The 72,089-nt window shown below is 46.4% G+C and overlaps 1 protein-coding gene across 1 annotated transcript; it reads right to left on the minus strand.

Annotated features, from left to right (window-relative positions):
* Nucleotides 1–22,335: 22,335 nt before the first annotated feature.
* On the minus strand, nt 22,336–33,827 carry LOC138285089 (fibrinogen-like protein 1-like protein). Its single transcript, XM_069224611.1, has 3 exons — nt 33,730–33,827; nt 28,798–28,987; nt 22,336–23,617 (listed from the first exon to the last, which is right to left on the minus strand). The coding sequence occupies exons 2-3, from the start codon at nt 28,976–28,978 to the stop codon at nt 22,914–22,916; spliced, it is 885 nt and encodes a 294-aa protein (XP_069080712.1). The 5' UTR covers nt 28,979–28,987; nt 33,730–33,827; the 3' UTR covers nt 22,336–22,913.
* Nucleotides 33,828–72,089: the final 38,262 nt, after the last annotated feature.

Genomic DNA, 72,089 nt, shown 5'->3' on the forward strand with positions numbered 1-72,089 from the left:
TCTGACCTGTAAAGTGGGACAATGAGATGTGAGGTAACTGCGATGGCGTTGTACACTGTCGCGGTAGGCGGTCAAAGACCGCGGCGCAATTCTGCATTGGTTAACATTGGACCCTATGGGTCCCAGGAGCCAATGACGATATATGCCGATGGTGATGGTACGCACCGCAGTGGACGTGACCCCCATTTTCTATCTGTTCAATCACTCAATACCTGATGTTCGACAGGAGAGGACCTACACTGCAAGTGCTGCTGTGACCTTGGTCTGGAAGAGACAATGGCTCGTGCGTATGGGGAAACAGCCCCTGCCTTCACATCGGAGGAGTTTGAGAAACTCGTGGATGGGGTCCTCCCCCAGTACACACTACTCTACGGTCCTCCAGACAAACAGGTAAGTACACTGGGAGCATTCTGTATGGGCTATGCCTGCATGGATTGGGATGGATGAAAGATGGGGGGGGAGATTGAGGCGTGCATGAAACGACAGTGAGTGCATGTGCCACAGGGTAAGGGTAGGGATGGGGGCCAATGACTGTGACGGTGCAGTTGGTAATAAATTTTCTTTCCCCCCGGTCCAATTCATGTAGGTCAGCAACCACAAGAAAAAGGATATTTGGCGTGCCAAGGATGTCCGGAGCCTGGGGGTCTACCACAGATGGAGCACCCACTGCCGTAAGAGATGGGAGGACATTCGCCGCTGGAGCAAGAAGACGGCGGAGGCCCAGCTGGGGATGGCCTCCCAACGTGGGAGGGGTGCCCGTCGCACCAAGACCCTCCTGATGATGGCGTACCCGGGGTTGGATGGGCGCTTAAGGGCATCACAGCAGCCACAAAGGGGTGAGTACACTCCCATTCTGCTGATTTTGCGTGCAGTGGGGGTGTCTGGGTGGGGGAGGTGGGCTGTGGGTTTCCCTAGGCCAGGGAGAGTGTGCTAGTTAGGTCCCCTTGTTCTGGCAGACCCTGTAGCACCCCACCCCACCTGTGTACAGTGCCAACCACACCTAGTCAGGCTCCTGTGTCATCCATGTGTGCAGATGTCGGCCATAGCCTTTGTAGGCCATGTCCCATGGATTGAACAGTGGAGCCCGAGTGCGCGGCGTAGTGCAGGGGGCTTCTGGGTCTGTTGTGTCCGCCAGCGGTAGCGGTAATGCATGCACACAACGTGTCTTTCTTCTGTTGTCCCCCCCCTTTTGTGGTCTCCCTGTTCTTGTGTGCATTAGCATCATCAGGCGGAGGAGCAGTGGCACCGGAGCAGGAGGGAGCTGCATCCCACATGGCCCTGAAGAGCGAGACAACGGACTCGGAGTTCACCAGTGAGACGAAGGGCGAGGGGAGCGCCACGGCGGGGACAGGAGCTGACACCAGTGACACAGACTCGTCCTCTGATGGGAGCTCCCTTGTGGTGGTGGCAACATCTGTGCCCCCCGCATCTACAGGTACAGCCGCCACCCCCCCTGCCAGCACTGCCCTCCCAGCAGCCCCTCAGCCTTTGCCCCGTGCCCGCTCACCCGGGAGGGTGGGCATCACCTTCGCCCCAGGCACCTCAGGCCCTGCCCCAGGCACCCCTGCTGCCCTCAGTGAGGAGGCCATTGACCTCCTCAGATCTCTCACTGTTGGGCAATCTACCATTTTGAATGCCATCCAGGGTGTAGAAAGGCAGTTGCAACAAACAAATGCATTCCTGGAGGGCATTCATTCTGGTCAGGCAGCCCTTCAGCACCTTGTCAGACTCTGGCCTCAGCACTGATGGCAGCCATTGTCACTGTCTCTAGCCTCCCCCCTCCAACTTCCTCCACCCAGACCCAATCCCCTTTACCTCAGCCTATCCCAAGCACACCTTCAGACCAGTATGCACACACCTCAACACACATGGGAAGCTCAGGCAAACATAAGCACCACACATCCCACAGGCACTCACGCAAGCATCAGACATATGCAGACACACCAACATCTACTGCCTCCACTGTGTCCCCCTCCTCCCTCCCAGTTTCGTCTCCACTCAGACCTGCATGCACTACATCTACAGCCACTACTTCCATCACCAGCACACACACCACCACACCCCGCTCACGTGCAGTCACCACCCCCACTGCCATTCACACGTCCCCTTTGTCCTCTCCCAGTGTGTCTGTGACGCCACCTCTCAAGATAGACAAACGCAGGCACACACCCACCCAACAGCCATCCACCTCACAACAGCCTCCAGCGCATGCACCTTCACCCAAAGTCACCAAACGAACACCTCCTACAACCACAACCTCTTCCTCCACTCTCAAACCCCCTCCAAGAAACCTTTCCTGGCCCACCTTGACCTCTTTCCCTCACCTCCCCCACCCCGTCTGTCTCCTCGGGCCCGACTCTCCAGGTCCCAACCTAGCACCTCAGCCACAACATCTCCGGGACCAGTGGTACCTGTAGTCACCGGAATCTGGAGTGCAACGGGCAGCAGGGCAGCCAGTGTGGCACGGAGCCACAGCATGGACAGTCCCCCACCTGTCAAGCATCAAAAGTTGGCCAGTGCCTGGCGGGAGAGTGGGAAGACTCCAGCCACCAAAACCACTCCCAGGGGTACAGGTGGGAGTGTGGAGTCAGCTGCGACACCTTCCAAGGTGGGGAAGGGACACAAGAAAGTCAGCAAGGCTGGGAAGAGCAGCACAGCGGAGAACACCGCCATCATCCCCACTGCCCAGGAGGCCCACGGTACCATCCCCACTGCCCAGGAGGCCACCGCCATCATCCCCACTTCTCAGGAGGCCACCGCCATCATCCCCGCAGCCCAGGAGGCCACCGCCAGCACCAGCCCTGCTGCCCAGCAGGCCACCACCATCATCCCCGATGCCCAGGAGGCCACCGCCATCATCCCCGCCGCCCAGGAGGCCACCGCCAGCACCAGCCCTGCTGCCCAGGAGGCCACCACCAGGACAGGACTGGCAGCACCAGCCCCGCTGTGCCATGAAGGACCGCCAGCACCAGCCTCGCTGGGCCAGACAGGACCGCCAGCAGCTGAGTCACTGCAAAGGACCCCTCCGCCACAAGCACCGCTGAACAGGGCACTGCCGCCACAAGTACCGCTGAACAGGACACCGCCGCCACAAGCACCGCTGAACTGGGCACCACCGCAACAAGCACCGCTGCCAATGAAACTGCCGCAACAAGCACCGCTGGCCCATGAACGCCAAGGGCACTGACGCTACTGAGTCCGTCACGGGCAGGATGAAGCACTCTGGGCACAAAGCCCCCTCCAGAACCAGTGGAGTATCACATCCACTACCTCTGTCCTTGGCAGGATGAAGCACTCTGGGCACAAAGCCCCCTCCAGAACCAATGGAGACAAACATCCACTACCTGAGTCCTTGGCAGGATGAAACACTCTGGGCACAAAGCCCCCCCCAGAACCAGTGGAGTATCACATCCACTACCTCTGACCTTGGCAGGATGAAGCACTCTGGGCACAAAGCCCCCTCCAGAACCAATGGAGACAAACATCCACTACCTCAGTCCTTGGCAGGATGAAGCACTCTGGGCACAAAGCCCCCTCCAGAACCAGTGGAGTATCACATCCACTACCTCTGTCCTTGGCAGGATGAAGCACTCTGGGCACAAAGTCCCCTCCAGAACCATTGGAGACTGTTATCCGCTTGAGAGACTGTGGCTTTGCACTCCCCAGGGTGCAACCGTGGTTAACACACCCACTGTAGAGACTTGAGAGACTGTGGCTTTGCACTCCCCAGGATGGAACAGTGGGCATTTGGCCCCCTCGTGGATTTGGCGTCGTACACTCAACCGGCTGAGGTGCCCGCCCTTTCCGTTCCCCCTGAGGTGCCTGTTTTATTGCTATCTGATGCCCCTGCAGTGTTCTCTCCGTCATTTCGGGGATTGAGTGTGGGCCTCGCCCATACCGTGTGTGCCCAGTGTTCCACGGACTTCAATGGAGCACTACCTGGACTACTAATTTTGTATATTTTGTTTATAGTGTATATATATATTTTTGCGTACTGGAGTTTAATATATTACAGTGGTTTCACTCATTTCCTTTTGTCTTTGCATTCTTCCGGGGGCAGTTTGGGGGTGTAACTGTAACTGTAATGTATCATGCTGTATTAGTGTCTGTGTTGTAATGGGTGTGGGTGTTGCGTGCGTGTGTCCCTGTTTTTTCCCTCCCCTGTGTCGTAGGTGCAGTATTCACAGTGGTCTTCGCCACCGGCGTCCGTGCTCCTGGTAGAGGAAGAAGAAGATAAGGGCTGGCAGGATGTGGAGTTCGGGTTCCATGGCGTCTGGATTCCTCGTGGGGTGTGTAGAGGTGAGCGTTTTCCCTTTGAAGTCCCGTTTCCGCCGTGTTTTTGTCCACGGTGAAACCGCCCCGGAAAAGGTGGCGGATTGGCAGGTTGAGATACTGTGGGCGGTACATTGTCCTCCGCCTGTCTGTTGGCGGTGACCACCAAGCTGTTTGTTTGTACCGTCGTGGCGGTCGGAGTGTTAAAGTGGCTGTCTATGTTGGCGGTTTCCACCAAGGTCGTAATTCCATTTTTTTTACTGCCGGCCTGTTTGCGGTCTTACCGCTGCTTTAACACCGACCGCCAGGGTTGTAATGACCACCCATGTCTGTTATTGCTTTTAAATAAAGCAGTCTTTTATCAGTTCTTAAATGGAAAAGGAGATGTGTTTAAAAAAAGAAAATGAAAGTGTTTACAAACGTTTTTAAGATTAGGCAACGGCTTTACCATTTACCATGTTTACCATTTGCAAATAGGTTATCACCTCTTTTGAGATGGTGGTAAAATATTAATATTTTGTGACTGGATTTCAGGTGTAAAACATTAATACCTATCTTAAGGAATCACTATTTGGAAGGAACGCCCTTAAAACGCCCTTTCTAAATAGCAGTGTCATAACATTGTCTAAACCTATTTAACGAGTTGAAAACACCGTTTCCGAATCATGAGTTTAGTACACTTAAAAAAGTGTTTTCGATGTCTCAAATCCTCAGAGTTCGTGTTAAACCATTAAAACACATTATGCCTGAGGCCCCTAGTAAGTTTGCAGTTTGGGTCAGTTTAATAATCGTATTGCCATTTCTAACTGAACTGTAATCCATTCCAAGCTTGGGAGTTGCTTCTCTAGAAGCCATCAGCATCACCACAATTCCATAATTCTACCCACATTTAGGGCCAGACAATCCCCTTACATCCAATGCTGCACAACATTCATGACAATATTCAAGTTACTATCATCCTCTTAATTCCACACACTGAGAGGGAACAGGATCTGGGTGTCACCAGCCTACACATTAAACCCAAGACGCTCACCTCCACTAGGTTGTGCACTGGTTGCTCATAGATGTTGAACAGTGCAGATGATACATGGGGAAGCTCTGGGAACTCCACAGAAGAGAACCATCGACAAAGGTGTAACTACATCACTTATCACCATTGTCAGTCTATGAGCCAGCAAGCAACTATATCAGCCCAGTTAGGTACCAGATATCCCAGCCACCTTCTTCAGTCGATCCATCAGGGTCCCTTGAAAGAGAGAATAAATGAGGAATAGAAACGTAGGAGAACAGTGACAAAATGAGAAAGCAGGTATGAAAGGATACCCGTAAAGGTGAGATAAAGAGACAGGAAGACGGGAAGAAACACTAGGGTACCTGATAAGCAGTAACCCTAGTATTATGCGGCACTAGCAGAGAGCATGTACCACAACACGAGTCCTGATCTTAGTAAGCTTTAAAATCATGTTGGGGGAATCAAAGTAATTCTGTTTTCTGTTCTGCTTCTTTCACACCAACAAAAGTATCCCTGGACTTGATCATAAGAGGTGAACCTGATCTTGCATTCATAGGGCGTGTGCAGCTGGATCTTTCAATTCCAAAGGATGTCCGCGTACAAGAGCTGGTACTTCTACAGTGTATGCCTGAAATCCAGGACTTGGGAGCAAGGGTGGGGTGCTATTCTCTGTGGAGACTTTCATGGCCTGGGCCTAGTTGGTCAAATGTAATGCTCTTGTGTTGACACACGGCTAGAACCACTCCAATTTACTAATGGTCTCTTTTAAATAACTAATTTTTAAATACAAATTGACAAAATGTATGTATATATTTAAGAATACTGCTTCAAAAGGCGACATTGAACTACATATTCACAAAAAATATGTCAAACTACCATTTCATCCACCTCATTCCAACCCACAAAACACACGCCACACTTAAAGTTCTTTACTCATTTGCTGCACTTGCTCATTCATAAATATTTCAGGGTTTTTAGACTCCATCTTCAGCTGATGTCCCTGGCCAGCAACCCCCGGTCTGAAAAGGTTCCAGCACCACTGCAGCACTCAGTGCTGGGGATTTCTGATTAATGTACTGAGGCCTCCTCAGTCACATTCTCCTCACCTATTTCCATGACAACTTTTTCCACCCTCCCATAGGATTGCATGGCCTGACATGGTGGTTCAGTAGTTCCATAATGTATGGCACATAGGGGCAGATTTATGGAAAGTGGTGATGCACTGAGTGCAGCTCCATTTCCCCTACGCCCCTTAGCACCCTACTACCGCCACCATGTGTACGCCGTATTTAAACACGGCGCACCACAGCACAGGGTAGGGGGCAATAGAGTCATTTTTAATGACTTTATTGATGTACTCTGCAGGAGTAGCCCCAAACTGTTGGTGCTATGCCTGCAGAGTACACAGGGGTCCATTCTACAGATTGGAAGCCCCCTTTTAATGCCTGCTCATGAGCAGGTTTTAAAAGTGCCGTAGTTAATGGCGCAAGGAGATCCCATAGATTCCTTGCACCATTTTACTGGCTCCCCTAATGGAGAAATGCCCCCTTTGAATACATTATCTCAGGTGCAGGCATAATGTAGGGCAAAGGATTACAGGGTGATGCAATTCATGCAGTGTGCCACCCTGTAAATACGGCGCAGGGATTTTGGCCTCGTTGGACCACATTAAGGTCAAAATTAATTATGTTAATGTGATGCAAGGTGGCACTAGGGGCCTATAAAATATACCTCTAAAAGTGTTAAATACACTGGGATCTTTCTGAGAAGTCTCCCTTTCCCACACTTTACTGTACCTTAAGATTACGCATGGGGAGAATGAATCCCTTTGGTTGGTTTAAAAGGTGCGTACTGAACTGTGAGTATGCCAGCTATTTCTCTGGGGTCGGCCACTCCCTATATTCCGAGATTAGAATGTGATGTAAGGAAAACTTTCTACTCAAGGTCAAATCATGGGTCTCCCACTTTTTGTCTCTTTGCGCCCAACCACCAACAAGCAAACATTTCTGCCAAACGAAGTTCACAGTTTGTTTGCTTCTACTCTAGTTACTGGTAATCCATCTGAAGGTCCAACTTCTCTGTGTGGTTTCCCCGTGCTCTCAACTTCCTTATCCCCGAGAACCAAAAAGAGCATTAGAAAGATGTGGATCTAGGAGGCGTTTCTTGAATGATAAATTATTCTGCTCCTTTCTACTAGACACAAGTAACCGGGTGCATAATGGAGAAACCTGAAGAGCAAATCCATGTGTCTTTTGTGGCTTTTTAGAAATTGGGGCACTTTTTAAAGGTTATGATCACTTAATCTGATGCAGTTACTTGAACACTCACACTTATCTACCGATTTATCATGATTAGGAATACAATAGGACTCTCAATCCGAGTTCAGCGGATTTTGATGTGGCGAAACCAGAGGGCCAGAATTCCCGATTCCGCATGCTATTCCAAAACCAAAATCTGCCAATTACAAGTTTTCTCCCTCCTGATTTGTGCACGGTGAAAGTGTCTGGAATAGGTGGGTGGTGGGGGTAGAAGGATAGGGAATGGATTCAGGTGGTCAGAGTGAGCTTCATTCTCTCCGGGGACAGAATTTTCGGTTTCCCCACAAAACTGCTGCAATGCTTGGGCAAGGGCCGCGCAATTCAGCCGATAGCAGCCCTTGCAGCACCTGACAGCTTCGGTGTCTCTGGGCCCAGAATTACTCAGTCCGGTGGTTAGTGATCCGATAACTCCGGGCCTGGACAGATTTGTAATTGCGAGTGGTGGAAGCCACAGGAAAATTCTGCCCCTGGTAATGACAGCCAAAGACGTTACTTGACCATTGAACAAGATACAGTTATAATTATCAGTGTTCATCAACAGGAAGAACCGCTTTGATGAGAAAAGCGGACTCCTAAACATGGATGTGCGTGACATAATACAAAACAATCATTAATGAAAACCAATAAGCAGCCATTCTCTACTCTTACACATCCCTGCACCTTTCAGTGCCAAAGAAGTGTTTATTTGAGACGTTTACTGGATCAATTTCCAAAAGCCAGATGCGACAGCCACATTCAGGGCCAGATATAAAGAAAAGTGGCACGGCGCAGTGCTGCACCAAAATTGTCAGCGCCACGCTATGTCACTTTAGAAACGCTGGGATGCGCCGAATTGAAGGGAATACGACGCACCCCTGCATTTCCCCCTGCACTGGCGCTAAATTTAGCTGCCAACGCAGGCATACTTACACCATTGTGCAAGGATATCTGTGTTGAGGGGAGTGATTGTTTATGTGCGGGAAGGTGTCCCTTCCTGCACATAAACAATCACTAATGGTGCTTTGGCATTTCTGTGTGTGCTGCACAATGCAGCACACACAGAAGTGCCAAAGCGTAATTTTCAAATGATTGCTTTTGTGCAGGAAGGGGCACCTTCCTGCACATAAACAATAATTTTTGTCATTTTGCTTTTTTTATGCATGCGACAGAATGCAGCACACATAGAAAAAGCAAAAAACGAGGAGGAATATAAGTATTCCTCTTCGTTGCGCTCTGCTAACGCCACCCCTGGGGGTGGTGTTAGATTTTGGCGCTGCCTCAGGTTTACGTGATTTCATAAATTTGAGGTAGCGTCAAAATGCAATGGGTGTTGCTGTAGCACGCCCACAGCAACACCCATTGCGCGCCCCTTCCACGCACAGTGCTGTGTGGCAATGAGCCGTATTTACAAGGTGACGTTAAGCCATAAAAAGTGGCTTAACGCCACCTTGTAAATTAGGCGCTTAGCGCCACAGGAGCATCACAAAAAGTGATGCTCCTGTGGCACTAGGGACGTATAAGTACGGCCCTCCGTTCCTTACAGTATCCCATACTACAAGGACTCTGCCTGTGTTGCTTGGTTGAGCGGTAATGCCTATTTAGCAAAATGTATGTGGAAAAACTTGTGATTGTACAGTGTTCTGAAATAGAAGCAATTATGAGTTTGGTTATCTACTGCTCTTACCTCAAAGCAACAGGAAAACTAGAATCTGAAGTTGTCTTGGGTGGTTCTCGCTCAAAGACTCAAAGGAGGTAGTGAAATGATAGAGAGGGTGTGTTGCCTCTCCCGCAGTTCCCTGTCTCGGTTGGGTCCCTAAAGACTCAAGGGAGATGGTAAAATGTGTGTATGTACGTACATATGGGATTTGCATAGGTCAAACCTAGTTGCAGAGCAATGAGGGCTGTTCAAGGATGAAAACAGATGAGCATCAGAAAAGATGGAGAGGCTCTAGAGAAATGAGAGAGGGGCTAACGGAGTTGGGGACCAGTATAGGGCTGTGTAGTTGGCAGAGGGGTAAGGGTTGATGGAGAGCTGGAGGAATAGGGATGTGTGCTGAATGTCTACTGAGGGTGCTGAGGTAAGGCTGAAGTAGGCAGCATTATCATTACAGCGGAGGGGAGCAAGAGGTGGGGTGATCGGGAAGACGGAAGCAAGGGGGAGGGAGGGTTCTCTACAGGAGAAGCTGAAGCTCAGCTGGGTTCAAGGTGGATAAAGAAAGGACGGACTAAAGACTTGCTATGGCAGTTGGTGAAGGCATGGTAAAGCAGGAAGTCTTTTCTTTGGGGTCTGGACACTTGGGGTTGGTTTTGATACACAGTGAAGCTTGAAGGGACTGGTATTTAGTTCATGCCTGAAGTGGAGGGGAGGGGTGGTGAGCACATCGGATCTGAACTTCAGTGGAGCTCTGGATCATTGGAAAAGTCTGTGTCTATTCTTCTCTTTCCACCTTTTGGATTCCACACTGACAAATGTCTGATAATACCCCTGAGAACTTCATCTTGACTGCCAGGTATGTGGGAGGAGCACTGGAAGTGGCTGCCGTGAACATAAATCAGCATGTTTTGAAGATAATGCAGTTGGGTAGAGGAAATCAATGAGATGTTTGAGGGTTGTTTTAATCCTGTTATATTTTTGAATTCTTTTGATGAGAATGGCTGCTGTATACAGGACTCTCATAGTGTTAAAAAGAGATAGAACCTGGACTAAGGTGCTGATATCTGCTTTTATCAGGAAGGGTTGCACTCTGCACTGAATAAGATTATAGATGGGGTCCCTTTTGTTAATAGGTAGGCTTCTTATTTGGAGTTGCAGGAGATATTATAGACAGCTCATGCTTTGCTATTGTTGACTGCGATATATCCTGGAATCTCTGCATGGGTAAGAACATCATTATTGTCAAGTACACATTGAAAATTTAAATATGCCTATAGTGACTCCTTTTTTTATTTTTAATATTTTTTATTCGGAAAAGAAAGAAAATTTATTACAAAAACAATACGGAGCAAAAAATTCAGCCAGTGAAAAACAGGCAATCATATTCCAATTCATAACAATTCAAATCTACCTGCCAGTACAAACTTTTCCCCCCCAATAGGCCATTAACGTTTCCGGACACATTCTCCAAAGTGCCCTTCTGCAACCTCCAAATGATAAATAGATAGCAATTTACCCAGCCACTGCTGACAAGTAGGGGGGCATAGATCCACCCATGCAGATGAAATGCATAATCGATATACCGCCATTGCAATAAATATAAAAACCCAGTGCATTTCCCCTCTTTCTCTGTGATCCCTAGAACTGCCATATCAGAGGTAAGCTCTACATCATATCCTATTACCCCCTTTAACACCTGCTGGACCCCTTCTTTCAATGATGTCAGTTTCCCACAAGTAGCAAACATATGTATAATATCTGCACCAAATACTCCACATCTCGGACAATGTGTTCCTTCCAACCTTCCCCATTTACCTACTTGAGCTGGGGTATAATATAAATCATACAATGTCTTATAATACTCTGCCTGTTGTGCTGAAGACAGTAATATAGTATGCCCAAGCTCCAGGGATTCATAGAATCTAATACCACCCTTGCTATAATTACTATCCCACTTCTTACTGTATTTCTCAAGGGCATTGGATTGTTCAGACATAAGCATTGAATAGATAGATTTTATTGATATACTTTCAATTATATTCTCCAAAAGAGTATTCGTTGCAAACCCCTGTACCCCCCACCAGCTTTTTAGCTCAAGAAATCTCTTATCTGCAGAAACTTGATAAAATCTCTCTGCTCCAATCCAAACTGCTCCAGAAGATCCTCAAATGACTTGACCCCGGACCTGTTGTAAAAATCGCCTAGCCTTCGTATCCCCAGGAGGGCCCATTTAGCAAAATAACAATCTTTCAATATCCCTGGCAAGGAAGGGTTATTATCTATCAACGTATAGCGGTTAAACCGCCCAAGTCCTGTCATTTTCCGCCATGGTCGCCAGCATTTATAGGCGGCTTTCAGTACCTTAAACCGTACTTTCTTATAATACCTGGGTTCCATGAAGGCTAGCAAGCCCCCATTAGCTATTGGATCAATCAGCAATTCATAGATATTTGGGAAGTATTCTGCCCCTGTCTCACCATATTTCCCCACCAACAATGGGCACATATATTGGAAAGCCGCTGCCACCTGATACAGTTTCAGGTTCGGGAGAGCCCACCCCCTCTTTTCTCTAGATAAAGACATACATTTGCTCGTCCTTCTGCACTTACTACATGCCCATATAAACCTCATTACTAACCGATCTATCTCCTTAAACCGTTATTTTTTAAAAGCCAGTGGGATTGCCCGAAAGAGATACACCAGCTTGGGGAGAAAAATAATTTTAACCATATTGCATCTCCCCATTTTAGACATATGTAGGTTATTCCATCTGTTAAAATCCTGCTTGGCTTTTCCTAATATCAGGTCCAAATTTATACAGACTATCTCTTCCACCCTCGAGACAGTATCAATGCCGAAATACACAGCATGGTCCACCCTGCGAATGTCCTGTGTAGTCATGTTAGCTGGGTTTTCTCTTTATTTAGTGAATACCCGGAGAACTTCCCAAACTTGCTTGCCTCCTCCTCTATTTCTCTCAATGCTGCATCTGGGTTGGCGGTTATAATAGCTGTATCGCCAGCATACGCCAGGACCTTTGTGTCCCATCCCAACCTGTGGACTGGCGGAATAACAGGATTCCCTTCTACCCGTCTAAGCAGGGGATCAATATTTATTGCAAACAGCAATGGAGAACATGGACATCCCTGCCTAGTGCCACGCCCTATTTGGATGTGATCAGATTGCCCTCCCATTACCTGTATCCGTGCACCAGGAGAGTTATAAATGGCTTTAATTGTCGAGAGAAGTTTTCCCCCAAGACCGTAGACTTCCATAATCTGCCACAAATAATCCCAGTTCACTCTGTCAAAAGCTTTCTCCGCATCCAGCTACACAACAGTCATAGGTTCTTCCGCCACCTCTGTTGCATCTAAAAGCATAATAACCCTCCTAATATGATCAGTGGTATCTTTCCCGGGGATAAACCGATGCTGATTTGGTACTACTTGCTTCCCAATAACCATAGACAGCCAAGCTACAAAAATGTTTGAGTACATTTTAACATCACTATTTATCAATGTGATTGGTCGATATGAGCCCGGATTCTGTGGTGTCTTCCCTTTCTTCAAGAATACTACTATATCGCCAAAGCCCAAGATGGAGGGGTTTTACTGCCATTTTACAGCTGGGTAAATAATTCCACCATCAGAGGTAGCAATTGTACTTTAAAGCATTTATAAATTCTAGGGGGATTGCGTCGGGACCAGTAGCTTTACCCGCAGAGAGTCCCCACATTGCATCCTCTAACTCCCCAATACTAATACACTCCTTTAGAGCCCCCTGCTCTTTTTCCAGAAGTTTACTGATCTTAATGGTACTTAAGAACCTGAGCATTGCTGTAAAAGAGGGGGCCGGTTTATAAAGCTCAGCATAATACTTCCGAAACACCTCCCTAATCCTATTGCTATCTACCATAATTCGTCCTTGCTGGTCTCTAATTTCCCTAATGACCCCGGCTGCTGCCTTGTGGCATGCACGTACTGCCAACAAATGACCAGACCTCTCACTATATTCATAGCTTTTGGAGCGCTTGGCAAGATATTTTTCTGCAATTTCTTTCGCTGAAATTTCATTAATTGCAGCCTTTGCGATAGTAATCTGCTCCACAGCAGTATTTATTTCTTCCCCCCTCTCAATAACCAAAGTCAGCTGGTTTTCTGCTACTCTAAGCTTTATATATGCCTCTTTCATCAAAGCTTGAGCATACCTCTGTCCCCTGAGACTAAAGCTCAGAGTTTCCCCCTGTATCCCGGCCTTCAAGGCGTCCCAAACCATCTCCAGCGGGGTAGTCCCCTGATTAAATTCTAAAAATTCCTTTATCCAATTTTTCATATAACTATAATAGTCATTAAGAAGCCCTCTCTCAAAAGTCCACTTCTTCATCTTATGTTCAAAGCCATCCAGATCGACTTCTAATATTAATGGATTATAGTCTGCCATAAACCATGGATACAATTCCATGCCACCCCCTGCTATTAATTCGGAAGGTATTAAGAAATAATCCAGTCGAGCCAGCTTCGCATGGGGAGCAGAATAATATGTATACCAAGGGTCCGGTGCCCGAAGCTTTACCCAAGCGTCCACCAGCCCTAGCTCTTTCTGTAAACTAAGCAAAGCCTTAAATACCTGGGGTTTATGACCACAGTACCTCTTAGGAGTAATATTAAACAGATCCCTTTGTCCATCCCAAGACCCATTAAAATTCAAATCTCCACAGAGAATATAAGGAGAGGGCCTTTCCGCAAATTCCACTGACAGAAAATCAATCAGGGCTGGGTCGTCCATAACTGCACCATATATAGAACACAGGGTAAAACATCCCTTACTATAATTGCACTCTACGGTTGCCCATCTTCCATTTCTGTCTGCCGCCTGCCTTATAAACTTCAATCTGTTACTCCCATCTAAAATTGCCACCCCCCTCTGGTCTTGACATTCTGTTCAGTGCAGACTACCATTCTCATACCTAGTAAACCTAACACCCCTCTATTCCTATATTCTACATGTGTCTCCTGTCAACAATATATATCAGCCCTGGGAGTCTTCAGATCTTCAGCCATTTTTTGCTTTTTCCGGGGATTTTTTAAGCCACAAATATTAATTGATACGATTCGCAATATAGTCATTCACCCCTTAAACTTACTTTCCTGCAGATATGCCCATATTTCAGTTTTCTTAATTCCACCCTTATATCTTTCTTTATGTTTCAAACACCATCCCTCTGCCTTTTTTTGCACCATGAACATCTCTTTTCTCTCTTTCATCTCCTTTAACCTCAAGCAAACCATCTCCTCTTTCTTTTTCTTTTTTCTTTCTATACCCACCCAATCCCAACCCTCCCACCCTACCCCCACTTCCAAACCCCCATTCCCCAACCCTGCTCCCCCCCTCTGCATCCTGCTCCTCCCAGCCTCTCCCCGCCCAACCTCCCCCGCCCCCCACCAAATGAGCAATCAGACCACGGCTGGCCTGAATGATGGAAACCCTCGATACCGGTCAAAACCCCTCCCCGAGCAGCCACGCTTCATTTGACCATTCATTTTTATCCCCCTGGCCATGATCCAGAAATAAAAATGTAAGAGAGAAGAGGGGGGAAACCTTTGGTTCTCTGAACGTTAGCCAACGCCATCTATACCTTCAATTCCATCAGATATTCATTTGCTTGAACTTCAAATGTAAACATCCTAACTTTCCCATTAACCACCGTTTTCACCCTTGCGGGAGCCAACAGAAAAGTCTCCCCTCCCCTGTCCTGAAAAGGTTTACTCAGCTGTCGTAACCGCCACCTACGCTCCACTGTGATGTGACAGTAATCAGGCTGTACAAAAAAAGTTATATTCTCAGCACAGCGAGGGGCATCAGGGCGGGCTTTCTCAAAGATAGTTTGCCTCAACAAAAAATCAACAAAAAAAAACAGGATGGCCCTGGGATGTTTAGACCCGAGGTTGTGATTCCCCCCTCGCTTGCCCAGAGGAAATCTATGAAGCCTTTGAATTTCTGTCTCCCAATCCCAATTTACAAGCTCTGGAAAGGCACTGCGTAACAACTTAATCATGAATGCCCTAATATAATTTCCCTCTGCCCCTTCCTATATCCTCAAGAAACGTAGATTATTTCTTCTCTGCCGGTTCTCAAAGTCTTCCAGTTTCCACATGACATCTGTTAATTGTCCACCTTGAGTCTCCACATGCTCCTTCAGAGCCACCACCTCTCCCTCGACCACCGAGGTTCGACTCTCAACAGTATTTAACTTCTCTTCTATTTCAGCACAGGATTTGGCTATCTTACGAACTGTAACCTGTAATTGTTTGGTGGCCATTCATGCTCTTCAACTCTCTGCCCCTGTCTCCGTTTGCTGTTCTTTTACAGTACCATATATCAAATGTAACATTTTTGTGTCTGCACTAGCCATATTGTTTATGTGCTCATCTGGGCAATTTTCACCCACAGTTGAATTGGGAATCAGAACTGTATCTTTGGGGAACCTGGGATCTTTCCCGGATTGTGACAATCTAATTCCTGAGTAGTCCCGTTTCAGCGTTGCAGCACACCCCTCTGGAGAATCTCCGATGACAACCGAGCCGGTTCTGGACTTTATACGCTTACAGTACCGCCGCTGCGGCCTCACCATGGGCCCCACAACTGAGGATAAACTCTCAGCCGTCTATGAAACACTCCCATCCTCCTCACTCAGATCACATCCACTGCTAGCTGCTTCTGAGTCCTCCGTTAGTGAATAGAATTGATCTCCTCCATCCTTAGACCATTCGATATTCTTCCTATCATTCTCCGCCTTTCTGGTCTCAAATGTCCAGTCTTTGGCCACATCCTCCCCTGCTGCAGTCCTTTCCTTTTCCCACTCTATCCCTTTTCCGCAATGAGTTTCAGGGCATTCTTTCATCAAATTTCAAGTGTCTTTTACCCTTTCTTCCCTTTCTTCTTGTTCTCGCATAATATTAAGTGTGGTGGGGTTTTCAGACTTCATCAACTGTCGCTTCGGGTTCCTTGTTTTATCTACTCGCCCCTCCCCGCAACCCTGTGGTTTATTAAAGTCTGGGCTGCTCTCAGCAAGCCTATTGCCAGCACATAAGCCCTTCTAACCATGGCATGCACCCCCAAGGGCCTCCTCCACAATATTTGGGACATCCTTAGAGAGGAGGATAGGACTCACTGCGCCACTCCCCTGGTCCCCAGAGGTCAAGAAGTCAGTTATGATTGGCTGTGTTTTATTCTGAGTTCTGTCTTTTATCTTATTTTCAGGCTGGACCCCTCTAAACTGGTCCTTCCCGTCCTTCACAGCCCCAGCCCCAGCTCCGCCACTGGTCTTACAGCCTATCTTACTTGATCCTCCTGTAAGCCGCTTCCCGGCTAAACGGCCATCACTACCTTCTTTTGCCATGCGCGTTTGGAGTGCCCCTCTGGTTTGTCTGCCATATTTGTTACATTCTTTGGCGCCATTTCTGTCACCATAAACCAAAGCCAGATCCCAATTAATTTACCAATCCTTTGAATCGTCTTTTGCCAATATCCAACTTCTCTTTTTAATAATTTAACTGCGCCCTTCAGCACACCACTGAATACCCATGCAGGGCGTAACCTTGCCCCCCTCGGGCGTCCCTTTAAGAACAATCTGCATTCAGATGTCCTTACCTTTTTGATCTTTACCCACCGCTGATTATGGTGAATGTAAGTGTTGCAAAGATGCACAAAAAACAAAATATACCTGTGAGAAAGTAGCCTCTTTCTAGCCTTGTTACCCCCACTTTTGGCCTGTTTGTGAGTGTATGTCAGGGTGTTTTCACTGTCTCACTTGGATCCTGCCAGCCAGGGCCCAGTGCTCATAGTGAAAACCCTATGTTTTCAGTATGTTTGTTATGTGTCACTGGGACCCTGCTAGCCAGGACCCCAGTGCTCATAAGTTTGTGACCTATATGTATGTGTTCCCTGTGTGGTGCCTAACTGTCTCACTGAGGCTCTGCTAACCAGAACCTCAGTGGTTATGCTCTCTCTGTACAAATTGTCACTAACAGGCTAGTGACCAATTTCACCAATTCATATTGACATACTGGAACACCCTTATAATTCCATAGTATATGGTACTGAGGTACCCAGGGTATTGGGGTTCCAGGAGATCCCTATGGGCTGCAGCATTTCTTGTGCCACCCATAGGGAGCTCTGACAATTCTTACACAGGCCTGCCATTGCAGCCTGAGTAAAATAACGTCCACGTTATTTCACAGCCATTTACCACTGCACTTAAGTAACTTATAAGTCACCTATATGTCTAACCTTTACCTGGTAAAGGTTGGGTGCTAAGTTACTTAGTGTGTGGGCACCCTGGCACTAGCCAAGGTGCCCCCACATTGTTCAGGGCAAATTCCCCGGACTTTGTGAGTGCGGGGACACCATTACACGCGTGCACTATACATATGTCACGACATATGTATAGCGTCACAATGGTAACTCCGAACATGGCCATGTAACATGTCTAAGATCATGGAATTGTCACCCCAATGCCATTCTGGCATTGGGGAGACAATTCCATGATCCCCCGAGTCTCTACCTCAGACCCGGGTACTGCCAAACTACCTTTCCCGGGGTTTCACTGCAGCTGCTGCTGCTGCCAACCCCTCAGACAGGTTTCTGCCCTCCTGGGGTCCAGCCAGGCTTGGCCCAGGAAGGCAGAACAAAGGACTTCCTCAGAGAGAGGGTGTTACACCCTCTCCCTTTGGAATAAGGTGTCAGGGCTGGGGAAGAGAAGCCTCCCCCAGCCTCTGGAAATGCTTTGATGGGCACAGATGGGGCCCATCTCTGCATAAGCCAGTCTACACCGGTTCAGGGATCCCTCAGCCCTGCTCTGGCGCAAAACTTGACAAAGGAAAGGGGAGTGACCACTCCCCTGACATGCATCTCCCCTGGGAGGTGCCCAGAGCTCCTCCAGTGTGCTCCAGACCTCTACCATCTTGGAAACAGAGGTGCTGCTGGCACACTGGACTGCTCTGAGTGGCAGGGCCAGCAGGTGACGTCAGAGACTCCTTCTGATAGGCTCCTTCAGGTGTTGCTACCCTATCCTCTCTCCTAGGTAGCTAAACCTCCTTTTCTGGCTATTTAGGGTCTCTGCTTTGGGGAATTCCTTAGATAACGAATGCAAGAGCTCATCAGAGTTCCTCTGCATCTCTCTCTTCACCTTCTGCCAAGGAATCGACTGCTGACCGCGCTGGAAGCCTGCAAAACTGCAACAAAGTAGCAAAGACGACTACTGCGACATTGTAACGCTGATCCTGCCGCCTTCTCGACTGTTTTCCTGGTGGTGCATGCTGTGGGGGTAGTCTGCCTCCTCTGGGTCTCCTCTCAGCATGACGAGCGAGGTCCCTTGAACTCAGCAACTCTGTCCAGGTGACTCCCACAGTCCAGTGATTCTTCAGTCCAAGTTTGGTGGAGGTAAGTCCTTGCCTCCCCACGCCAGACTGCATTGCTGGGAACCGCGTCTTTTGCAGCTACTTAGGCTCCTGTGCACTCACCGAGGATTTCCTTCGTGCACAGCCAAGCCTGGGTCCCCGGCACTCTAACCTGCATTGCACGACCTCCTGAGTTGTCCTCCGGCGGCGTGGGACTCTCTTGTGCAACTTCGGGTGAGCACCGATTCACTCCACTTTGTAGTGCCTGTTCCGGCACTTCTGTGGGTGCTGCTTGCTTCTGAGTAGGCTCCTTCTCTTGCTGGGCGCCCCCCCTGTCTCCTCACGCAATTGGCGACTCCTGGTCCCTACTGGGCCACAGCAGCATCCAAAAACCTTAATCGCAACCCTTGCAGCTAGCAAGGCTTGTTTGTGGTCTTTTTGCGGGAAAATACTTCTGCACAACTCTCCACGACGTGGGACATCCATCCTCCAAAGGGAAAGTTTCTAGCCCTTGTCGTTCATGCAGAATCCTCAGCTTCTACCATCTGGTGGCAGCTTCTTTGCATCCACAGCTGGCATTTCCTGGGCATCTGCCCACTCCCGACTTGATCGTGACTTTTGGACTTTGTCCCCTTGTTCCACAGGTACTCTCGTCTGGAAATCCATTGTTGTTGCATTGCTGGTGTTGGTCTTTCCTGCAGAATTCCCCTATCACGACTTCTGTGCTCTTTGGGGAACTTAGGTGCACTTTGCACCCACTTTTCAGGGTCTTGGGGTGGGCTATTTTTCAAACCCTCACTGTTTTCTTACAGTCCCAGCGACCTTCTACAAGGTCACATAGGTTTGGGGTCCATTTGTGGTTCGCATTCCACTTCTAGAGTATATGGTTTGTGTTGCCCCTATCCCTATATGCCCCCATTGCATTCTATTGTGACTATACATTGTTTGCACTGTTTTCTATTGCTATTACTGCATATTTTGGTATTGTGTACATATATCTTGTGTATATTCACTGAGATACTTTGGCATATTGTCATAAAAATAAAGTACCTTTATTTTTAGTATATCTGTGTATTGTGTTTTCTTATGGTATTGTGCATATGACACTAGTGGTACTGTAGGAGCTTCACTCGTCTCCTAGTTCAGCCTAAGCTGCTCTGCTAAGCTACCTTTTCTATCAGCCTAAGCTGCTAGACACCCCTCTACACTAATAAGGGATACCTGGGCCTGGTGCAAGGTGTAAGTACCCCTTGGTACTCACTACAAGCCAGTCCAGCCTCCTACAATACCACCAACTGCATACACGTCTCACTCCGTGCGCTTGGTAATTCCACACCGCCAAAACAACCAAAGCTAGTCCGATACTGGCAGCAGCGGGGGGAACCGTGGGAGACACAGAGTGCAACTCAGCCTAGCGCGAACGCCATCTCCATGTTTGCTGTAATCTGACGTCTGTCCTTCCGCGCTGTGTCCAGGGGGAGGGGCCAGTGACCGTTTACCCGGTAATCATCTTTGCTCCGCCTATAGTGACTCCTATACATGTTTGTTTTCCTGTATTTTGATTTTTTTGTTCAGCCAATGATATCAACATTTTAAAACTGATGAGCATGAGCCTAGTGTTGGAAGCTTTCATTAGAGGTCTGCTCAATTTCACATCCCCTTTCATGCGACCCCCTGGCATGGTTACATCGTTGTATAAAAGCTTGGGGCTTATTCATACTTTTAGGGAATGTGGAAGGATAAAATTCTACACTGATGGCACAGCAGGGCAAATGGAGTTTTCACTTTTCACCGTGGTTTGGAAACGTTTTTCCTGGACGCCAAGACAGAAAAGCAAAGTTACCCGCCTATAGATCGCTACCGATAATCCATTTGCCTCGAGCACCAATACCCGCTCTTTAATATCAGTGCATTTCTTCGTGATTCAACATGTACTGGTGCAAAACTCCTAAACAAAAGTACAAATACATCTGCGAACTGCACGCTCATAGATGGAACCTGTTAGTATCTTGATTAATTAATCATTTTTTATTATAGACTTGGGCTTAAGTATTATCCATGTGTTTCTTTTTATAGGCTAGGCATCAACCCAGTTGATGTTGACACCACAATCTTATAAGTTAAGCACCATATTCACAAGCGGCTTGCGTCGCCATTGCATAACTTTTTTGACGCACCAACAATGCAAGCTACAAGCCCAAATCTACCAGGCCACCGAAGCAATTTTACTTGGCTTTACATGGCCTTGTAGAGTTCAATGGGTGTTGCAGAGCGTGTTTGCACGCAACACCCATGGATTTTGACACATTCCCCGATTTACAAGTATTTGTAAACCTGGGAATGCATTAAAAGCAGGAGAAAGGTGGCACAACAAGGAGAAATACTTTTATTTCTCCTCTATTTTGCAGGAGACCTAGAAAGAGGACAATGCCTCTGGTGATTGATTTTGTGGCGGAAGACGTCCCTTCCTGCACAAAAACAATCATCCCCGCAACGCAGACACCCTTGAACCCTGATGCAAGGGTGCCTGATTTGGCGCATGGCAGCTCATTGTGCACCAGCACGGGGGAAAAGGACAGAAATGTGCTGTATCTTGTACATAAGGCTCATTCCTGCACTTTTCTTTTGATGGAGGATAGCGCAGTAAGAAGGCTTGTGGTGCTGCCCAGCGTCAAAACAATGTAAATATGCCTTTAATATTGCATGCATATCTGGGGCACGTTATTTAAAATCAGCCTGCAGAGAATAATGCCAAATAATTCCGGTTCACTCATTGCACCCATTCATACTTTATTCCACATGGGAAACCTTCCATTGCCTTTGCTCTTTTGAATCTATCGAGCTATAAACTCTATTCACTGAGGCAAATGCCTTTTCTACGAAATGTTAAAGTTAAATTTGACCTTTGACCTTATATTAACTCACCAGACTCCATTTCATATCTTAGAAAAATATAGACTCGGCCAGCTAATGTGTTCTCCTGAGTTCATGAGTCTTGAGGGCCCAATGGTTTGTCGCAACATTCAAGACGGTGTTCACATCTAACTCATGCGTTGAAGCCAGTCCGTCTTTGCTTGTCCTCAATATTAAAGTGCTTCAGGGAATAACCTCTAATACAGAAGTATTGCCACTAAATGAATAATTTGGAGCCAAAGGGGACAACCACTGAAGAGATAAGACATGTTAGCATTGAATGAACATGTAGCAATGCTACAAGGCAAGTGTGTCCAATGTAGATCCAAGATGGTCGGCCCCATGCCTGATTTTCAAGATAACCCCTGACCTTGTAAGTTTTCATCCAGTTTCATCATAGGGATTTCTATTTTATTTGGATTTCCCGCGAAGCTGATATGAATCAGGACCTTATGGGACTACATTGTGCATCCTTGCTTTATGCGCTTAACCCAACATCACTCTTGGTGTGCTTCATCATATTGTCAGGAACACTATTTAGAGACTGGGGATTTGTACTGGTAGAATTATCTGTGCAAATCCTCCCTCCGCCATACTACCCACACGATACCAATGGATGCACATCAATAGTTTGTAATTTGGAGATTAATAATTTTGACCTGGAAACCCATCCTCAATTCTAGAAAAAATCAGTACAAACAAAACACACTAACAAGCCTGTTTCCACCACCACAATACTTTTCAAAGACAACTCACATTACATTCAAATGAAGAAACATGAGGCAGACCTCAAATGTGCTCATTTATTGAGTTTCTAAGCCATCTACAGTTAATCAACTAAGTAACTTTTACTGCAAGTGCTGAAACATCCTCTTAATTATGTACACAGTTGACAAATCCATTTATTTTCTTGCCAGAGCTCTACTTATGGCTCACACGAAGGAAAATTCACAAACAAGGAAAGGGAAACACACTTTTACAAATAATGGCATCGACCCACAGTGGATTTTTTGAATTATACAACAACGTGTAAACGAGGTAAGCTGTGAAGTGTTCAGAACACACAAACTGCGATAAAGCAATGTTTTGTGGTAATGTCTTTCTTACAGGATATATCGGCATTCTTAAATTCTTAAATGATTTCACCATTGAGTGGACTGTGCAGTTGCCCATGAAGTGATCATTACCCAATTTTTATATGGTGAGGACTTTTGCACTTGTGTAAGGCAATTGTACATTTTCTAACATTTTCTAAAAATTCCCAAGCCAATAAATGAATGTGGTCTCCCACTCTCTGATGTGACTGGAAAGTTCATCTGGATTCACAGTGTGATTGGTCACTAGATGTCCAAATGTTGTCAGGAGACTCACTGCATTTTGGGTAGGTGGACGGGAGGTACCCCAACATTTGGATTATTGTCAGCCTCACAATTTTTTTTGTTGGGTTGGATCATTATTGTGGCTGACCTGCAAGGATTAGACCGATCACATAACCCAGACCAATAAATACCCAAATCACTACTGAGGAGGGCAGACTGGCAGCTGTCATACCACCAGCCACCTTCATTCTCCTCAGCACAGTTGCGTTTCCACCTGTCATTATCCAAGTCGTTGGTAGTGAACTTCATGTTGTCGTGGACCCCGGTTTCATTCATGACAGTAAGTGCATCACCAGCATTGCCGGAATAGTCTCCCAGGCGCAGAGCATACCCATTCCTCTCACTATCCACTCTAAAGCTATGGTAGTCAGCATTACGGGTTTGCCCTTTTGAGTCAACAATTGAGAACCGGACGGAGAATCCATTCTGCCTGGTTAGGAGGTAAATAAACTCATTGCCGAGCCTGTGGTTGCCCGTCGGATTCCCAAACCCAAATTTATAGAAGTCCCATGGTTGGGACCACTGCAATTGTTCATCACGGTTGTTTCGCAGTAGAACTGTCCAGCCGCCTCCATCTGTGAGCAAATCACAGTAGACTATCAGCGGGGGACCAAATTTTGGCTTAATGACGTAGAGTCCACTGCTTCTTTGGCCACGCAAGTAAGCGTCTCTGCAGTCTTTTGGGAAGTATTCTGTGAAAAGGAACAACAAAGGCTACATTTATTACAATAATTCAAGTGTACTGTAGAGATTGCAATCAGTGACATGTATTCTTGTCTGCACATCAGCTTGCATATATTCCTACGAAAAACCACGGGCATTTTCCATCAAGATCATGTTGTTCAATTTAAAGTTACAATTATCAAATGAACACCAACAAGCACATAAAACTAGAGTATTTCCAAGTGTCAGGCACAAACTAGGGATTTAAACTGATAGAACCATGTATGCAAATCATCAAGTCGATTAGTCTCTCAAAGTAATAGATTTTTCAGCCCAATTCAATGGTAGTTATTCAATTGATTTCACATGGAAGGAAGGTGACACACAGATCTCTGCAACAGGAGCTAGATGCACTGAGCTCGCTTACCACCAGCTGACAGTTACCACACCTAGGCCGATATTTATTTTAAAGTGACGCAGCACAGTGCTGCAACAAAAATAGCAGCGCCACGCTGCGCCACTTTAAAAACGCAGGGGTGCGCCTTAATTAGAGAAATACGGCCCACCCCTGCATTTCCCCCTGCGCTGGTGCTGAATTAAGCTACCTAGTGCCAACGCAGGCATCCTTGCACTATAGTGCAAGGATGTCTGCGTTGAGGGGGTAGATTGTTTGTGTGCAGGAAGGCGTCCCTTCCTGCACATAAACAATCTATAATGGTGATTTGGCACTTCTATGTGTGCTGCAAAATGCAGCACACATAGAAGTACCAAAGCATCATTTTGAATGATTGTTTATGTGCAGGAAGGTGTCCCTTCCTGCACATAAACAATCTTCTATGGCATTTTGCTTCTTCTATGTGAGCAGCACATATAGAAAAAGCAAAAAACGAGGAGGAATAAAAGCATTCCTCCTCATTTTGCCATGTTACGCCACACCTGGGATGGCGTTAGTTTTTGGCAGTGCCTCAGGTTTATGACAACTCGTAAATCTGGGGCAGCGTCAAAAGAAATGGTTGTTGCTGTGGAACACCCATTGCATGCCCCTCTGACGCAGAAAACTGCATCGGAGGGGCCTATATTTAGAAGGAGGCGTAACGCCACAAAAAAGTGGCGTTACACCTCTTTGTAATTATGGAGCAATGCTTAGTGCCACCAGAGCGTCACGAAAAGTGCTCTCCGGTGGCGCTAGGGGCTCTTAAATATGCCCCAAGTACATTGCAATCTCTTCATGCTCCTCATCAGCCATTCATTCATGGTATGGTGCTGTTGGAAAATTCTTAGTTCTGCAGAATGTTGTGCATTGGTACAAAGGAGGGAAAATAAAGTGAGCCATGGCCAGGATTTCATCACACCATGTGTGTTGCTGGGTAGTGATGTTGGTATTCACTGTATTGTGTTAACCTACTTATAAAAACCAATATATCATGATTTTCTTAGATTGTTGGGAGGTACTGTACTGAATTTGGATGTATGAATCACTTTCCCAACTGGAAAGTCTGATTGCTATTGCAATCACGTGCTCATATATGTTTTGTCAATCACAATATATCCTTTGTGTTGTTCATATTGATGCTATGCAACTAGTATGGCCGCTCTTTTGTTTACTTTCGGCCCCAGGTAAGGCCTCTATCTGGTGCCAGAACGTACGGGATGGCCATGACGCATTACATTCCGTAATAAACACTTTTCTCTTTGCAGTGATGAGGTGCCTGCCTCATCCTTCTCAAAGAAGAACGTTTTTGGATTCTTGTGGGAGTCGGATAGGTGATGAGCAGAGTTGCAAAGAGGCGTGAACTCTCCAACAGGTGCATCCCTGAAGACTCAAATACACACATATATTATTTGTTTTCAGTATAATATTCCCAATAAATTGGCAAATTATGCGATGGATTTTGAAATGAGTCCCTATCTCACTAGGAAAGGCCCACGAGAGAATTGTATGATGGAAATGTTTGTGAGCAGAAGCTATTTTCCCATTGGTTTGTAGTGTTATTGGCAGTCCACAGAAGACGGTGAGTTGAAGACAAAAAGAGAACCCCAAGTTCCAAACTGGCCACTTTCGTTTTCCCAGTGTCTTTAACAGCCAAGTGACCTTTCCAGGAAATGTGGGTGACATTTTTACAATGAGAGCCGGTGATACTGTAGATTCTATAGAAATCTCTGTTCGCCCAGGTTTTGTACCTGGAAAGGATCAGTGGGTGGAATGTTCTAATAGCATTATAGCCCATCTGCATTGGGCTATAACAGTTGTTAAAGGCTCTCACCCTTGTTATAGGCCCTTGACTTCGGGTTCAGACCTTTAACCGTGGTTATTGCCATCTCCAGCCCTTCCTAATGCCTAATTCGATTATGGAAATGATGACCCTCCAGCCTAGAGAATGCACCTTCAGAATACTTTAATATCTGCTAGAGGTCCTTAAGGGGATCGGCATCGTATAGTCACCCCAAGCCTGTTTGCTTTCAGAGTACGATGATCTTGGTCAGTCCGTTTTTTCAAAATGAAGAGCGTTTTTTGCATATTGGTAGCCTGAGTGAAAGGAAAGAGAGGCAGACAGTCGCACGTAGGAAAAGGAGAGTTCGAGGCCTACGAGGAAGAAAAGGGAGGGAGGGAGATGGGCAGAATATGTGAAAACTGAGTATTTAGCATGTGGGGGGCAGTAAAAGCAGAGACAAGTTTATGAAGAGGAAGAAACGCTAAGAGAGGGGCACGCAGAGACGTGAGAGGGTCTCACACATACAAAGGGAATGGAAGAGAGAAGGAGACACTTGGAGGAAGTCAAAGAAGAGAGCTAGATTTGCAAAGAGAGTGAGACAAAACTAAGGCGTGCAAACGAAGTGTTGGGAGGGATTCAGACGTGCAGTAAAAGTAATGTGAGAGAGTGAGGTGAGACAAGAATATAGGTGAAAGAAAAGAGGCATCGGTTTAAAGAGAGTATGAGATCTGCCGAGGGAGAAAAAAGGAGACCAATGAATGTGGTGAGGTGAGCGAGTGAATCGTGTGTAGCGAGTAAAGAGTGGCTATAGCACGTTCAGAGAAAGTGAAGGCAGAGAGTAATGAAAACGTAAAAGGGGTGAAGGGACCGAGCGAGACAAGCAGAGCATTGAAAGGAGGGAGAGCGAGCTATGTTGACGCTGGCGTGGGAGAAAGTGGTTAATGCACTAGATTAAGAGACATTGAGAGGAGATAGAAGGAGAGAGCAAGAGATGCTCATGGACTGAAAGGAGAAAGTAAGGCATATGGAGGGATGGATGGGCAGAGCGAGGGAAGCGGGGGAACAGAAGGAGAGAGCGAGAAATGCAGAAAGAGTGAAAGGTTAGAATGAGATCTGTGGGGGAGGAACTAAGTAAACATGTGAGGAATTGAAAAACCAGGCGAGACACTATAGAAGCAATATATCGTCATTTAACCCGCAACCCCCAACCCCACTGGACAGGACGCTCTTAAAAGGTGTCATCCAGTGAAAAACCACTTCACTGTACCCAGCCCAGCAGCAGCTATGATCACTCACGATGACACTGAATATCCCTCTGCTTGGTGATATCCCTCTGGGGTTTCAGTCCCAATGTGGGCCTGCAACCCTAAAAAGAGTAAGGCGATGACTCCCAGGCTTACACCTACCCTTTTCGCAGATAATCCCACAGAGAAGGCGTGTAGGGCTGTTCCCCTTAACTGTACACCTGCAGGAAGATGCCCAACTGCCATACTTTTCACTCTTGGAAGAGGAATTTATGGTTGAAAAATGGTGGAAATCCTCACCCGGTGAGTCAGCTTTGGGGAATTGGGAGGGGCTTGGGTTTTACACAATGCGTTATCATGCCCCGATCCGAGTTCTGTGTGTCAGATTGGGGGCAAAACGTGGTAAAGCTGCATACGTCTTCCCCCTTTTTGAGCTGAAAACTGAGAATCTTGACTTTTTGTTCTGTACAAATGTTGCCACGTTTGAACCAGAGAAATTTGCACAGGGCAACAGTTGTAGTTCACTGCGTGAATTATGCAACAATTGTAATCCCAGTTCAGATGGAAAACCTACTTGCCCTCTTGTCAGGTTTACCACACCACTTCAATTGGGACCCTTAGTCGCTAGAACATTTCCATCCTCATTGGCATAATTTAGAGGACTCTTTTAATGTGGCTTTTTTAAGCAACCTTACTCACTTACGTTCCAGGTCGTTCCTGCTCCTTGGTTAATTTTTTTAGAAGAAAGTGCTTAGAAGCTCTTGTATCCTGCCCCATTCAAAACCTCAGAATACAATATGATAAACAAAAAGCAGCGTATAGGTGGCACATTCGAAAAGTTGGCGATGAGTGGTTGGCCAGATCAAGGAAGAGAAAGAAGTGAGAGGAAGACAGTGGAAAGAGCCTGGTTGAGGTATGAGGAGCAGAAGGGAGAGTGCTATATTTTGACCCTGTTCAGTGCCGAACAGGCAAAGGTGACAATTTCGAGTTCACCCTTTCAAATACTAAATAGTAGATCAGTTCCATTTAGCATGCATCTCTTTGATCTAATTAAAAACCAGGCATGTCAATATCTAGTACTGTTAGTTATTGTTTCATAGGTCTTCTCTTTCACCGGCCACTCTGTTTCCCTGGTTCAGTCCCCCAGGCATAAGTAACTGTACAAAGCACAACCTAGATTTTACTGGCCCTTCCCACCAACCTGAATGACCACCTGTGTCAGGAGGGTCAGACCTAACGTTTCAAAATTATGTAAAGACAATGTAAATGAGTTCTATTGGATTCATTGTATTTAAACGTACCTAGTGTTACAGGAAAATCTGTCTTGGTTATGGCCCTAACTCACCTACGTTGGACACCTCTAAGCTAGTGGTATTTATGCCAATATGTTGTGCTCAAGTGAGGGAAGTGTTGGTCAGTGTCTGCCTTTGCACCAGCACATGCAGTGCTATGGATGAATTCCTCCTGTGATAAGAGCATAGTGTGTCCTTGGGCCACATACTCTATGACAACACATATACAATGCCTGCCACGGAGTGAACTGCCTCTAAACTCATGGTAATACCCATAAAGACATGCTCATTTGCCGTGTCTTGGCTACAGCACTAACGTCAGTCCTGCTGGACCTGGCCCATAGTCCTTCTTTAGTTGGCTGATATTTCTTCTCCGTGATTGGCTTTACCTTCCCCCTTAAGTACCAGGAAGAATATTTAGAATAATTTTAAATTGCAATGATAACATGTAAGTATTTACCTAGGATCATTTTGCCCCTTGGTATGTTTAGGAGAGGTGTCGCCTTCTTATCCATTATGACATGCCGGTTTCCAATTAACGGAACTAGTTCCTCCTCGGAGACTTCTGTAAGGGCTGCCGCCACTGTAGCGACCATCAGAAGCCCTAGGGGCCCCAGGAGTAGGGCAGGAACCAGGCGCATCTTAGAATTCTGCATGAATATAAGAAAGACAGGTAAACATTTGTAAACATTCAGGCTATTATATGTCACTTGATTCTAGGACATAAAGGGGGTAATTCTAAGTCTGACTTCCCCCTCCGAAATACCGCTCCGCGGTCGAAAGACCGCGGAGGGTATTCTAAGTTTTTCCCTGGGCTGGCGGGCGGTCGCCAAAAGACCGCCCGCCAGCCCAGGGAAAAACTCCCTTCCCACGAGGATGCCGGCTCGTAATCGAGCCGGCGGAGTGGGAAGGTGCGACGGGTGCTGTTGCACCCGTCGCGTATTTCACTGTCTGCCAAGCAGACAGTGAAATACTTGTAGGGGCCCTCTTACGGGGGCCCCTGCAGTGCCCATGCCAGTGGCATGGGCACTGCAGGGGCCCCCAGGGGCCCCGCGACCCCCCCCTACCGCCATCCGGTTCCCAGCGGGCGGACCGCCGGGAACTGGATGGCGGTAGGGGGGGTCGGAATCCCCTCGGCGGCGCAGCTAGCTGCGCCGCCTTGGAGGATTCCATAGGGCGGCGGTACACTGGCGGGAGACTGCCAGTGTTGCCGGTCTGACCGCGGCTTTAATGCCGCGGTCAGAATGCCCTGCGGGGCACCGCCGGCCTGTCGGCGTGCTCCCGCAGACCCTGGCCCCGGCGGTCTAAGACCGCCGGGGTCAGAATGACCCCCAAAGTGTCTCGAAGCACTCCTGGTTTGGGAAGATAAGGGACCAAGTCACAGAAAGGTCAAATTAAATTAGCCAGGATTCGACAATTTGGTAAAGTCAGGATTAAAAAAAACAGTTCTCCAGACGCTATTCCTGACATTTAGTGAATGAAACACATCTCCCTCATGGTCACCTTGTAAAATCTTTCATCCGTCCCACTCTTTGGTGTATGCAGCTCTGTATTCACCCCTAACTCTGTATAAACTTCCATTTGGTGGAGATTTATCACCTATTCTCCCTTCTGCCTCCACCTTCCACCTTATCAATAAAAGGGACAGGTCCTACAGAATGCCAGAGTCTGACCAACTTCCATTGGGTGAGCCTGAAGAAAAGAACAGTGAGTTGGAGGAATGCTACTAAAAGTGATTTCAAGTGGTTTAGCCTTTTTGCAAGCATTCCTCCCAAATGCCTTTTGTGTGTTTGATGTCATTCCCTTAGTGGCCAAGGAAATATCATAGGTCTTTTGCTTACTGTTTCACAGAATCCAAGCTATAAGTTACTTATGAGGTCTAACAAGCTGTGGTTGCCTGCCTTCTGTTCAGGAGGGGGTCTCACCTGGCAGTTTGGTAGGGACTGTACCCATGAGGTGCAGGGTCAATACTGATTTGCATAAGATAGGCCTCTGTCTGGAGTGCAAAGTGAGCTAAAAAAAAAACTATGGGTTGCAATGCTACACTGAGCCACTGTAATGGCTTAGACTACCTGCAAGCATCCCTTATCTTCTGTGTGTTTAATGAGGCTGAAAGGGAGAACATACCCAAGCACATACAATTGTGTTCCAAAAAAAAGAAGCAACGTGTTTCTTGGAGCCACAGCATTTTCTAGCTCATGTACTGCATGCATTAGTATTATATTCTGTGAGCAGCCTATTGCACAGACTAGATATTCTCACTGTGTAATTTCTTCCTTGTTGCCGTTATTGCTTGCAACACACTGACCTATCATTATGGGAGGATACAAGAAGGGGAGGAAGGGATAAAGCCACATGCAATCAAAATTTCAAAGAGCCACAGAACCTGATCTTAACAACTTGTGTTACAGAGGTGATTCTTAAGGTGGCAATTCTACAACTGTTCCAGTTATGATGGGCGAAGGAAGACACTTGAGGAGGGCATAACTAGACAGTGGCAAACTCACAAATACATTTGCCCTGACCAATAAGGACATAAACAGGTGCACGAATCGTATCCCTAACGTCCCTCTTTCATATTATATGGGACCCCACTATTTATAGTTATTTTGTCACAATTCATGCTCCATTTCTGTTGGTGCTACCCCAGGCGAGGACAGTGCTATGAAAAATATGTTTTGCTTCATGCTTCTACGTGTGCAAATAATAACAGGCCACCCTTTCAAGCATCTATATGCAAGGCCTATTTAGTTGGAGAAGTCGGTGGTGGGTTCTGAGAAGACACCAACCCATTAAGCAGCAGAAATGCCCTTATATCTACCTACTTCCACATATTATAGGAGACTCATCTATTCAAATTACTCTTCCATAGGTATCATTTCCAGTTCCTTTTGATTAATTATCTCCAACATATTGTTACTTTTTCACATTTATTGTAACTCTTGAAAGTTCAATACAAAAGGGTCTGCAACTCAAGTGGTAGTGTCCACGCTATATGTAAACCAATGTCTATTACATTAATACATAGACTTTGCACAGTGTAGACAACCTCTTTGCTGCCTCTAAACACCGTAGATCAACAGCACTCTTGATATTTTAGAAATCTATGTAATGCTCACGGATTAATAACTTTACAACTTTCAAGTCTCCAACCTCTCAAGCTTGGTCAAATAAATGTATTCATGACAACTTAAACATCATTGCATTAAAAATTCAGCTTTCGAAGATCATATGGTTAAGTATTTAAGAGAAACTCTAATATCAGCTCACGTTGCAAATGTCACATATCCATGATATCACTCGTTGAACCCTTGAAGTTCAGAAACTAAAAATGTTTAGACCCATATTTATACTTTTTTATGCCCCGCATTTGTGTCATTGTTTGATGCAAAAGCGACGCAAATTTACAAAATATAATTGTATTTTGTAAGTTTGCACTGCTTTGGTGTCAAAAAGTGACGCAAATGCGGCACAAAAAAAGTATAAATATGGGCCTTCATTCGTCCAACTGGCTGACCACTAAATGCATAGACACATTGATGTCGGACAGTCGCTAAATTATAAAAACACTGAATAATTTGTAACATCTGCTAGTGGGTAAAAAGTGTATCCCATTCCATGTTTACTAGTTGTGACCTCACATCTCGTTTCTCCTCCTGTGTTTCTGCACAAGAATTGCTCCTGCTTTCAGCAGGAGTGTTTCAGGCGCGGACACGGGCCTTGAATTAGTGCATGCATTAAATGGCATGATACTTCAAGGGCCATCACATTACTTCCCATTCTAGGCATGAAATGTTCTAGTTGCATGGTGCTTGGGTGGAATTATTGGCCCAAATCACTGATTCCAGCCATGTTAATTCATAGACCCTTACATCGTTAAACCTTAATTGGATCCCAGAGCCGGCAAAGATCATCACCTCTTACTTCATGATAAACCCACAAAGCTCTACAGTCATATCATGGGATCAAAATGAAGAAGCAGAAATGGATGTCTGACTCTTTTTCCCATCACCTCAAAGAGACTGAGGCCCATATTTATACTTTTTTAGCGCCGCATTTGCGTCATTTTTTTATGCAAAAGCGGCGCAAAGTTACAAAATACAATTGTATTTTGTAAGTTTGCGCTGCTTTTGTGTAAAAAAATGACGCAAATGAGGCGCTAACAAGGTATAAATATGGGCCTGATTATCCCCAAAATTGATTTCCCTTGAATACCAGCAATGTGTCCTTCCTTTGAAATTGTCCTTAAGTGAAGCTTAAGGATGGCCTTACAGATGCTTGGGTTCCTTTCAGATTCCCTCACTTCTACATGTTTCAACTCTTTTAGGCCCTGCATCCGGAAAGTGATCAAAGTTACCAACCACCAGTCATCTGTCCAAATTCGCTCCACATTAAAGCTTTAATTCAACCTAGAGCTTCTCCAGGGAGCCTGTTACAAACAATAAGAAGTTGCGACATACACAAGAATGTTTCTTTATACAGACTAAAGCTCAAAACGATTGTCACCTGTTAACTTGAACGTGGGAAGTGAAACATTGCACAAAAGATTGGGAAATACCAAGGCATGTTTATTATCTGACCGGAAAGGCACCATGACCGCAGAGAACCCCCCACATCAGTGTAGCTTTGATGACAGAAGTTATAGGTTTGATGGTAAACTCATGAATTCTCTCCCCCTATACCTCAGACAGGGTGCAGTTGACATGACACGAAGCCACAGTCTAACTTCCCATCTGTTTCCCCCCTCCCTTCGACTCTGTCACCATTTTGAATCGGCGTCACAGCATTGAGAGTGCTACAATATATCAAAAAACAATAATTGCATTTGTAATCCAGGATAAAATTAAAAATGTAAAGTGGTATTAAATTGTGTAGAAGTACTACAACATGGTATTTGAAAAATAAACCTTTTGCAATTACACGAGACCAACGTATTCCCCTCCCACTGGGATACGGAGTCATTGTAAAAACATCAGAAGAAACAGCAGACACGTTATGCCTGACCCAGCCATTTTAATTGTTGTTTATGTTACAGAAGGACATGCAGCGTGAACTTCTTTCGGTATTCAACATCCCCCCCCACACACACACACACGCACACTCACACCTCACACACACCTGGGTGACTTCTCTGTACCAAGTCAGTGCTTTCTTCCTCCCTGTGGCTCTCCTGAGAGGCTGATCTTTCCACCCACCACACTCTGACATTCCAGGAGCACCTTGCACTCCCGGCCTTTCTTCAGCAACATCAGACCCCTTCTATGGAGCATTCCAGAGTGTTGTGCGTCGTTTAACACTTGGAAAAAGTTAGCACCGTGAACATTTTGTCTCCCTTAATCCAATGTCAGGGAGGTTCATTTAAAAAAAAGATTGAAACATGTTCACAACTTACTTGGCGCCTTCTGCCTTCTGAAAATAGGTCTGGGTGACCCTCTGCACACACGGCAAGTGAGATCCCGGCAGCCCACTGCCCATGGTTTTATACCTGCTTCAGCAAGGTAAATGCTTAATCCTTAGTGTTTACTCAAGGGGAGAGTGCAAAATGCCACGTTTATGACGCCCTTGCAGCAGATCTTGACAGCTTGCAGGTGAGCAGTTTATAGAGGAGCAGAATAGCTATTGGCAAACTTCCTGCAATATTGGCACAAACGTCGGATTATCGAAAATAGGCAGGGACAAATCCGTCTGTGAATGTCCCAAGCAGTTAAGGTATCCTGTAACTCACAATTGCTCATCCAGTTATCACGTAGGTTTTATGTATTTTTCTGGGTGAAATATCAAATTATGCAGCATTGTGCCTTTGTAGTTTCATTTTGACATTTTCTATGAAACTACAGTGGCATCAATAAAAAAATCTCAAGTGATTGTAAAATGTAAAATGATTAAAACTTCCATACGCTATTATATATTGCATATTCATTGTGAGAGGCCTTGGTTTTGGTTTTCCTGTTCCTAGCTAACACCTGCAATGGCTGGAAATGTATTAGTCCACGAAAGAAACGGAAGTTTAGTTAGTGCACACCGGGACCGGGAGCAGAAGAACCTCCGGTGTGTCTCTTTCTATCACAGGGGATATAGGACAATGTTCAGGTTGAGTTTGCATGTCTTTGTTCCCTCCATTTCTGAGGTTGGGCTTGTCCTGTGACTGAACAGGGTTTTCAGAATGAACATGGAACGTGCAAAGAACTTCCATTGAACTTTATTATATGTAAATTGGGATCATAGACATTCACTGGGTGCACGATGAAAACCAGACTTTATTTACTAATTGTGGCTCCAAAAGCCCAGCTCTATCCACCATACACCACCAACACAATCTGTACGCGAAGAACACTCCTTCCATGGCCCTACATTTTTTGATTGGGTTCCTCTGAAGAAAGTCTCTTAACATCGACAATGAAAAACTTTTCCTGAGTTTTTTTCTAATCTTTTCATGAAAAGCATTAGTGCCTTTAATATACTTGGTCAGCTTGCTTTGTTTCTTTCATACTCGCCTACGCTCTATCAGTGGGGTCTTCTCCAAAGGACTCTGATGGTGCTTTGAGCGATCATGGTGTTATTTATGGTCTCAAAGCCTAGGATTTGTAAAAATAACATGTTTTTTCAGCAAAACAGCAAGTCACCATCTTCAAAATGTTCCTTCAAAGTCAGAAATGCCTTTCTGACTCAGAGAGTACCCTTTGCAACTCACTGCAAATCATAAGGCACTGGAGGCTTAAAATTGGTGCCTCCCTCTCGAGCTCGTTCTGATTTTCAATGCCATGTATCATTGTGTTATGATCATAAACCAGGTGACAGGTTACCATCCCTTCAAAGCAAGTGGTACTGATGAGCAAAGTGGAAACTGGCCATGATAGTCAGCTCCCACTCTTTCGACCACAGCTACGGGCAATAGTAGAGCAGGCCGTGATCTTGAGGATAACCATCGGATCCCTCAGTGCCATTTGCAGAATGTTTCTTTTAGTTTTTTATTCAAGGCTGTTCCCTTAAATGGGACAGAGGTTGGAATTAAAACAAAAAGTAGTCGTTCTGCGAATGCAAGGTCGGAGGTCTGTTTTTCACAGACCTCAATCCCTGTATTCACAGCCGCTTGCGATGAGGTGTAAAATAAATCCAGCAACACGTGTATTATTGAGTCAGGTCTTTCTGTGACTCCTTGCAAGTATGGGTCTCAGTCGCAGTGCTAAACTAAATGTAGGTCACTAAGTAAAAATAGTAACAGCTTGGTGACCTCCATCTGTTAGTGTGCAGTTTCTTCTCGTTTAACCACGAATTGTTAGGCAACGCTTGTCAGATGTCTCGTGTTCAGCTTTTATGTGGTCAGACTCATCATTTGGTATTTGAATTATTTTCTTTTTTGATCTATAAATTTCACTGCCCTCCAACGGAGGCTGCAACTCTCCAGCATCACCCATGTAGATGACTATCCACTGTGGTTTTTACTTTATGTTTCACTAAAGACTGCATACATAACTACATAGATAACTGAATAGATAACTACATAGGTTTTCTTCCAATTTAAGTGATTCAGTTGTATTGATCCGATTCCCTAAGTTCCCTAACCAAGTTCCACTCAACTTCTTTTATTATGTTGAGTGGAACCATCTTATGGATCCTGCCACAGCTCAGACGGTGAATCAAATGTTAGGCTTATTAGCTGACCCAGCCTCCACCATCCTGAAAGCATCCTAAATCTCCAACTCTGTCTACTTCTATAAATTCTCCAATGACAACTTCCATTCACCACAAGAAACTTTTTCTAACTTCTTGGATTTATCCTATGTTTTCCAGGTAACTAAGTAGTGTTAGTGCAACAGTTGGGTTGAAGTTAGAGTGGATGCAGCTACACTTTGTGCGTACCACATTTTTGAATCTCCTCTCACTGTTCTCTGACGTACTCATAAAGTGAGACACTGCAGTGGTATAGAGAGAATCCCCTCTCCTGTACAGCCCCTCTTCACTTGTCGGACTGGACTTACATTTGGGGGAAGCACATGGTAGCCACTCTCATCTCTGCAGATTTGTGCCTGGAGGACATTTTCCCACAGCACCACACTGTGGGAATATGCGATGTACTCTGGTACATCCTGTTTTCAAGGCTAAGAGTACCCATTGGAATTTCCTCTCAGTGTTGCTTATTCATCAATTCACTCCTTTGGAAGAATCTTATCATGTCCCTTTTGGGGTCAAGTTTTTCCTCTCCTGGGAGTAGAGGATGCCCGACAGCAAATGTCAATAATAGCAACAGAAAATGTGCCCCCCCCACCCAGAGATGATTAAAAATAACAGATCCAGTGTGCCAGCATGCAGCAATGCTCTCTTATGTGACATAATGTGGTGTCATATAAGCTCACTGCTAGGATTTGACACTGAGTTGTCATAACTACATATTACCAACAGTGCATTAAAGCAGCTGTGACACTTATGTAGTAGTGCAAATCAAATTCTTTCCCAAATGCCTATGTTCCACACGTGTGTTTTCTTGTAGTGCAGTGGTTCTTCATGTGTGGTCCAGGGACCCCTGGGAGTCCATAAAGCCAACTCAGTGGGTCCATGACTGCTTAGAAAATTAAATAATATTAACAGATTAATAAAATGTATATAAATAAAGAAGCAAAAAGTACAACTGATTTTAAAACACTCCCTGAATGTGAAGAAATGTGAAATTGAAGGCTACAAATGTAATCAGTGTCCTCTGGTTAGTTCAAGTTCATCAAACAGAATATAGTATGGATATGAGTGGCCTCAGTTGAATTTAAAATAACTCCAACCTTCCTATTAAAATTTTGATTGTGAATTAAATAGAATGTTTTATTATTTGTTTTTTTATTTGATGTACACTAGCTTCTTTATTTTTGTGTCTTGTTTTGCGGTTCAACCTATTCAATTTATTTAGGACAGGGTTCTCAGCTTCCAGTAAGGACTCAGTGGGGAACCCCAGGCTCCAATATTGATTCAGTGGGTGTCCCCAGGTTCCAGTAATGATGAAGTGGGGGTCCACTGAAGTCAAAGTTTAGGAACCACTGCTGTAGTGCAAGGCAGGGAAGGGAGGCACACATTGGGGTCAATTATTGGTGGCTAGAGGTACCCGCCACTGTCCTTTGCTTGCCCTTTTTAAATGCTGGCATTGTCCTTGCTGCTCCTGATTTCAGTTGTCATGAAGGCAGCAGGAGCTACAGAAAGTAAACATTTCTTTAAGTGCTGTATATATTTTCAGTTGTTGTCCTGCCTTGTCATGCTTCTAACCCTCAGCAGCAAACAGGAAGCTGTTGAGTGGCTTAGAGCTGGACATGTGGTGACCATGTAGTGGCATTGGTTGGAGATCGAACAGTGTGTGTGGGGGTGTGTTCACCTGTGTGTGTGTGTGTGTGTGTGTGTGTGTGTGTGTGTGTGAGTGTGTGTGTGCCTGCTTGTGTGACGACACTGTTGTTGCAGCTGGCATTTTGGTGACTCAGTTTCCTCAGTTTCCCTAAAGACCTCGAGGCACTGGGGAAGAAGATCTGGGATCACCTTTGGGATCCTCACTCTTAGTTCTCATTTGATGCTTTCAAACAGTGTAAAAGGTGGTCACATTTCCTCTGAATGGGGTCTGCGAACATCAAACAGCAGGTTTTCAGCTGTCATCTGGAATTTCCACTTGGCTGCAATGTCAGGAAAGTGTCACAGAAAGGTCGACCACAGATCATTGGGGTACACCAGTAGCTCAGAAGTTTCCACAGAATTGGGGCGCTAAACAACAGCAACATTCAGCTGAATTAATCCGGCAATACCTCTCATGTTGTAATGTCATCTGTGGCATTTATTTCATATTTGCACCATTCGCCCTACACCAGGCTTTCAGAACTGGGAGTAGGAGCTACACAACAAGCTGCATCTCTTGCATCAAGTACATACCTCTACCCCTTCTGTCTGGTCACCATCCTTGAGTAAACGAAGAAGCAATGTAACTTTACAGGGACATTTGCTCTAGCTTCAGGGTAGCTAAAATGCTGTTTGCAACAAAAAGCTAATTAGTGTAAAAATGCAACTTTTGTATAGGGAAATCAGTGAAAGTGTATTTTTTGCACTTATGGGTCTGTTGTAAATGTTGGTTGGTTGATGCAAATGTCAGTACAAAATTGCACTTCACTGACTGAAAGTGTATATAGTTCATTCATAACGGTGATTTGGTCCCTCAGTTATCTAAACGAAGGTGCTAAGTTGAGGCAGTGGAGCTCTTTGATTCCCTCTCCAAAGGTTTGGTAATGTTCCCTTTTCGAGGGCCGCATGCAGATGCTGAGTGTGGGGAGGGGGGTTCTGACACTTGCGTTCTTAATAACCTATCTGAGAATATTACTAGTTAATCCAGCAGAAAAGGTAATGTATGTTTCATGAATGGGTCTCTGCCCTAACCCAGTGTTTCAGAATGGTCATATGACAATAACTACTTGTAAGAATGTGGGTTAACTAAGGGGGTGAGAGCCCCACTCAAGTAATAAACACAATCCTTGTTAGAGTAAACCATAACAGTCATTAAATAAACCTGTGCTTAACCTTGTTGTAGCTTGGTACAAAAGCAGTCAGGCTTAACTTAGAGGCAATGTGTAAAGTATTTATCCATCACTTAAACAGCAATAAAGTGAAAATACAACACAGGAAAATACCAAACCAAATTAGAAAAATAAAGTAAACATTAATAAATAAAATGACACCAAAATGGCAATACTTGCAGTGATCTGGTCGCACCGGATCGGGTCAGAGTAATAATCTCAGGCCAACCTCGATGGAGCACGGCTCCGATACAAAGACTAGGTTTGTCCCAGTGAGAGTTTATATTCTTTCAGTCCAAGTACACATGAGAAACCTCAGCTGGAGCATCATATTGCCTTGGGCCACAAGGAGTTTGTTGTCGGGGCAAGGAGCAGGTCACTACTGGAGCTTCACTTTGGTAGGATATGTGAGCGGTCCCTGTTTAGCATGAAAAGAAGGTCACCATTGGAACTTCACGCTGCTGGGATACATGGGTTCGGAAAGAGCCCCAGACTTCTTGATTTTCACCACCTAGTTGCAGTCTTGAGTAAGAGGACTACACTATGATGTCAGCCAAGGCTCCAGGACCCAGGGGCACCTCTTGGGGATGAGGACTCACTCCAGCAGAGACCAGCAGCATGGCTTTGGCAGGTCCAATTGGTGCTGGTCAGCAGGGAGATTGCAGGCAATATCTCTAGAAGCTTGTTGTGTTCATGTAGCACAAACAGGAGGTCAGCCATAAAAACCTTGAACTCACTTCTGGGGATCCAGGACTCAAGTCGAGCAAGCCCAATTTTCCGTCTTTAACCAACAGGACAGTCCTTCTGAATCGTTCACGGGTCCAGGAGTGTTCAGTTGAGGGGTTCTGATGGTGTCATTATTATACTCAGTACCAGCCTACAGGTGGGGGATGCCTCTTTTGTATAACCTTACACCTTTCCTGGATTATATTCAGTCTGTCTAGGGGAACAAAGGCAGATAGGCCTCAGTGTGAGCTGCACTTGTTAGTGGCAGGGTAGGCAGCCTTTGAATTCAAGAGGGTCGTGGGCTGTGTCATGGCTACCCTTTGTAGCTCAGGAAGGGCCGACTACATACCCCCAGGCCATCCTGCTCGGGAAAGGAACAACCTGCCACACACAGAAGGCCCTTTTGTTCCCATATCTGGAAGGAACACACATCACACAACAGGAGAGCTACAACAGGCTTTGGCCCTAGACAATGGCTGAAATGCACATTTACTTTAGGCAGAAAAGCGGCATTTTCAGAATAGTAACATAAAATTTGACTTTACCCCTATAGAGGATTTTAAACAATTACAATTCAAATTAGTGGAAAAAGTAATTTTTTATCTGTTCCCCCAAATTAAGTTATCACTTCAATACACTTCATGAGTGTAATGAGGTAACCCAGCATTAGCTATGGGACAGAGATAGCCTTGCTAGAGTGAAAAATACCTTTAGGAGTTTTTCACTGTCAGGACACATGCCATACCTTTTAAATATCATGCACCTTACCCTACAAACCTTTACAGCCTACCTTAGGGTTGAATTGTAGGTACTAAAAATGAAGATTTAGGCCTGGCAAAATGTTTATTTTGCCAGGTTAAAATGTCAGTTTAGAACTACACTATAGGCTGCAGTGGCAGGTCAAGTTTTACAGTGCTACTTTAGTGGGTGGCACAATGAATGCTGTAGTCCACTTTCTTGTGCAAAATAACATAAGTGTACAAACCAATTAATATAGCAAGGGACATTAAAAACAGCTAATACAAATCCACACATGGTGAAAACCCAACACATTTCAAAATACCTAAAAACAAAAAACATCAGTAATTCAAGTTAACCTGAGAAAAAGCGGTAAGTGCAAAAATGGACTGCCTAAAAGGGCTTCCAGTAAACAATGTGGCCTATAGAAAAAGAAAACAAGCTTGAAAACTGAAAACTCGCCCTAAAAACACCAACCAGAAAGCAAGACACATAAAGACAAAGTTTTGGTATGGATAAAAGCTGTAAATATAAAAACCCTGGTCTAATTTGTCTTAAACCCATGGACAATAAAAGAAGCCTAATGTACTTATAGCCAAGAGAGGTAAATCTGGGACAGATAAGCACAACATGCATTGTGACACAAGCTGATACATTTTCACATGTATAAGGGGGCAGATTAGATGGTTTATGCCATATCACACTTGAAAACAAAAGCTGATGGAAGGTGCCAAGTCTGAGATAGTACAAAAGATGCTTATGAAGATGGGGCATCTCCAAAAGTAGATAAGGCTCAATTCCCTTTACTGATTTGACAATTACGTATGATCTCCTAGACTGCTTGGTCAAAACTAAGGCCTCTTGATCTGCTTCTGTCCTGAGGGAAAAGGCCTGCTTTACCCAAGCAGTATGTTTTTCCTAATTCCCTTAGGCGCTGAGAAAAGGCCCGGACTCCCTAAGATGTTAAAAGTTGATTGTATATAATAAAGCTAAGAAACCTGAAGTTTACCAAACTGAACATCAAACTAAATGCAGTCGTACACAAATAAAATCAGAAGTACATTTCATACCTAGTTCCTCATGTACAATTTCCACTGGAGTGCTCTGTCCCACAGCTAAAAGACCCCTCAAAAACATATTTTCCGTGACCTGGATATTTTCGATAGCGGCGTAGCCACAGATCTCACTCCCAAATGTTGCCATGAGAATACATATGCCTTAAACACATCCAGCATTACTTTTAGAGGCCTGAACCCAAGATGACCGGTGAAATCACTCAAGCTGGAGATAGCTCTTATCAGGCACCCTACATTTTTTTAAAAATCAAAGATTGAAAACTGATACTAGAGTTTAATAAAATCCCTAAAAAGGAGAAATGTTTTCAACTCTGCCCAGAGTCTGCCCCTGGGCTAAAAGTCTAACACTTTTCATATTTTTAGGACCTACCACCATAACATAGGATTTTTTACGTTTGTGGATAGGGCCATATCATCCATAAAGGCAATAAATAAATCTAAAAGCTGCTAAAGACTTCTGGCTGTAACAGCAGTTAAAACTCCATTGTCAGGGTATAAAAGCAAAGGAATCGGCCTGAGATTGACTTGGAGAACATCTATGCTGCTACTGGAGGGCATCCCCTCTGTTAGAAATGGGGTCTTTGGTTGGCAGTCAGTTTACCCCCTGTCCAAGCAAAGACTCTCACTCTAGTCAGGGTAAAGGAGAATCACCCTCAGTTAACCCCCGTTCACCCCTTTGGTAGCTTGGCACAAGCAGGCAGGCTTAACTTCAGAGTCTATGTGTAAAGTAATTGTACCAACACACACAGTAATTCAGTGAAAACACTACAAAATGGCATGACACAGGTTTAGAAAAATAGGTAATATTTATCTAAACAAAACCAGACCAAAATGACAAAAATCTACCATACACAAGTCAAGTTATGAATTAAAAAGCAAAAAGAGTCTTAAATCCTTAGAACAACAGTGCTAACGCTGTTAGCATGAAAAAGTACTTGGGTTGCGTCAAAATAGCACCGCACAGGCGAGTGTACGTCGGAAAAGGTCAGCGATGCGTCGATTTTTCACTCGCAAGGGAGACTGTGCGTCATTCCTCCTCCGGTTGGGTTGGCGTGTGTTGTTTTTCCTCACTGCAGGAGAGCGATATGTCGATCCGTACAGGCACCTCGGGTCCTGGCAGGCTTTGTGTAGTTTTTCCGCAGCCAGTGATGTTTGCGTAAAAAATCCTGCCGCACAGTATCAGCAAAACCGCGCTGTGTGGGTTGCAATGTTATCAGCCTCTGTCAGCGGGTGTTGCGCGTAGTTTCTCCAGCCGTGTGCGTCGATTTCCCAGCCGCGATGCAGGTGGAGCATAGATTTCAGCCGCTAAGCTGGCAGCACGTCATTTCCCAGGCGCGTCTCGGAAGGTGTATCAATATTTTCCCTGCATGGCAGTCTGTGCGTGGATTTTCAGTCTTGGTCTGACAGCTTCACCTTCCAAGGCCCCAGGAACTGGATAGGGCACCATTTGGCAGGGCAGGAGTCTCAGCAGAGAGTCCAGGTGCTGGCAGGAGAAGTCATTGATGGTCCTGAGACTTCAACAACAGGAGAGAGGCTCAGGACAAGCACTTGGAGATTTCTTCACAAGCAGGAATGCACAACAAAGTCCAGTCTTTGTCCCCTTGCACAGGCAGAAGCAACAACTGCAGGATAGCTCCACAAAGCACAGTCCCAGGCAGGGCAGCACTTCTCCTCAGCTCTTCTCCAGGAAGAGGTTCTTCTTGATGTCCAGAAGTGATCTAATTTTCCAGGGGTTTGGGTGCTCTTCTTATACCCATTTCTGCCTTTGAAGTAGGCCTACTTCAAAGGAAAGTCTCTCTTGTTTGTGAGATCCTGCCTTGCCCAGGCCTGGCCCCAGACACACACCAGGGGGTTGGAGACTGCATTATGTGAGGCCTGGCACAGCCCTTTCAGGTGTACGTGACCACTCCTTCCGTCCCTCCTAGCACAGATGGCTCATCAGGATATGCAGGCTAGAGAGAGGTGCAAACAACCCAACTGTGAAACTGACCCAGACCGGGAATCCACAAACAGACAAAGTCACAGAATGGTTTAAGCAAGAAAATGCCTACTTTCTAAAAGTGTCATTTTCAAACACACAATCTCAAAACCAACTTTACTAAAAGATGTATTTTTAAATTGTGAGTTCAGAGACCCCAAACTCCATATGTCCATCTGCTCCCAAAGGGAATCTACACTTTAATCATATTTAAAGGTATGTTAACCTATGAGAGAGATAGGCGTTGCAACAGTGAAAACTGAATTTGGCAGTATTTCACTGTCAGGACATAGAAAACACATTAGTATATGTCCTACCTTAAATATACACTGCACCTTACTCAGGGGACTACCTAGGGCCTACCTTAGGGGTGTCTTACATGTAAGAAAAGGCAAGGTTTAGGCCTGGCAAGTGGGTACACTTGCCAAGTTGAATTGGAAGTTTAAAACTGCACACAGAGACACTGCAGTGGCAGGTCTGAGACATGATTACAGGACTACTCATGTGGGTGGCATAACCAGTGCTGCAGGCCACGAGTAGCATTTGATTTACAGGCCCTGGGTACCTCTAGCGTACTGTACTAGGGACTTACTAGTAAATCAAATATGCCAATCATGGATAAACCAATCAACAATGCAATTTACACAGAGAGCATATGCACTTTAGCACTGGTTAATAGTGATAAAGTGTGCAGAGTTCAAAAGCCAACAAAATCAGGTCAGAAAAAATAGGAGGCAAAAAGATTAGAGATGACCCTGTAGAAGGAAAAAAGTCCAACACCCTCCAAACGATTAATGCACATAATGAATGAGAACAGAGCACGGACACAGCCCTGTCGCACACCTCTTTTTAAGTAAAAAGGATAGGTGTACTCACCGTTAGTTTAATATCTGACCATCCCTGTCAAGTCTTTGAACTGTTTTTTAGCCACAGTGTATATGGAGATCAATAGATACAGATTTTGGTTTTGCTCTACAGTGCCCCTTCCAGGTCTAAATGCATACTGAAGGTCAGGCAAGATGTTATTCCAGTTGACCCAGCTAGTCAGTCTCTCCAAGAAACCACTCCCTATTATTTTGACTTCTGTGTAACACAAGAGAGATTAGCCTGTAACAGGCCGGATAACTTATCTCCTTTTTTACATACTGGGATTATTACAGACTGTCACCAGGCTTCTAAAAAGATGACCACATTGATATGTATGATGAGAATAGGGGCCCATAATTCAACAAGATATTTCAATAGGTCTCCTGGGTCCCAGCTCTCACCTGGCACCTTGCCTGGGAGCAGGGATAAAATTGCAGTTCTTACTGCTTCCCAAATGATTAGAAGCCTATCTTCCCATTGAGTACAATGTGATATAGGCTCAGGGCTCTCACAGTCGTAGAGGGCTGAAAAATTATCTATCCATGCCTGAGCAGGGACAGTGGCTGCCTGGTCCAAGAGCTGCTCCTTCTTCAAAAATTTTTACCAAAACTGTATACTATCCCATCCCATTTATAGTATTTAATTTACAGGCCCTGAATACATAGAATACCATTTATTAGGGAGTTATAAATAAATTAAATGTGCAAATTAGGTGTATACCAATTTTACCACTGTTGGACCTGGTCCTTTTTGCAAGGTTATCCACAGACTTTTTTGCCTTCTTCCTCCTATTTTTTCTTACCTATTTTTGTTGGCTTCAGGACTCTGGGCACTTTACCACTGCTGCCCAGTGCAAAGGGCATATGCTCTCTGTCTAAATTGTATTGGTGATTGTTTAGCCATGATTGGCATATTGATTTACTAATATGACCCTAATAAAGTGCACTACGTGGGCTCAGGGCATGTAAATCAAATGCTATTAGTGGGTCTACAGCACTGATTGTGCCACCCACATGGGTACCCCTGTAAACATGTCTCAGACCTGCCACTGCAGTGGCTGTGTGTGCAGTCTTATACTGCCAGTTCAATCTGGCAAGTGCAGCCACTTGCCAGGCCCAAACCGTCCCTTTTACTACATGTAAGTCACCCCTTGTATTTAAAAGGTATGACATGTACTGCTGTGTTTTACATGCCCTGGTAGTGAAATACTACAGAATTTGATTCACTATTGCAAGGTCCATCTCTCCCATGGGGTAACATGGGGATTGCCTTGAAATGTCTTTTAAGTGTAATTTCCTATTTGGAGCAGACTGAGATAAGGAGTTTGGAATTTCTGAACTCACTCTAGACAGTCACACAAAGGGTGCTGAGTTGTGCCCTTCATATCCTGATGACCCTTCACCAGGCTGATGAGTCTTCCTGAGCTAGAGTGGTGGGAGGAGCTGATACTTGCACCTAAATAGAGCTGTGTCTGTCCTTACACAAAGCAGTCTCCTACCCTCTGGAGGCCAGTGTGTCTGGGGCCAAGGCAGGGAAAGGCAGGTTTGTGTGCTCTGCAAAGGCTTCTCTTTGAAGTTTGCATAATTCAAAGACAGAAATGGGTATAAGTACTGCATCTCTGACACCACATAGTTAGAATCCTTCTGGACTGAGGACATTCTGCCAGGAAGAAGAGCTGGATGCTGTAGGAGGGACTGCCAGTCTGACTGTTGCTTTGTTGTGCTGGCCTGCTGCTTCTGTCCTGGGAGTGAAAGGACTGGACTTTGCTTTCTACATCCTGCTTCCAAAGGTTCTCCAACGACTTGGACTGGGCTTGCCTCCTGTTAAGGTGTCTCAGAGACATCAAAGACTTCATCTGCCAGCACCTGGACTCCCCTGCAGCGTCCTGACTTGCCAAGTTAAGCCAAATCTAGTTCCTGGGCCCTTGGGAGTGAGCTTCAGTGCAACCAAGAAGAAAACAAGTACATCAACTCCAGAGCGACTTTGGAACCGATGCCGCTGCCCGACTCCACGCCTCTGCCTGAACCGGAGCCATGGTCCCCACTGAGTGGAAAGACCACAACAGACGCCACAAGCCCAACGCTGCCACAGCACCTCTAAAGTCCTGCCACAGCACTTGTGGCCCCGTGGTGTGATAGCAACACCGCAAAGTCGCTGCCTCACGTCTTTACCTGGTGGATTCATTGACCGTCCCTTGTCATAAGGAACCAACGCCTCGCCACCCACACAGCATCACCTACCCTGCAACCGTAATTAACTGACGACTCACCTCCCCTATCTAGCAGATAGGAACCAATGCCTCACCTCCCCAGTAGCAGTATGGAACTGACGCTGCACAGGCTCCTGCGACGTCTCACCTTCCCGACTCTGCCTAATGTCTTTGTTTCCTAGTTTTCCAAGATACTGTACCTGGGGATCCGTGCAACTTCATGACCAGCCCGCACTCCCTCATGAGCGCTGTTGGACTGTTGGGAAGGACTCCGTCAAGGCATCCTGATAACCCCAGTTGGAGCAATTGTGTTTCTAAGCGCGATACTACGGTTTAATCTCTGAAAATGTGTATTTTTGCTTGTGTTTGTTGGATTTATTTTTGTCGTTTTGGTCTTGTTTTACTCAGATAAATATTGGCTATTTTTTTTAACCGGGCTGGAGTACTTTTGTAATGTTTTAAATGTGGTGTGTGTGTGTGTGTGTAAATACTTTACACATTGCCTCTGAGATAACGAACTAGAGACCCCATTTCTAACAACCACGTTTAAGGGAGAGAGCGCTTTTCTACTGGTTAGCAGGGGTAAAGTACACAGAGTCCTAATGCCAACAAAAACAAGTTTAGCAAAAGATAGGGGAGTGAAGGCAAAAGGTTTGGAGAAGTACCATGCAAAGAATGTCGGGTCTAAGACTATCATAAAAGCTCTGTACAAAAGTCTGCCATTTACCAAAATGATTGAAGGTAAAATGAGCTCTCAATCGATCACTGTAGCAGCTCACATCATACCATGTAAACAATAAGGTTGCTGGAGGAATGAGCTCTGTCTCAAAATATTCCTATTGTACAGCCCAGGGATGCATCAGTTTTATCTAGGCATAAAGACAAGTAACAAAGTCCTTCTTTTAGGAGTGACATTCAGATACTACACTGGTTTTGAGTTTGCAGAAAAAGTGACCTACCTTGGACACTGTACAAGTGGCGTAACCTAAGGGGATTTATTTCCCTGCTTAATTTTTCCAAGTTTATTTCCTTAAACTGCCAATTCAAATCAAATCGTTAACATTTATAAAGCGCGCTACTCACCCGTGCGGGTCTCAAGGCGCTAGGGGAAAAAAAGGGGGGGTTACTGCTGCTCGAATAGCCAGGTCTTCAGTAGTCTCCGGAAAGTGGAGTGGTCCTGGGTGGTCCTGAGGCTGGTGGGGAGGGAGTTCCAGGTCTTGGCCGCCAGGAAGGAAAAAGATCTCCCACCCGCGGTGGAGCGGCGGATGCGAGGGACGGCAGCGAGTGCGAGACCAGCGGAACGGAGGAGGCGGGTGGGGACGTAGAAGCTGAGGCGTCGGTTGAGGTATTCCGGTCCCTTGTTGTGGAGGGCTTTGTGTGCGTGGGTGAGAAGTCGAAAGGTGATCCTTTTGCTGACTGGGAGTCAATGCAGGTGTCTCAGGTGAGCGGAGATGTGGCTGTTGCGGGGGACGTCGAGGATGAGGCGTGCCGATGCGTTTTGAATGCGTTGCAAGCAATTTTGGAGTTTGGCTGTGGTCCCGGCGTAGAGGGTGTTGCCGTAGTCCAGGCGGCTCGTGACGAGGGCGTGGGTCACGGTTTTTCTAGTGTCGGCGGGGATCCAGCGGAAGATCTTGCGGAGCATGCGGAGGTTGAGGAAGCAGGCGGAGGACACGGCGTTGACTTGCTTGGTCATGGTGAGAAGAGGGTCCAAGATGAAGCCGAGGTTATGGGCGTGGTCTGTGGGGGTCGGTGCGGTGCCGAGGGCCGTGGGCCACCAGGAGTCGTCCCAGGCGGACGGGGAGTTGCCGAGGATGAGGACTTCCGTTTTTTCAGAGTTCAGCTTTAGGCGGCTGAGCCTCATCCAATCTGCGACGTCCTTCATACCCTCTTGTAGGTTGGTCTTGGCGCTGGCGGGATCCTTGGTGAGGGAGAGTATAAGTTGGGTGTCGTCGGCGTAGGAGGTGATGATGATGTTGTGCTTGCGAACGATGTTGGCGAGGGGGCTCATGTAGACATTGAAGAGTGTCGGGCTGAGCGATGAGCCTTGTGGGACGCCGCAGATGATCTCGGTGGGTTCTGAGCGAAACGGAGGGAGGTAAACTCTTTGGGAACGGTTTGAGAGGAAGGAGGCGATCCAGTCCAGGGCCTGGCCTTGGATCCCGGTGGAGCGGAGGCGGGTGATTAGGGTGCGGTGACAGACGGTGTCGAAGGCAGCCGAGAGGTCGAGGAGAATGAGGGCGACTGTTTCACCGTTGTCCATAAGGGTTCTGATGTCATCAGTGACTGAGATGAGGGCGGTTTCCGTGCTGTGGTTGGTTCGGAATCCGGTTTGTGAAGGGTCGAGCAGGTTGTTGTTTTCCAGGAAGGTGGTCAGCTGTTTGTTGACGGTCTTCTGTATAACCTTGGCTGGGAAAGGCAGAAGAGAGATGGGGCGGAAGTTTTTCAGGTCGCTCGGGTCAGCCGTAGGTTTCTTTAGTAGGGCGTTGACTTCGGCGTGTTTCCAGCATTCGGGGAAGGTAGCAGAAGAAAAAGAAGAGTTGATGACGGTCTGGAGGTGCGGGGCGATGATGTCGTCGGCTTTGTTAAAGATGAAGTGAGGACAGGGGTCCGAAGGGGCGCCGGAGTGAATAGAGTTCATGATGGATTTGGTTTCTTCAGTGTTGATGTGGGTCCAGTTGTTGAGGGTAATGGCCGGGGATGCGGGTTCGGTGGTGTTATGTTGGGTCTGTTGTCCGAAGCTGTCGTGGAGGTCACTGATCTTGCGATGGAAGAAAGTGGCGAGGGATTCGCACAGATCCTGTGAGGGTGTGACGGCGTTGGCGTTGGGGTTGGAGAACTCCTTGACGATGGTGAAGAGTTCTCTGCTGTTGTGGCTGTTTTTGTCCAGTCTGTCGGTGAAAAAGTTCTTTTTAGCAGCACGGATCAGGCGATGGTGTTTGCGGGTAGCGTTCTTGAGGGCGGTCATGTTGTCCGTGGTGTGGTCCTTGCGCCAGGCCTTCTCGAGGGCGTGACAGGTTTTCTTTGATTCTTTGAGGGTGTCAGAGAACCAGAGAGGTCTTTTGGTGTTGGTCTGTCGATGCGTGCGTTTGATGGGAGCAAGGTTGTCTGCGCAGTTGGAGATCCAGTTTGTGAGGTTGAGGGCTGCGTCGTTGGGGTCGGTGGTGAGGGTGGGTTGGTTGGCGGCGAGTGTTGAGAAGAGTTGCTCTTCGGGGATCTTGTTCCACTGTCGACTCGGGATGGGTTGAGTGCGGAGGTGGCGGGTCTCGTGTCGGAATGTGAAATGTACACAGCTGTGGTCGGTCCAGTGTAGAGCGGAGGTGTGGCTGAAGACGACGTGTTTGCTGGTGGAGAAGATAGGGTCAAGCGTGTGTCCGGCGATGTGGGTGGCGGTGTTCACCAGTTGTTTGAGGCCGAGGTTGGCGAGGTTGTCGAGCAGGGTGGTGGTGTTGGGGTCGTTGTTTAGTTCCAGATGAAAGTTGAGGTCGCCTAGGAGGATTTAGTCTGGTGAGGCGAGGGCGTGCGGGGAGATGAAGTCGGTGATGGCGTCGCTGAAAGGGGCGCGCGGTCCGGGAGGACGGTAGACGAGGGATCCGCTGAGGGTGGTCCTCGGGTCGGTGCGAATCTGAAAATGCAGGTGTTCAGCGGCGAGAGGGGTGTCTTCGGTGGAGGTGGTGACGCTGATGGAGTCTTTGAAGACGATGGCGATACCTCCTCCTACTTGGTTGGTGCGGTCTTTTCTGGAGATCTTGATCTTGTAGCCTTCGGGGATGGCGGTGGCGATGTCTGGAGCAGAGGAGGCGTTCATCCAGGTCTCCGTGATGAAGGCGACATCCGGGGCTGTGGAGTCCAGGAGGTCCCAGAGTTCAACGGCGTGCTTGTGGACGGAACGAGCGTTGACCAGGATGCACTTGAGGTGGTTGATGGCGCGTGGGCTTGTGGTCGTGGTAGTTGCGTGGTGGAAGATGCGTTTGCAGGAGTTGCAGGCGAAGGGTCCATGGGTGCTTTTGGGGTGAGCTTGGAAGCAGGTGTTGGAGCGTCCTGGGTTGAGGGCGTGGAGGGTGGTGGAGTCGTAGCGGGTGAGCGGGGCTTGGGAGAGCTGGGGACCAGGGGTCGTGGCGCTGGGCGCGGGCCAGGCACGGATGGGCGCAGACGGGCTTGCCCCTGGCGCAGCCGCGCAGCAGCCGCCATATGAGGTAGGAGGGGGGGAGGGGTCAGCTGGGGGCGAATGGGAGCTGGGGGGCGGGGGCGTGCAGGAGGTCGCGGCGGGAAAGTGCGAGGGAGGGGGGGACAGGTAGAGTGAGAAGAGCTGGGGGAGGGGGGTTTAAGGGTGGAGGCGGGGTGAGTGTTAGGAGGTTTAGGAGATTAGGGAGAAAGATAGGAGTAGGGTTGTGAAGATAGGGGAGGGGGGGTTGTAGAGGTGGGTGAGGGTGAGAGGTAGAGTGAGAGGATAGGTAGATAGGTAATAGAGGGGGTGGCGGGAAGGGGGGGAGAGATAGAGAAATAGAGAAAATAGATAGATAGAGAAATCGATAGATAGAGAAATAGATAGATAGAGAGATAGGTAGATAGGAGGAGGTGGAGAGTGAGGGAGTTAGATAGTGGGATAGAGAGATAGATAGAAAGGAGGAGTGAGGGAGGTAGATAGCGAACGGGTTAGATAGGGGTGATAGAGAGGGGGAGGCGAGTGAGGGAGGGGGATGAGGCAGGAGCAGTAGGGCAGGCGCGGGGAGAAGAAGACGGAGGAGGCAGAAGAGCCGAAGGCAGAAGATAGAAGACAGAAGAGCAGAAGACCGGAAGAACAGAAGAACAGGAGACCGGAAGAACAGAAGAACACAGAAGAACACAGAAGAAAACAGAAGACCACAGAAGAACACAGAAGAACACAGAGGAAGATACAGAAAACGAAGAACAGAAGGCAGAAGACCACAGAAGAAGGTGAGGAAGAAGAGAGGCGACAGGAGAGGCTGAGAAGCACACAGAAGAAGAGAGAAGACGGGGAAAAGAAGAGTACAGAAGAAGATTACAGACGAGGAGCGAGGAGGAAGAACAGAGAAGAAGAAAAGAAGAAAAGAAGCAGGAGAGAGGGTGAGTAGCGCGGGGCAGAGCGAGGGGCTGGGAGGTGGGGGGTACTTACTGTGAGGTGGGTCTCAGGAACTCAGGAACCTGGAGGAGCTGGAGGAGCTGCAGTGGCAGGGGGAGCGACCTACCCAGTTATCTCTTAACTATTTTTGTTGTTTCTCAACTTTACACAAACTTGAGTTTTGTATGATCCAGTCTTTCTGCAGAGCTGTCCTCTTTCCCCTGGCAGGGTCCATATTATTTGCAGCCTTTTGTTTGAGTTTTGACTGGCTGGTCTAATGTTCCTGTATTCACTTGCAAAACAAAGACACACATGAACACTACTCTCCCTATGGACATTAACTCTACGTTAAAGATATTCAGCAGAGGTTGAACCTGTCTTTTCTTGATGGTAACTGCTATGCTGTCCTATGTAAGAAATATGGTTGCTGGTTTACTGGGTTGTGAGCCTGGGCAAGCAGCAATCACAATCTCTGTCAGGGTAAGGCACCAGCAAACCCCAAATTAACCTGTGCCACCCCTTGGTAGCTTGGCACAGAGCAGTCAGGCTTAACTTAGAGGCAATGTGTAAAGTGTTTGTGCAACACTTCAAACAGTAAAACAGTGACAACCACAAAAAATTACAAAACAAGACCAAAATGACAAGACTCCAATTAGTAGAACTGGAGAAATTGAATATAAAGTTTTTAGTAAAAGTAGCGCCAAAAGACGTAAATCATGAACTGAGGGTGTCTGGTTGTGCCCAACTGGGACAAAGTCACAATTTCAGGCTGGTCACAATGGAGTGTGGGCAAACTACAGAGACCCAATGAGGCCTGCTGAACACAGTATCTTCAATCCTGGTTTGCTGAGCATTGTGTGGATCAACGTCAAAGATGCGTTGTTCAGCAGAGATGATGCGTAGTTTCTGAGATGCTGTGATACAAGGGCCTGTGTCATCATTGAGGATTCCATCGATGTGGCTTACTATGCAAAGTCCGGCATCAAGGATGTGGGGTGCATTTGAAGCGATCTGCCCATTCGAAGGAGCTTGTGAGGCTGTAATGCGGAGTTCGGCATCATCGTCGAGACTGCCATCCATGAGCCTGCTCGAAGGATGCGTCACGCAGTGTGGGTTCTGATGCAGCAACAGGATGCGATGTGGGTCTTTGCGGCAGGTCCAATCAATGCAGCAGCGATGTGTTGCTGCTACTTGTATTTGCGCTGCACAGCAGAGGAGATGCATCAGTTCCACTTGATCCACAGGCTGGCAGAGCACCTTGGGCCCACTTCTAAGGGGCCAGGGCTGGGGTGGCACCACTTGGCAAGGTAGACTCACAGACGGCAAAGTCCAGGTGCAGATGCAAAGTTGTTGGAAGCCTGTTGCATCCCTGAGACTTCAGATCATGAGTCCAGCCAACTATCACTTAGAGGCACTCTGGTTTCTGGGTTCCATGGAATGTCCTGCCTCTCCTGCCCTTGCTCCAAACTTTCTGGAGCGACAATCTATAGTTGTTAGGCCCTTTGTGTGGAGACAGGAGACACCCTATTCAGGTGTAAGTGGAATGTGTTCAGCTCTGCCCCCCACATCCTTTTACAGCACTGCAAGTGAATAGAATGTTTCGGAGGTTTGTGTTCGCAACCAAATGTGTCACTTATACAAAGAGCAAACATCATAGATGTTTTTGGGAAGAAAGCAGTATATAATAGCTCCATTAGCATTTGCTTACTTGGGAGAAATCCGCAAGAGCCCCCCTCCGGGGGTGAACATGCAAGGCAATAAAAATGTATGCAGCTGATTACCGCTCCGTGAAGAAAAGGCCAATAGTGGCTACATCACTCACAAATTAGTTCAGCTCTTTGCCATGTGGCCCAGATTCTTCTTTTTAATTCATAGTTATAAGCAAAAGTAAAATGCATGAATCCAAAAGTCTCTGGGGCTGAAGTTGGTGGACGGGTCTATGTCTGCGAGACCACAAGGGGAACCCTCTGTGAACTGGTCATACTAATGTGTTCCCTGAGCCAGACACCTTGCTGAAGCTTACCTTTATACCGATTTTGATGCTCATCAAAAATATATATTTTTTAATATATACTCGTAATTGAAAATTTCACATCTAATGCAGCAATATTGCACCTCACAGACATAACATATAGCAGTAGATGTATCAAAAGCATAAGTCTGTATCTTAACCTTTCATATCTCGCAGGTGAGAAGGATAAAGTCTTCTCGTACAGATTACAGTTCAGAGCCGCCCCACCCCCTATCTTCTACCATCTTGTTATCTCTCATGTCCATATCCCAAGGCCTGTCTGGCATGGCTCAAAGTGTATTCCCTGTGCCTCTGCCCATCCTTTCCATATTTTGTAATGTTTCCTGGGGTATGCCCGCACCTTATATATGAGTGGTTGCAATCCCATACAAAAATCCATGCACTTGGGCCAGCCTTCCACCGAGGGAGCGGCCACCGCCTTCCAGGCCCTCTTAGCAATTAGAAGGCCTAACCACAAGAGCGTCCTCTGGTATCTCGTGCCACAAAGTTCATTCGTAAAATGTAGGAGCACTAGTTAAGGTCCCTCGACCCAGCCCAGTACCTCCATCAAAATATTCTTGACTTGCGGGCTCTTGATGCATGTTTGACTTTGTGACATGTAGGATATATTTTGCAGATACATTTGATGGCTGCTTTCTCTTCACATTTAAAGGGGAACAGGGATGGAATGATCGGCACACCTTTAGCTGGCAGACACTAGCTTAGGGTGACAAGATTTTGAAGAAAAAAAACGGGACATTTCACAAAAATAGAAGGACTATAATTCTACATCAGCCGAGGGGCAAGAATGACAGCGCTCATTAACACAGAAATACAGACAAGGTACTAAGGCAATGAAGTGCAATGTTTAAGCCCAGTCTATTACCTGCTAGTTGAATTACTAGTCTGATAAGAGCTGCTTGCGAGTCCTGCTTTGGAACACATAAAACTTGACACCCACTGTTTTCAGCCAGCCATCTCTGAAAACCGGGCCCTGAGACAGATGTGCTGAAATCTGCCCGACAGGTGGTGGAAAAACCGGAACTGTCCTGGCAAATCCGGGACGCCTGGTCACCCTACACTAGTTTGATCATCTCCAAGTCATGTGACAATTACTAGTGACGTAGTTTAATACTTGTTTGCTTCAGGCAAGCATTGGTCATTGACACTATATTCCTGTTTCGCTGACCTCTTATTTCAAGTACTGCCTTGCTTCTTTATGCTCCGGTACTGTCTTGTTTCCTGAGCCAGTGCTGTTCTCCGGTGCGTTCTCTGTCCTGAGCTAGCAATGTTTTAATGGTGCATTTGTCGGTCCTGTGCTAGTAATGTCAAGCAGCGCCTCCCCATCCCTTGTTCCCTAAACTTCTTAGCGGCCGCAGCTTTCTGTACATTATTCTCAGGGTCCACACTGCTGCAACTGGACTCCATATTCCTTTCCTGCCTTTGTTTTCTTAGTTCCCAGCCTCACGGTTTCTAAAGTCACTTGATTTCTGCTGGGTATTTCCCTGGTGCTTTCCGTGTTTCATACACAGCATTGACCCCCCCCTTGTTCCTTGTGCCTGCATCTTGTCCCCAGTTGCCGTTATACCCTGATGCGTTTCTGAGTGATTGCGGAGTTTAAGCACACAGCCACCAGCCTGCTGGATGTCTCTGTTGCACTGGGCATACTGGCTTTAAATTGTCCGTTATGACATCAAGGAAGCTATCAGAGCCACAGAGTCTGCCCTCACACGGGTGTCCTAGCTGTGGCACTGTAGCAACAAGTGTGGGTAAAATACTCCCTGGGCTTCCATCTGTCTGTGTAGAGCACTTCAATGCTTTACCCGCTCCCCTTTAGATCTGGCGTCGTAATCTGTTTAGTTAGCACACCCGGGCTGTTAGCTTTTCGGTATTCTAAACAGCCTCTTGGGAGCTTGTTTTATGAGCACCCACTCCCGTAATTACCTCGTGCCAAGCGATCCTACTGGGCTTTTCTTTCCCTGTGACTCACGTGAACGTCAATTCGCCAAAATGCCACGGGTAGCGGAAGTGACATCCCACGCCATTTGACATTTACTTTTACTCACACATATACTTTTTCACATTCACGCATACGCACACATAAACAGAGACCCGCAAACACGCACAAACCATAAACTTCAAAATATGTTTACTTACCTCAAATGCCAGTGAGAGTAATCTTATAGCTAATTGTACTCCATTCTTTATTACACAAATAGTAAATGATATATTATTCACTATTAGTATAATAAAACTCTGACAGAATGCATAGAAAATGGAGCTCCAACCCATGTCTGCAAGGTCGAGCTTCCCCTGTCCACCTGGTACGGATTGTGCCACCTCTGAGACCAGGGGTCGCAAGGGGCAAGCCAGGGATCACAGCTGCGACTTCCGGAGACCCCTAAATGGCGCCCGTGCTGACTCCCTGTTTGATCTTCTCTCTCTTACTGATCTTTTGACCTATTTATCTCCTTCGCTAATCAATAGCTCTTTGATATTTCCAGAAGTGTCTTTTAAACACACCTTCTCCCCTGCTCCAGAGGTAGGCATCAAAATGCCCCAAAAGAAGGAACACGTGCAGACCTTCAAGTAACTCAACGGAAATTCTCCCAACCATCACTTCTGTATAAACCATGGCAGTACATGTCTATTACTTCATGGATGTATTGTCAGTAAGGGGCAGAAAGATTTCCCTCTGGTCGCTGGAATTAGTCTCAGACAGGGGAGAATGTAACAATGGTGCTGCAGGTGCAGTGGCACCAGGGCCCAGAGTCCTGAGGAGCCAACTGCACCCTGACAATTGCCGCATTTTACTAACCCAATAGCTGTCAAATGAGCATTTTTGTCGTGCTTGCACCATGGCATAATGCATCCTTGCAACGCTAATGGTCTCAGACAGAAAACCGGTAAGGACATTCTTCTTTCAAAAGTGTAATCAGTTCAAGTGCACTTTTTGGCCACCTACATGATGTGGGAAAGCACCATCTTTCCTGGCATGTTACCCCCATTTTTACATGTATGTCAGTTTGTTTTCGCCTGTCTCACTGGGATCCTGCTGGCCAGGACCCCAGTGCTCATAGTTTGTGGCCTGAATGTGTATACCTGTGTAGTGACTAACTGTGTCACTGAAGCTCTGCTAATCAGAACCTCAGTGCTTATGCTCTCCCTGCCTTTAAATTTGTCACTATAGGCTAGTGACCACTTTTACCAATTTCAATTGGCATACTGGAGCACCCTTATAATTCTCTAGTACATGGTACCTAGGTACCCAGGGTATTGGGGTTCCAGGAGATCCCTATGGGCTGCAGCATTTCTTTTGCCACCCATGGAGAGCTCAGACAAAACTTTACCCAGGACTGCCACTGCAGCCTGAGTGAAATAACGCACACGTTATTTCACAGCCATTTTCACTGCACCTAAGTAACTTATAAGTCACCTATATGTCTAACCTTCACTTGCTGAAGGTTAGGTGCAAAGTTACTAAGTGTGAGGACACCCTTGCACTAGCAAAGGTGCCCCCACATCGTTCTTGGCCATTTCCCCAAACTTTGTGAGTGTGGGGACATCATTACACACCTACACTACATATAGGTCAATACCTACATGTGGCTTCACAATGGTAACTCTGAATATGGCCATGTAACATGTCTAAGATCATGGAATTGTCCCCCCATGACAAATTTGGTATTGGGGAGCCAATTCCATGCATCCCCGGGGCCCCACTATGGACCCTGGGTACTGCCAAACCAGTTCTCTTGGGTTTTCTCTGCAGCTACCGCTGCTGCCACCCCACAGACAGGGTTCTGCCCTCCTGGGGTCTGGGCAGCCCAATCCCAGGAAGGCAGAACAAAGCATTTCCTCTGAGAGCAGGGTGTTACACCCTCTCTCTTTGGTTATAGGTGTTAGAGGCTGGGGAGGGGTAGCCTCTCCCAGCCTCTGGAAAGGCTTTGAAGGGCACAGATGATGCCCTCCTTGCATAAGACAGTCTACACCGGTTTAGGTAACCCCCAGTCCCTGCTCTAGCATGAAACTGGACAAAGGAAAGGGGAGTGACAAATCCCCTGTCCATCACCACCCCAGGGGTGGTGCCCAGAGCTCCTCCAGTGTGTCCCAGACCTCTGCCATCTTGTTTCCAGAGGTGTGAGGGCACTCTGGAGGCCTCTGAGTGGCCAGTGCCAGCAGGTGACATCAGAGACCCCTCCTGATAGGAGCTTACCTGACTAGGTGGCCAGTCCTCCTCTGAGGGCTATTTATGGTCTCTCCAGTGGGCTTTTCCTCTTGATAACGACTTGCAAGAATCCAGCAGGACTCCTCTTTACTTCTCTCTTCAACTTCTGCCACGGTTCGACCGCTGACTGCTCCAGGACGCCTGCAAAACTGCAACAAAGTAGCCAGTAGGCTACCAGCGACATTGTAGCGGCGCCTAATCCTGCCAGCATTCTCGACTGTTTCCTGGTGGTGCATGCTCTGGGGGCGTCTTGCCTTCACCCTGCACTGGAAGCCTCAAAGAAATCTCCTGTGGGTCGACGGAATCTTCCCCCTGCTTCAGCAGGCACCAAACTTCAGCTTCACTCATACTCTGGGACCCCTCTCATCCTGACGAGCTTGGCCCCTGGAACACAGGCGGTGGACCGAAGTGACCCAGACTGTCCAGTGGTCCAACTGTCCGAATTTGGAGGAGGTAAGTCCTTGCCTCCCCTCTCCAGACAGTAATCCTGTGCACTGCGTGATCTGCAGCTACAAGGGCTTCTGTGCACATTTCCAAGAAATCCTCCATGCACACCCGAGCGTAGGTCCCCAGCACTCTGTCCTGCGATGCTCAGCTTCCTGAGTTGATCTCCGTGTCGTGGGACCTCCTTTTGCAGTGTTGAGACAACCACTGTGTTCAGTCTTCTTGAACCTGTGTTCAAGGACTTCTGCGGGTGCTACCTACTTGTGCCTGGGCTCTCTACATTGCTGAGGACCCCCTCTATCTCCTCTTCCAAGTGACGACATCCTGGTCCTTCCTGGGCCCGGGCAGCACCCTTTTTCTCCAACCACAACTCTTGCAGCTAGCAAGGCTTGTTTGGGGTATTTTGCCAAGGAAACACTTCTACTTCCTCCAGGATGCCGTGGGACATCTTCTGCATGAAGAAGAACTTCCTACCTCCTTCGTTGTTGCAGAATCTTTTGCTTCTTCCAACCGGAGGCAGCCACTTTGCACCTTCATCCGGGGTTTAGTGGGCTCCTGCCCCCCCAGACACTTTCCCGACTCTTGGACTTTGTCCCCTTCCTTTGCAGGTCCTCAGGTCCAGGAATCCGTCTTCAGTGCTTTGCAGTCAGCTGTGGTCTTTGCTAAATCCCTTATCACAACTTTGGTGTGTTACTTGGGAAATAGTAGTACTTTACTCCTACTTTCCAGGGTCTTGAGGCGGGGTATCTTGGACATCTTTAGTGTTTTCTTACACTCCCAGCAATCCTCTACACATTACACTAGCCTAGAGGTCCATTCGTGGTTCGCATTCCACTTTCCTAGTGTATGGTTTGTGTTGCCCATAGGCCTATTGCAGCCTATCATATTCTATAGTGTTTGCACTACTGTCTGACTGTGTCACTTGCCTGATTTGGTCTGTTGTGTATATTTTGTGTATTTTACTTACCTCCCAAGGGAGTATATCCTCTGAGATATTTTTGGCATAATATCACTAAAATAAAGTACCTTTATTTTAAGTAACACTGAGTATTATTTTTCTTATGATATAGTACCTATTTGATATAAGTGTTATTGCATGAGCTTTGCATGTCACCTATTTGAGCCTTGGCTGCTCTGCTATAGCTACCTCTATCAGCCTAAGCTGCTAGAACACTACTACTCTACAAATAGGGGATAACTGGACCTGGCACAAGGTGTAAGTACCATTGGTACCCACTATAAGCCAGGCCAGCCTCCTACACATCAGAAATAATTTTAACGACCAGCGTCCTTTCCGTGGCCTTCCCAGGCATGTTCCATCATTCTCAATTCCTTATCTGTCACGTGAACTTCTCACTTACTTCCAGCCCTCTCCATCCCATGTTGAACTGTCTATTTGAGAGATTTCGAAAGCAAAGCATTCACTCGTGCACATATTATCTCTCAATGAAAATCATCAGGTAGGATTACAAATAATGGCAATACCTGGCATGATTTGAAACAATGACATCAGAGAGGCCTCAAAATTATGACTATATCAGGCTTTAAAATAATGACAAAATGAGACAGAATCAGACATAATGACCCCAAAGATGACTAACATTGCTTACAGGCAGAGGCAAAGGTAACAACTACATAACCAGACAGGAATGGAAATAATGCCCCAGCAATGATTTGGAAATAATGAGAACACCAGGTATGACACCAGTAATTCCAATAATGGCCAACATCAGAAAAAATGGCCATCTCAGGAAGGATAAAAAATAATAAACATACAGTAGAGGGTAATCATTAGCGACTATTGGGCAATATAATCATTAATGGCCACCAAGAGTACACCACCCATATACAAGCACATACTGTAGTATATAAACAGAGATACTCACAGACTCCCAGTCAGAGAAATGTGCAGTTACCCCATACAGACCCACACAAACACTTCCATACACAACCCCTACATTCTAACTTGCCCAGACACAGAGCCAACACTAGCATATTTAACACAGAATCTCCAATCTACACAGATAAACAACCCACAGGCTCATTCACACATCGGCCTACACACAGACATTCAACATGAAAGATAGAAATCTCCACTAGCAAGCCTCAAACCTTCTACACAGGCAACACCCACAAACTACCACATGGATGCATGCATGAAGATATATGTGATGCATGGACGTGGATGCACCATATCGACCTCCACACAGACCATCATGCATAGAGAATCGCTAGTGGACCTCCTGATGGCAATGCTCATTACAGGTTATGAGAGCACCTACAATACAAGGCACATCGATTTCCTGTCCTCAGTGTCAGGCCTGAGGGATACCCCAGCCAGCAAAGCTTGGAGCTACATCGCCTGCTCCTAAGGCTATTGTTTGGGATAGGTGAGCAGTAGTTAAGTTGACCAAGGTGTGAGTCATTTGAGATGTGGGCTGAATGGAATAGGCTCTGTCAGGGTCTTGGGTTAGGGGGATGAGTGTCAATTTGGACAAAAGAAGGGTGGGAAGCAGTGGAATAGTTCTTCTGATCTATCTAGAAGAGGTTTCAAATACAGCTCAGAGAAGGGAGAAAGATGGATGGTTAAATGATGGTATGAGAGAGAAGAGGAGTACAATCTGGCAGGGTGACAGAGAGAAATAAAGGGTAACTTAAAATAAGGTAAGGTAGAAAGTTTGCGAGTGGGAAGAGAACAACAAGTGCTGGCCTGTAATGGGGCAGAAGACCTGGCAGAAAGGAGTGCTGATATGTCAAGAGGTGGGAGAAGATTTGATAGGAGGAAGATAGGAGCAAATGCTCACTTATGATGGAGTGGTGTAAAAACTGACAGAGAACAGAATATGAATGAGTATTTGTTTTGGATTAGTGTGGGGAAAAGCTGATCAGGGCAGAGAGGAGGAGTGCTGGTGCAGGGTCATGAAATGGGAGAAGGTCTTCCAGAAAGCAGAGAGGGTTTAGTGTTGGCATGAGATGGGGGAGAGGACTACTTAGGAATGTTGTGCAAAGCCTTCAGGAAGCAGAGGAAGCTCAACCACCATTGTAAATCAATGTGTCCAAGGCCCAGACCATGAGAAAGATGCCAATCGTGTTCCAGCATCGCAGTGAGGTGTGGATCAGGTAACTGTATTCGGGTAGAGGTGGAAGGGTAAGTGTTTGATAGTCTCAGAGGTTGTCAAGTGAAGCAAGTGGGATGGTACTGCTGGGATCCATAAGGTGGCAGAGGTTTGGGTGCATCCAGCATGAGGGAGCGGATATGAGTGATGCCTGATGGTGTATCAGATGCAGAAACTATCGAAGCTATCATAGGTAAAGGTGATGTATGCTTGGTCATGAAGAAAAGAATACAAATGCAATGTTTGTCTGCATGTGTTTTTTTTACATTTATTTATTCTGGGTTCTCTGTATGGAAAGCATAATCCCAGAGGATGTCAGAGTGATTTACAGTCACTAATTGAGCAATGTACATTTGAGATTTTCTTTTCTGGTTGTCACTGTTTCCATTTATATTACACCTGCTATTATTATTTAAAGTGATCCTACATTAGATAACTTAATACTTAATAGAGAGTAGGTGTACAATTTAAGTGCAAGAATATTAGTACCTTTAATGATTTATATTTGTAAAGGTCATTGTATAATTAAATTATTTTGAAAGCCAGAATATTGACACTCCCAATATCTTCGACCAGCTCTGAGAATCCTGTGAGAGGGATACAGGGTCCATGGCAGACAAGGAGTAGACTTGTGCACTCACAGCTCTGGGAGAGGCGTCAATCTTTTGCATGATTGGTTAATACAATTCAAATATCTTCAGGTAATATATTGAGCCCTGAAAAACTGTAGCACTTGCAGCATAGTTTATAACTGAACTTCTTTAGATAGCCGACTAAGAAAGGTGACTTTATACCTTCAGTCTGGTCCTGTGAATGTATCAGGTCCTTTTGGAATGTGATCTCTAATACAGGGGTGGCTGCTTCGCTATGGCGAAGGAACCTTGCCCCACTGGCTGTGCCAGAAACAGATATAATGACAGATTGTCACAGCCAGCAGTACCGGGAGGGACGGGGCTGGTCACAGGAGCCAGGAGATGGGAGAGTGCACCTTAGTGCTCATGTGTGTCTGACCGGCTGTCGTAGGCCGGCCAAACACACATGCCCTCTTAGGTTTCTCCAGCCCGGCTGAATTTAACAGTCAGGCTGGAGAAACTGCACAGACCCCAGGGCTGTGTCTGAGCAGCAGTGACTGCCGCTCAGACCAATCCCAGTGCTGCTTTCATGTAAGGTTTTGTATGAAAGCAGCGCCAGGATTGCTGGGGACCCTGTAGTATCACAGCAGTGAATGCTGGGACACCAAATCGAGAAAAGAGGAATGGGAGGCAGCATGAGGCAGCAAGGACGAAGGCAAGGTAAGCGCTTTAAAATTCTTTTTACCTCATCTCCATCCCCCCTTCCCTTGAGTTATGCGGCGGCCGCCGCTGCTCTAATACATTTTGAGAGGTTTTTGGATGCCCAGTTGAATTAAACACAAAATTGCATTCCTGAATGTCCTAGAATAGTGGTTCCCAACCTGTGGTCCGGGGACCACTGGGGGTCCACAAACCCTCCTCAGGGGGTCCGCGACTGCTTAAGAAAATAAATAATATGAACGGATTAGCTCCACAGCTTTAAGTAATGACTGTGGGGGGCTACCCGGATTCCAAGAATGATTCAGTGGGGGTCCCCGGTTTCCAGTAATGATAAGATGGGGGTCCACAGAAGTCAAAAGGTTGGAAACCACTGTCCTAGAAGACGAGGGATTTTCATGATGCGAAAAGTCTTTTCTTGATTGCTAAAAATTGAGAGAAATCAAGCCCCTCCCCACAGTATAGTTAGCTGAAAAAGGGATTTTGAGACCTGTTTATAAGGGCTCCCAATATGTGACACTTGGAGTTGTTGTCAAATACACTGCACGATCTGTGAGAAATGGTAAATATACTTAGAAGAGGAGAGGAACTCCTATTACCCGAGTCTCAGACTGTCTGTGTAAAATGTCAATTGTATTTTTACATATGGATACTTACCAGATGTGTTGAACAAGGATTTCAGTAGAAGGTTATTTCTCGTCAAAGACATTTTTAAGGGCATGATTAAACGATATTGGTAATTCTTTACTCTATGATGTACTTTGGTTCTCACCTTCTTGTTGTACTGTATTATGAAAATAAACTTAAAAAGCAATAAAAAGATTTAGAAAAAAGATTTTCCTCCTTGAGATAAGTATGCTGACTCTGGGTTACAATGAATGGATTGACTGGTTCCAAGACAGGTCATCAAGGCCAACAAAAGAGCCCACCCTGCTACACACAGTATTACTCAGGCAGAATGGCTTTTACACAGTGATCAACTTCTAGGTCTCATCAGCCATTGAAAGAGGCAGATGTGAGTTACTGAATGAATCATTAATGTGTCCATTACTTACCGTTAATGGCATTACTCCTAGTCTAACCCCCCTCACCTTACTTATTAACCAATGAGGACCCTTTGCCTCACCTAGAACCCTCCCCAAATCCCCTCCTGCAGAGATAGAAGCCAAAGAGCAACTGAGTTGTCCTGTACCAGGAGGGTGGGAGGGATCTGTAAGGAAGGCGAGGGAGTAGGACTAAGGGCAATGCCATTAACAGTAAGTAATGGATGCATTACCTCCTGTCCCTCCCCCCCCTTCCGTATTAACTAATGAGACATAGCAAGTAAGCACGAGTCAGACAACTGAGTTGCAACACATAAAGACTATAATCACATCCAGGTAGGACACAAAAATACCCCTATTCCTTCATAGAAGACAAAATCCAGTGCCCCCCCAAAACCACCTCCAAATGTTCCAACTCAGCAATTCTATAGTGTCAAAGAAAAGTTGGGGGAGTGGCCCAAGTAGTCGCCCTACAAATCTCCATCATAGAAGAGCCCTGCAGTTCTTCCACCGTAGATGCCATACCATGAATGGAATGGCCTTGAATCCCCTGAGGAGGCAACATCCCCTTCAAAGTATAGGCCTGCAGCTCCATAGACCAGATCCAACGACTCACAGAAGCAGTAGAAGGCTTCTCCCCTTTCCTAGCAGGACCAAAATTCACAAAAAAGGAATCCCCTTTCCAAAAAGCAGAAACAACCTTCAGGTACCATACCAAAGCCTGACACACATTCAGACAATACAACCTGTCTTTCTCCTCAGAGGAAGGGGCTGGACATAAAGCAGGCAAGATCACCTCTTGGTGGGCATGAAAAGCTGAATTCACCTTAGGGACAAAAGAAGGAACCTTGCAAAAAGGCAATTTGCAGGACAAACATTTGGCAGATGTAATAGCAACCAAGAAACAAGTTTTGAAAGTCAAATGTTTCAAATCAATTTCCTCCAGAGGCTCAAAGGGTGGACCCGACAAGACATCCAACACTAACTGTAGATTCCAACTAGGAAAAGACCAAACAGGTCTAGGAAACAAGTTCAACAGCCCCTAAAACAAATGTAGGTATCAAATTCCCCTCATCCTTCAAATTCTGCCAAGACTAAAAAACCTGGATAGCAGCCCATAGCACCAACAAAGTAGCCACAGATTAACCCATGTGGGCCCCATTCTGCAAAAACTGCATCACCAAAAATAGAGAAGCCCCAGTAGGTTCCACCTACAAATGCAAAGTGGACGTTGCCTAGCAGCCCTGCAACGTCACAGCTAGAAGTTCCAGCACCCCTAGAACCATCAAACCTCGCTGTTCAACCTCCAAGCCGTGAAATGCAGCTTCTGCAAGGACCCCAGGGAGGGGCACGGAAACATCAGAGGAGACGGGTGGAGTGGAAAAACCCATTCCAGCTCATTGGACAACAAATGGAGTAAAAGGAACCAATTAGCCCGAGGCCAACGAGGGGCAGTTAAAAGCACCAGAGCCCTCTCCCTCCAGACTCGCACTAGAAAGGACCTGAGTAACTGAAAGAGGGGGAACGGATATAGAAGACCCTGCAGCCACTGCAAGTCAGTCTGTCCACCGCCCAAGCCAGAGGACACCGAAACCGGGTGCAGAACCTCTCCCCTTTTGCATTCTCTGGGAACGCAAACAAGTGTACAACTCGACAAGCTCACCTCTGCACCAGAAAGTGAACAGAGACAGCAGAGGGGGAAAATCCTTGTACAAAGGAATTACCCTGCTCAACAGATCTGCCTGGACATTGTCCACTCCCCGAATGTAGAGGGCCCGAAGAGACAGAACATAGACCTGAGTCCACAAGAAAATGTCCCCTTCAATCAGATTCAGAGACCTGGGCCTGGTCTCCCCCTGTCTGTTGATGTATGTTGCGGTGATCAAGTTGTCTGTCTGCACCAGTACCTCTTCCCCCCTCAGGAGTACCTGAAAATGCAACAGCGCCAGAAGAAGAGCTTTCAACTCCCTCCAATTCGAAGACCTCTGTGACTCCTTGAGTGTCCAAAACCCCTGCTCTGAACCCAGCTAAGCCCCTCACCCGGAGAGAATGACATTGGTCATCACAACCACTGGAACCGGAGAAGACAGAGCAACCTCCTGCCGGAAATGAGATGGCACCAGCCACCAACTCAACTCCCTGCGAATGGACGCTGACATTTGAATCCTCGTCTCAAGACCACAAGGATCCAGAGACCAATGGGAGAGAATCCAGTTGACCAGACAAAGCAGAAGTAATCTGGCCCAAGGCACCAGAAATGCCATCAAAGCCAAGTGACTCTGCAGTCATAACCGTCTGAAAGCCCCGGGAGCCAGCTGCGTTAACAAAGCGCCCACCTGCTCCTGTAGACAAAGCAACCTCCTTTCCGAGATAGTCACCAATCCCTGCAAAGTCAGAAAATGAGCCCTGATGAAAACAAAGTCCCTGGAGGGCTCCAAATCTGATTTCCCCCAGTTTATCAAAAATCTGTGACCCTGGAAGATCTGCAAGACGTTTGCCACATGAACCATAGCTGGTCCTCGCTGGGAGCCTGTACCAAAAGATTGTCCAAATAAGGATGTAGAAACACCCCCTCTGCATGAAGAAGAACCATCAGAGGCATCAGCACCTTTGTAAAAACCCTGGGAGAGGAGACCAAAAGGAATAACACAGAACTGGAAATTATTGTTTCCTATTGCGAACAACAGGAATTTCCGAGAGGGTTCTGCGATAGGGACGTGAAGGTAGGCATCTTGCAGATCCAGAGACCCCCAAAAATTCCCCGGAGCAATCATATGAATAATCGCCTGTGCAGTCAACATCCTGAAATGAACAGCCCTGATCCATGAATTCACCCACTTGAGATCCAACACTGGGTGAAACCCCCCAAACTCCTTCTGAACTTGGAACAGGATGGAATAAGCCCCTCTTCCTTGTTCCCCCAGAAGCACCCTGGAGATGGCTCCTTTTAACAAAAAGTCCTGGACCCCCAATAGCAGGGCTGAACTCCTAAACTCCTTCCACAGGCAATGGCGTCGGTCGAACACCAGTATCTGGAGGAACTAGATCAAACTCTATGGAGTAGCCATTCTCCACAATGTTCACTGCCCAGTGATCTGTGACATCCTCCTGCCAAGCCAACAGAAAATGCCTTAGCCTGCCTCCAACCTACCAATAAGCGGGGCTGGAATCTACACTTTTTGGAAGAAGAGAATCTTGGCTCATATTTGGGAGACAACCTAAGAGGTTTCCTCCACCCCTTGCTAGCCAAGGGTAAATAAGTGGGACTCCGCCTCTACAGGCTGAAAAGAAGGGAAGCCCAGATTGTCCAGTAAAATGTCCCACATCTCCTCACATGACACATACTTCCCCCCAGAAGAAGTAGAAGGAGCCTCCCCCTCCGTGTAAAAGGAGCTACCTGCAGCCAAAGATGTGTATGATGTAGAGGGACGCCTGGGCAGAGCAGCCCCTGCTTGAAAGGCCCAGGACACAGCCACCTCAATCATGTGCTGTACCACATCTCTAGACATGAGAGGCGCAGTCCTGTGGTCAGAACCTCTGGGCAAAATAGGTTTCTTCCGGGGAACCGGAACATCCTCCCCTTTAGAAGATGATGAGGAGGACAAAATGCAGCTCTGCTTAGCACCTCTATTCTCAGCCATGATGCTATACAGAAATGCCCCCACAAACCAAAATGGCAGCCTTAAATGGGGGAGGGAAAGGAACCCCCCCCAAACGGCAATGGCAATGCAGCAGAAACGGCCCTCCAATAAGGGCCAAATGCGATTCCTCACCCCAAAAAAAAAAAAATTCAAGTAAAAAAACAGGCCCCAAAAACCCGTTCTTAGCGCACATAGGACAAGCAGCAAGCAGCCGAGACTACAACCTGCTTTGCATGGCATCAACCCGAAAGCACAGCCCCAGCCAAAGGAGAGCCGTTCGACTCCCTCGGAATGATTCAGAAGCCGCGTCAGCAGAGGGAGCCGCGCTCACCTTGTGGAGATGCTGCCAGGCCAGGAATTGCCACAATTCGCTGCAAGGAAAACATTAAAGCCCCTCAGGCCACGCCATGGAGGAGAAAAAGAAAGGTGAGTCCACGGGTAGACAAAAAGAAACAAGAGAAGGTGTGGGTGGGGGGAGCTTTTAAAAGGGAAAGAGAGGGGTCTAGGTGAGGCAAAGGGGCCTCATTAGTTAATTAGGAAGGCGAAAGAGTGACGGGAGGTAATGAATAAATCGTCATATAAAGGGTCCAAGTCCACCCTCTTTGGCCCTTTCTGTACTGTGGGTGCATTTTTTAAATTAATAGAAAATAATGCTTACTTTATTGTGTTTTAGTTAGCATAGCCAGGCTTCAATTGGCATTACCATGGCCAGTCAGCCTCTCATTGACATTCAATGTACAGTGACAGAAACAATTATGTTATTAAATTACATGAATGTGTTTCTCTTCTGTGGCTTTCCATTCCAGCAAATAAGCGAAACAGAATTCATTTTATGGTGCTGTTTACTTGTTTAACTGAAATATATTAATTTGTGAGAAGAAAGCAATGTGCAGAATGTTTCTGTATTTCAAGGTTCTTTGCCTGGCTCTTCCCTAAGCATTGGTTCATCAGTTGTACTGTCTATTGTTTTTATTTATTGCAGACATTTTATGCTATTTCCTATGTTTGCCTTATAATAATTATGCATGAAAGTAGGTGTCCCTAAATTATTTTTATTTGATATTTCAGAATTTCTTGAGAAGCTACTGGTTATTGTGATGTAACTGTAATTAATTAAATAATGGCACAAGGGCCAAAGACTTATGAGACTCACATGTCGGCGTTACTGCACGCACCTCTTTCCTCACAATTCCCTTAGCCGGGCCATCGGCGCGGGGGTAATCACGCTCATGCTGCCCTCACAGCCTCAGTTTTACCACTACTTTAGTTTGGCATCCTGTGCGCCGGGGATGGGAAGTGAGGTGGCTCGGAGCATACTTGCTTGGTCAGTAAAGTTTAGTGTGTTGCAAAGCTTTGTGAGCTTGTCTATGTTGTGCGCTGACGCATGCTTAAAATATGTTACAACAGCGCACTGCTCTTTCAAACTATTTTATTACTTCTCTTGCTATTTGGAATATATTTTTGACACAGAAAAACAACTCCCCAAAACACTGGCCAGTTTCGGTGGTGTTTCTAACCCATTCCTAACATCGTGCACAGACACATTTTCAGTGGTGGCATTGGGAGTGTATGCCTTGGAACACATTGGCACACCATTGTAGCAGGAATTACCAGTTAAGGGTTCCCAGCTAGCATTCAGATAAGCTGAGGCTATGCCTGCAGTAGCCCGGTACAGTGTGTGAAGAACCGCAGGACACTACAGAGACAGCGACAGTGACAGGTACACAAGCAGGAGGCCGAGAAGGAGCATTGACTACAGAGAAGTGAGCTTCCCTGCAGCTGCAGTTTCAGGGTGCGATGGATGGATGAAGCTCTCCGTGTTCAGATGGCAGAGGATCTCCGTGCTCAGGTGGCAGAGGCTCTGCGCATACAGGTGGTAGGGATTCTGATAGTACAGGTGGCTGAGCTCCTGTCCAGCGGTGTCAGTGTTGGGATGGAAAAGTCCCTCGAATGGGAATGGATGTGCACCCTTGCCCTGAGTGCACCAGGTGCAGTGATATCTGAATCCTTAACAGCTTTTTGATCATGGGCGAATATGCGTCATGCACGTGCACCAATGACTGAGGACTGTTCCATGGACTGTGGTCTTGCTAAGACCGGGAGGGGCAAAGAAAGCACTATCCTCAGGTGGTGTAAGGCTAATGCCTTCACCTGGAATTAAGTAGCATGAGCAGGGTGGTGGCAGTATACTGCTTTTTCTGTCATAGTGATCAATAGTGAACAGACCTTTAACCAGTGTCACTGGTGTGGTCCCTTCTGGCTCACCCGTGCACAGTTCCCCTGTAGTGTGCTTAACTTACCCTTGGCCTGCAGTGGCTTGTACGCACATGAGACAGTACATGTGGTTGTGTGTGCATGCTAGAATGGATGTGTGTCTGTGAAGAGGTCCGTGTGCACACTGGGATGTCTGTGTGCCTGTAACAAGGTACAGTACATGAGAGTAGGCACTCTCAGTTGCATGTGTGTGCTGGGATGCATATATGTGCCTGTGAATGGAAATCTCTAGAATCCATTGTGGACCAGGACCTGCTGGAGGAACTTGTGGAGATAGAGGAACCCCCCATACAGATTTTTGGTTTGCTACAATCCTGACAGCTGGCTAGGACAGACATACGGAAAGAAAAAAGAGCCAATCCCAAAAGGGGCTCTTAAATTCTAAAGACTGGTGACTGGTTAAAGGAACCTGGGCACATCTATGGAAGAAAGTGGGGCTGATTAGAGAATCATAAAGAGTAGGGCTGGGGGACTTTGTAACCCTTTGATACACATATCAATGAGGATGATATCCAGGTGTGATCTTTTAGTCACTCTGAAGTGTGGTCAATCACGAAGTCATAAGCTGCTTGATCATGAGTATTTATTGATCAATTAAGAAAAATAATTAGCTGTACCGAAAATGAGCAGCGGAGTACAGATTCAGGTCCAACAGCTTCGTTCCATCTTCGCAGCCGTCTCAGCGTTCTCATGGAACCTAGATATGTCCTACTAGAACATTCAGTATGTCAAAACACAATAGGCATGAAAGCCAACACATTTAAACACCAGACTATGCCACACACTTCAGATGCCTTTGTTTTGGGCTATCAGTTTTGGAGTCACTCTTGCCGTGATAGACTGTTCTCAGGGGAAGAGCAAGACATAGAAATGGGCTCTTCAAAATGGCCCATAACTCAAGCTTCAAAGACAAAGACACCAAATCACATTTGTGTATGGAAGAAGATTATAAATATGGGAGCCTAAGACTCCCAAATTGTGAAACAGTACATCAACTTGGAGAAGCTCAACACAACATCTGCCTTTTGCGACCGGGACTAGGGACTAAGGGTGACTTCTGTATACAAGGTGGGGGCCATGGTGAAGCTTAAGGACTGTCACACTGATTGAAGCACCAAAGGTGCTGAGTCACTTAGAGTTTGAGTAGCAATTGTGGGATTTTTAAGATTCATATTCTCTATTGCGGCCTAACCTGTGTGTTGCCTCACATAATGGGGACTAACACCAGTCCGTAACCATACATAAAATTGTGACCATCTCTGTGTCTGCACTGTAGAAGACACTACATGATTTAGAAGGACCTGGAGCACCTAATGGCATTGATGGGATCCTTCTTTTTAAAGACTACTTCATTATAGTGACTGTGAATGGAAAGTGGGGTTCAAAGTGTCTCACAAAGGGCTATCAAGTACCAGCAGTTGCACTTAGGTTTTTAAAAATGACCTCTTCTCCTCTCACTCTTTGATTTGAGAAACATAACATTTAAATATTTGTAATATCTCTGTATAGTTCCCACTGCCAGTTGCGAATAAAGGAGACAGATGTTTTAAAAACAACGGAATGTATCTATTTTTTAGTACCCCTGGGAAGCAGCAACAGTCAGTCTCCCATGTACAACCATATAATGAGTGGAATTCAAAGTTACTCAGAAGCAAAAGCATTTTCACGTTTGTACATCTGACAAAGGTATATGTATGCGGGAGTATATGTGATGCACATGAGCGTTTGCAGTCACTACTTACCCTCCAGGAGGAAAATATTGAACCCGTTTCTTCTTCATGTCTTTCACTCACAGCATTTTTGGGCTGTTACCAGCCTGTTGCCATTATGAGTATTTTTGTATTCCGAACCTTGCCAGCGGGGTAATCTCTGACCGTAACAAGTTTGGGAATGTGCCAGGGTCCTTTGCACTTCAGTCCAATTTACGTATAATAATAAACGTGTGCATTATGCCCTTCTTACCTAGAAGTCTGCATTCTGGGCAGAAGTACTCGTACAGTCCTTTAAAAGCTTAGCAGTGCTGCAGCTGAGTGCTGGCATGTTCTAAATAAAGTACAGCATCCCCACCAACAAGTGCTGTTCAATAAATATATAGCATCTCTGTTGCGAACTGTAAATACTCTCCACTATACTGTAAATCCGCTGAGAATGCAGATGGTTTCCCTACCTTTCATAGCAAACCGTGGCGAGAAGCACTGCTACAGTTCATTTCAGTTCTATCAGCCTTTTTGAGAAGTGCTGGTACTGCCATTTCTAGTAAAGCAACACCGTTGAAGTGCTTGTACTGTCCATTTCTAGTATAGCGACCTTACTGAGAAGTGCACTTATGGTCTGGTTTAGTGAGCAGACATGCTGAAAAGTGCTGACACTGCCTATGTGCAGTATGGCCACCCTGGCGAGAAGTGTTGTTAGGGTGTGCTGTTAGCAGCCTTTCTGATAAGTGCTGGTACTGCCCATGTCTACTAAAGCAATCCTGCTGAGAAGTTCAGTTGCTACTCATTTC

This window comes from Pleurodeles waltl, chromosome 3_1, assembly GCF_031143425.1.
Source record: "Pleurodeles waltl isolate 20211129_DDA chromosome 3_1, aPleWal1.hap1.20221129, whole genome shotgun sequence".
Taxonomy (NCBI): domain Eukaryota; kingdom Metazoa; phylum Chordata; class Amphibia; order Caudata; family Salamandridae; genus Pleurodeles; species Pleurodeles waltl.

What these genes read in the sequence shown, in the direction of transcription:
- LOC138285089 (XM_069224611.1), bottom strand. Translation starts at nt 28,978, where the DNA reads ATGCGCCTGGTTCCTGCCCTACTCCTGGGGCCCCTAGGGCTTCTGATG. An exon ending in AAGGGGCAAAATGATCCTAG is followed by an intron (nt 23,618 to 28,797) that starts GTAAATACTTAC and finishes TCCTTTTCACAG; the next exon opens with AATACTTCCCAAAAGACTGC.